This window comes from Phodopus roborovskii, unplaced genomic scaffold, assembly GCF_943737965.1.
Source record: "Phodopus roborovskii unplaced genomic scaffold, PHOROB, whole genome shotgun sequence".
Lineage (NCBI taxonomy): Eukaryota > Metazoa > Chordata > Mammalia > Rodentia > Cricetidae > Phodopus > Phodopus roborovskii.
The window spans coordinates 42308443-42371268 of NW_026126433.1; the positions used below are offsets into that span (position 1 = coordinate 42308443).

At 41.9% G+C, this 62826-nt stretch overlaps 1 protein-coding gene and 2 pseudogenes across 1 annotated transcript; 2 read left to right on the forward strand and 1 right to left on the reverse strand.

Moving 5' to 3' along the window:
• Window positions 1-4395: 4395 nt before the first annotated feature.
• Slamf7 (SLAM family member 7) lies at window positions 4396-17955 on the reverse strand. Its single transcript, XM_051186285.1, has 7 exons — window positions 17872-17955; window positions 10488-10793; window positions 8814-9086; window positions 8492-8611; window positions 6950-7053; window positions 5994-6056; window positions 4396-4771 (listed from the first exon to the last, which is right to left on the reverse strand). The coding sequence occupies exons 1-7, from the start codon at window positions 17924-17926 to the stop codon at window positions 4730-4732; spliced, it is 963 nt and encodes a 320-aa protein (XP_051042242.1). The 5' UTR covers window positions 17927-17955; the 3' UTR covers window positions 4396-4729.
• Window positions 17956-39150: 21195 nt separating this feature from the next.
• LOC127223284 (tubulin alpha-1B chain-like) lies at window positions 39151-40661 on the forward strand (annotated as a pseudogene).
• Window positions 40662-45856: 5195 nt separating this feature from the next.
• LOC127223593 (ras-related protein Rab-2A-like) lies at window positions 45857-46559 on the forward strand (annotated as a pseudogene).
• The last annotated feature ends 16267 nt before the right edge of the window (window positions 46560-62826 follow it).

Below are 62826 nucleotides of genomic sequence, written 5' to 3' on the forward strand. Positions count from 1 at the left end.
TTTTTTTAAACAACATTTCATTTAACTCAGGCTGACATTGAACTAGTTAGCAGAGGATTCTGAATTTCTGATCATCTTGCAACACCTCTGGAGGGCAGCTATTACAATCACAAACCATGACACCTAGCTATGTGGTGCTTGGGCTGTGTACTGGCTGGTTTTGTGTGACCACTTGACACAAGCTAGAGTCATCAGAGGAGGGAGCCTCCATGAGATCCCGCTGTAAGGTATTTTGTCAATTAGGGATCAGTGGGGGAGGACCCAGCCGGTGGTGGGTGGTGCCATCCCTGGACTATTAGTTCTAGTACTGGGTTCTGTAAGAAAGCAGGTTGAGCAAGCTATGTGAAGCAAGCTAGTAAGCAGCTTCCCTCCATGGCCTCTGCATCAGCTTCTGCCTCCAGGTTCCTACCCTGTTTGAGTTTCTGTCCTGACTTCCTTCAGTGATGAACAGCAATGCTGAAATGTAAGCCACATAAACCCTTTCCTCCCCGATTTGCTTTTTGGGCATGGTGTTTTGTCGCAGCAATAGAAGCCCTAACTAAGACAGGCTGGGAGCCAGGCAGGGTTTCACTCAAGGCATTTCTTCCAACAGAGCACTTTCAATTCTACATGTTGCTTTCCCACTTGTGATACTTCTAGCTTCATAAGAACTATGTGGCCTGTCATTTTGTTGTTGTTTTTGAGACAAGGTCTCATTAAATAGCCCAGGAGACCTCAAATGCATAGTCCTTCAGTTTCAGCCTCCTGGATGCTAAGATTATAAGCATGTGACACCATGAACTATAATTGTTTAACAAGAAAAATGTAAATTTATAATAACAATAATAAATAATAATAATGATTATTGTTGACAAAAATCTTCTAATATAACTTTTGCTGGCTTGAAACTTACTATGTAGCCTGGCCTCAAACTTGTGGCTAGCCTCCTGTGTCTCCCCTTCAAATGTGCTGGGATTATAGGTAGGCATATATTCCCCAGACCTGGCTATATAACCTGTATTTTTTTTAAGATTTAACATAATTTTACTATTTTATGTATATAGACATTTACTGGCATGTATGTCTATGTACCCATGCATGCCTGGTACCCATGGAAGTCAGAAGACAGTATTGGTTGCCCTGGAATTGGAGTCTGGTACCCATGGAAGTCAGAAGACAGTATTGGGTGCTCTGGAACTGGAGTTTGTGATGGTTGTGAACCACCTTGTCAGTGTTGGGGATTAAACCCAGGTTCTTTGGAAAATCAGCCAGTGCTTTTTTTTTTTTTTTTTTCTGAGACAGGGTTTCTCTGTATAGTTTTGGAGCCTGTCCTAGGACTCTCTCTCTGCAGACCAGGCTGGCCTTGAACTCACAGAGATCCACCTGCCTCTGTTTTCCGCATTCTGGGATTAAAGGCGAGCCCCACTAGTGCCCTGCCTAGTCAGTGCTTTTAACTGCTGAGTCATCCCTCCAGCTCCCTACCCTATTCTCTCAAAGTTATTGCTCATTTAATTTTATTTATGGGCTCACTCTCAGGGAATTTCCAGAATTTGTCTATTGCAAATTGCAACATAATGCATATTTTTGTATGTGAATTGCACAATGTCTTTAAAAGGATCAAATTACAGAACTGTTATTAACTGGACAACATTGAAGCCCAGGCTTCTTCTGGCTGCACTGTCCTCCAAATGCTATTATGTGCCCTTCCCCTCTCCTGTATGAGAATTTTTTTTTGGGGGGGGGACCCTTCCTTAATATGTACTAATTTTATTTAAATACTACTTTATTTTTTAAATTAGAGTGATAAATACATTGACCCACAACATTTAATAACATTTACATCTGTGCCTTGGGCAGATGCCTACACAGCTCTGGGCAGAGGCTAGCTCAGCTCTTTGTGGTCATGAGAGAGTTGGTAAATATTAGGGGAAAGCATACTATTGTTAGCTTTTGGTTTTTTCTCAATCCTTAACCCACAACTCTTATTTTGGCTTCCTCATTTTTTTCCTTGTAGATTTGTTTCTGTTTTTGCTTCCATCTTATATTTGGGAGTGTTCCCTTCCTCCAAATACTTCTCCTTTTTAGGAGCATGTATTTGCCCACTTCATTTATAGCCTTCAACCCTGGAGTCCTGGTTCCCTTTTAGCATTCTCATTCAAGATATGTAAGTTATGGTTCTGGGAACACATCCAACACACACACACACACACACACACGCACGCACGCACGCACACACACACACCTGTTCTATGTGTTCCCAGGTCTCTTTCACAACACCAAAAAATAAGATGGGCTCTATGGGGCAGGGATTATGTCTATTTTACCTAGAAGACTAACCTATCATTAGTTCTCAATCAATATTTGTTGAAAAACACTAAACATCTATAAAGGTTTTCAAGCCATCAAACCCCAGACTCCATCCCTTGACTCCGGGTCTATGGCTAGATCCAAAATGTATGTGCAGGCTATTTCTCTATTGAGAAAGATGGGCTCCTTTACAGACCCAAGGCTTAGGCTTTTCCCTTGGAGCATGAAGTAGAGGTAAAGGAGTCCTTGCCCTTCACCATTGCACTTTGAGCAATGGACACTTAATGGGAATGGTACCAGCCAAACACAGGTATTTCTTTGTATTTTCTGTCCTTGTGCATTTGACCTGCATACACATATGGGGTCTTCTGTGGCTCCCTGTAAAGTAGTACTTGAAGCATCAAGCAAGAGCAGAGTGTGTTGAAATAGTCCGTGCAAGTTAACACAGTACCTGGCACATAGCTGGTGATTCCATTAATATATTAATACATCATTTTGGACAGTTAAATCTGCTTGTGCTGGACATGTCTGTCTGTCCTGGCAAGCAGTTTCCTGGTATAGTTCTGATCTCAAATTCTGGAAGAGGAGGGTACTTGAGAGATCCTGTCCTGGGGTCTTAATTAAAATATACTTACATGTCAAGGCATTTCTAGGCCTTTTTCTTAAGTCTAACTGACAGATTTACAGTCACATTTGCAGAAAGGAATACAGACTCTGGGCTTGAGGAGAGTTATCAGCAGTGGGAAAATGAACCCCAGAGCCCAAAGCAGCATACAAATAGCTTATTCTGGGAGGAAGTGTTAGTTGCTCTTCATGTTTTGGGCCCAGAATCCTGACAGAAGCAACTCATGAAGACAGGGGATTATTTTCGCTTTGACTTCCTGAGGTTGAAATACATTATCAGAAAGCATGATGGCTGAAGGGGCTTGATCTCTGTTGAAGGGAGTTTGCAATGGCTGCTTCTTTGCATCATGGTGGGCAGGACTCTGCCTGAGGTAGAAGCAGAAAGCTCAGCCCAGAGTCAGAAGTGAGTATCACCTTCAAGGCATGCCTCCTGGAGACCCACCATCTCCAGGCAGGCCTTCTGTGGGTTCACCAAGAGTACAAACATGTGAGCCTGTAGAGCATATCTTAGCCTCAGCCTATAACATTGCCACCTTGGCTCACATAAGCTCATGATCCTCACACAATACAAAGTGCACTTTCTTGAGCTTCAAGAATCCCTGGCCATAACAGTCCAATATCCAATGTCTTTTATGAGATGTAAGACAAATTCTTAACTGTAAGCCCCTATTTAAAAAAAAAAACCCTACATACTTACAGTGTACAATGGCAGAGGAGAAAATTCACATTCCAAAAGGGAGGAATGGGGCACAAAGAAAGTGCAGGCAAAAACCTAGCAGGGAAGCATACGCCCTGAAGTTCCTTCCATATCTGGCACCATGGATACATGGTGACATCACGTATGCTCCAATGGATTTGGGGAGACCTGTTTCCATGGCCTTGCTGCCTAAAGCACACATGGCCTCTTTTCTTGGGTATATATTCCTTGCCTGAAGTGTTCTCAGCAGATGCTTCATGTTCCTGGAGTGTACACTGCAACTTAAGCTCTGCCTTGATGGTTTCGTGCAAGGTTACATAGCAGTTCCACTCAGAAAGACCAACCTTGATATGCATCATCTGGTGCAAGCCTCAGTGGTTCCTCGATTTGACATTCTGTCTGTCTGCCAGTTCTGCTGCTGGTCTAGGATAGAGCCATACCCCCATTGAGTCAGGGCTTCAGCAGGCTCTGAGAACCTGTGCAGGTGAATTTGGAGAAACACTTTTCCAGTCTGACATGAGGTAGGACACTCTGTGTTCAGACATCCTTCCTTCTAATGAAAACTTTCGAATGGGCTTCTCAGTTTATATGTTGGAGCTTTTGATGGATAAGGACTCACTCTCAGGGCTCCTTGTCTATTCTCGTAGAGCAGAGGCAGGGGTCACTCTTTACTGGTGCTCATCTCTTTCACTGTCACAGTTGCTTTGTGAATACCTAATTTCTCCACAACTTTAAATGCATTCATGCTGCTTATTCAAACAGCTTGTTTTCCACGTCTCCCTGTTCCCTTTCTTTGCTCTGATTCCTTATTATAAATATGAATAAAAACAGGGAGTATGGCTGTGTCACAGCCTAGATGTTGTGCTGTCTTGAAAATTTCTCCACTAAATGGAATATGAATGGTCTCTACCACAACCCCCCCAAAGTCATTATTCTCTGAAACTTCTCAAGCCTGGCCTTCACCATCTGTACGCAAATATGTGGATTTAGTGGGGAGGCATTTGCATTTGATCTGTGATAGAAGTTTCCATTTTTTCTGGGAATAGTGAATTCTTTGCATTTCTCTGGAGTGAGAAGAGAGAATACTGCTGTCTAGATAATATTTTCAAAGCTTAATGGCCTTCACATATGTGGCACTGCAGACAAGGAGCTGGGACTCTTTACCTGTGGGCAGACATGGCAAGAATGTTGGATGTGAGCAGAGCTCTGGATCTCTCATAGAAGACTCGTCATCCCAGACACTTTTTCTGAAGGCACCCAACCCATAGTTCCTTCATTTACAGTCTTGTGTACTTTTATCTTAGAGGGATTATTCTTGAAGGAAATATATTTTCTCCATGTTTAACAAACTGAACAGTCTTAAAATAATTTAATAAATGTCTCTGTCACTAAGAAAATCATCTTCAGCATCCACTGTGGAATAACCCTTCTATACACTGTGAATATGTATTACTTTCATTGGTTGATAAAGGACTGACTGGCCTATAGCTGGGCAGGAAGATATTGAGTGGGAGAGCCAGACTAGGAGGATGCTGGGAAGGATGGCAGAGTCTGGAGTCACTAGCAGACACAGAGAGAAGAAAGATGGGCATGCCATACTTTAAAAAAAAAAAAAAAAGCTACATGACAAAGCATAGATAAGAAATATGAGTTAATTTAAAATGTGAGAGTTAACTAGTAACAAACCTGAGCTATTATTGGCCGAGCATTTGTAATTAATATTAAGTCTGTGACGGTTATTTGGGAACTGGCACAAGGGAAAGAAACATCCACCAGCAAGCATCTTTATCTTTTCAATTGTTTTGGAGAAGGGAAAACAGACAAGAAGGTACCTCTGTTTCTGCAAAGCACAAGTGGTGAAGGGACAATCCGTATATCTTAGCACATTTGTGGTTTGGCAGGAAGGAGAGGATGCAAAGCAGATGTAATGTAGCCAGAGCAAAAAGTCTCCCTTCTCCAGTTACCTGCTGCTCAGGAACAGCAGGAGTCTCTACCCACGAGCCCTGTAGGTAGCCCTTCCCTTCATTCATGACCAGACAGAATCCTCCTAATTTTCTTTATCAATCCAATCTAGAATCCCCCTCCCTCTCTGTTTGTCTCTGGCCACCAATTTGAACTTCTACAACATAGTTTTCATATATTTCCTATATTTTTGGGTAACCTCAAACAAAGTCCTGAAAAACCTGTCTAGGTACAGGCTCAAAGCTAAATGGCCTTGACATGTCTGGCAGGGAGTGAGGACTCTCCACCTGAAGGCAGACATGAGGGGCTGGCCGGGGCCTGTTTTATTACCAGGGACTGAAAATCCCAATGAAATGTGAATCTGAACACAAGCCAGGAAAAGGGATCGACAGTTAAGATTAGAGTCAGCCTTGAGGGTTCTTACCGCTTTGGGGATCTGCACAGTGGAATAAAGTGTATTTGCTGCATCATCTTCCAGACTCCTTTCCTATTAATAAACAATCACAAGTGTCACCTAACTTCTGAGTCACATACACAAGATCAGGAAGACATACAATCCAGAGAAAGCAAAGTATATGCAAGAGAACATAGGAAGAAGAAAAAGAAGGTTCTGGAATAGGCATAGAAGTTCTCTTGTTAGTAACTGCTATAGTAATCGGTATTTTTTAAATATATAAAGTAAGCCATTGCCCTTTTATTCATTTTCTTTATTCCATTATTTTCTGTATTATGTTTCAATAAATTACAAAATATGTTGAGATATATCTCATAAATTATGAGTCTCCTAAGGTGGCTAAAGGCTAATATGAAATTATAGCGTCAGTGTTGTAAACTGACTTATCCAGTAGTTCAAGAGCCCTTGGAGAAACAGTGAGGATGCCCAATGAATTGAAATAAAGCAATACCAAGAACAAAGACTTATGATTAGAGAAAAACATCCTGGGTTTAAGTTTATTTTCTGACCATGCAGGGCAGCCTTGCAGTTTCTTTGGGTGTAACCTGAGCAAGAGAAAGAGAGGATGACGAAGTGATAAATTTTTGACTTAGTAAGTTGAGTAGGCTACAAAGCAGGCCAGTTTCCAACCTGCTGGGAGGAAGTGAAGACTGCCATGGTAAACCGTAAAAAGGAAAAGGTGATTCATGTAACTGCTCACATGAGTGTTCCAGGTGAGGGCAGAACCAAGTGGTCTAAAGCTCACGACTTCTGCACAGACAAGAGTAAGGCGTGGGGGAGGCAGATTGACTAAAGTTAAAGGTTATACATCTTAATTCCCTTTCTGTTTTCCTTGCTGCCCAATCTTGTAGGGAGTTGTCTCAAGTGAAGTAAGGAAAGCCTTGAAGAGATGGATTGGGTCACAGAAAAAATGGAAAAGAACTCACGTTAATGTAAGAGATTGTGCCATATTCTGCATTATCTTCCAAGTGGGGACAGAAGTTGGGCTTTTCCTGGTGGTTGTCCACTTTCTCTGTGTCTCCCTTGGAGCCTGAAACCAGGTTGAGAGACTCAAAACCTGCCTCTCTTACCTCTCATCATCTCCCCTGCCCTACAAAACCTGGATGGTCTACTCAGGGGAACCAACCCACCATCCTAGTCACTCTGAAATGGAAACGTTTTCTAGGACAGGGAACTTTCAGTGTTACAATGGAGACAATCCTGGACAAATCAGGATGAATTAGCCACTCTGTCACTCCACTTCCCAATCTCCAAATCAAGGTGGCCAAACTGGGAAGCAGAGGAGGTCAGTAATGTTCCCAGAATGCCTCTGACAAAGAGAAAGATTATCTCAAAGTTTGCATTCATAGCCTACTATTGCTGCAATCCCCCCTCTACCCCCACCATGGAGAGCACTGGTAAGGAGTGGGGAGACAAACGAGGGCTTTGGGACACTGTGTGGGGTACACTTTGGAGAGACAGAGAAAGGCTTATACAAAAGGAATGTGTCTAGCCTGAGGTGAAAAAGAACGAGGAATCTTGATGCTGATTGAGTAGAGAAGATAGGCTGGTTGGGGGTTCTGACAGGGGTGAGGATAAGGAGGGCAGGAAGACCATTGTAGGCTGGACAGGAGCAGAATCAATAATATATGATCTGTGTCATCAGAAGGGTCACACCCTTCTGAAGGAAAGACAGGATTAGACACTAGAGAGGGACCCTGTCCTCCAGAAAGAAGAAAAGTCATGCTCTCTCTAGTTTGGAGCTAAGGCATGCAGCTGCCTGTGCACTTTTTTTTGTGTATGTATACATATGTGTGTGTGTTCATATTCATGTGTGAATAGGTGTATGTGCATGCGAGTGCACGTGTGGGAAGGGTAGAGGTCAACTTTGGGTGTTGTTCCTCAGATGTTGTCTACCTTGTTTCATGAGACAGGATCTCTTGCTTTTTTTGGAACTAACTAGTTAGACTAGGATAGCTGTCGTGGCTAAGCCCCAGGGATCCACCCATTTCCACCTCCCCAGTGCTGGAATTGCAAATCATGATGCCACATCTGGATTCTTTTTTAAAATGTGGGTTCTGGGGTTTGAACTCAGATCCTCACATTTGTATGGCAATCACTTTTCTGAATGAGCTCTCTCTAGCCATTGACTTTTGACTATAAATTTGTTTGTTTGTTTGTTTTTTGTTTTTTGAGGCAGGGTTTCTCTGTATTACTTTGGAGCCTGTCCTGGAACTTGCTCTGTAGTCCAGGCTGGCCTCAAACTCATGAAGATCCACCTGTCTCTGCCTCCCAAGTGCTGGGATTAAAGGCATGTACCACCAATGCCTGGCTGACTATAAACTTCTTAAGGGAAGTGACCATGGCCTCTTATATCTTTAACACTAAATATTTCACATAAATTGATGTATTACGTGAGGAATAAAAAAATATGAAGTAGACACACACACACACACACACACACACACACACACACACACACACTTTACCTTTCCTTCTCTCTGTCCGAATAGCAAAGGGAATAGTCATCACCAGCATGACACTGAACACAATGGCCCCTGGTAGGATGTATAGGATGAAGTTGGATGACCTTAGGTCATTGGCAGAATCTTTAAAGAGAAAACAAGGAGAGGCATGAGGAATGTGGGTGTCTGGTGGAGTCACCTAGGGAAAAGGACCTAATTTCCTCCCAGCCTGCTGCTTTCCCAGAGGCCTCTCTCTAGTTGACACGGAACCTGTTTTCATAAGGAGTGGGAGCTAAAGAAGACATATTTTTCCAACCAGAGGCTCCTGGAAAGAGAAGACCATCACCTTCACAGAGATTCTGGGCAAGGATAGGGGCCGATGAACTGTGACTGATGGGATTCCTGGCCATGCAAATCAAGGTCTTGTCTTTCTCTCCTGATTTCCAAGAGATGGGGAGGATGGCACCATCATGAAACTCATTGACTCCCTGCCCTATGGCTTTCCAGCTGTAAGTCACATTGTCTCCTCCCTCTTCCATGGAGCATGTCAGTTTGGTTGTGCAGGTGCCATTCTTGTTTGCTTGCCCATCCATGGTGACTTTTGGTGTTGACAAATTCTCTGTGAAAGACATAGCACAACAGAAGAGGGAAGTTAAGACCTGAACTCAACTTTCTCTGAGTTATCCTTCTTTACCTTAGACCCGAATCTCCCTAGGACATCCAAGAAAGGTAAGGAAGCAACAGTTCAGGGAAGAATGTCTTATTCTTATCTGAGAAAGAGACTTCTTAAGTCTGCTTGGTCCTGGTTACATAGCAAGAATACTAATAGCTGCAGAAATAATCATGCAACAATAATGTAGAGACATTCACTAAGCCTGGCTGCAGGGTAAGCACTGTGCTTACTTGTATTTTAGATGTTATCTAATCTTTAGACAGAGGCTTCCTATTGCTTGTCCTGGGACTTCCTTGAACACACTTTCCTTTCTCCTTTCCAGGAGAAAATAATACCACAGTAACACTACCTTGTGCCTGCTCCTTTATGTTTAGAAGATCAGCAAATGGTTTTTGGTGAGATGGCGAGAGTCTGGCATTTGTTATCCATCCTAGATCTTGGTCCACTAAATATTTCTGTTCATATATCCTTTCCCTTGTCATCCTTTCCCCAGCTAGACTGTCTGAAGATTATCTGATTGCCTACTTCATGCAAACAATTCTTGTGTTCCATCTCTGGTTTCTCTGATACTATAGTTCAGTGCACCAGACAACTAACTCTTCTGATAGAGAGTTGAGTGGTTGTTTTGCAAGTTTAAATTTTCTAAGTGGTTTCTCTTTCCTCCTTTCCTCTCTACCTTTCTCTTTCTGTTGCCCAGGCTATCCTTTCAAACCTGAGCCCAAGCAATTCTCCTGCCGCAGCCTCTAGAGTAGCTATAACTACATGCCCAAATATATGGGTGTTTGTTCTGATTTTTGTGTCTATTTCTCAGTTGCTTAGAGTTTGTAGGGGGAGGAATGTAATTAATTTGCATCTAATGATCTTCTTAAGGTGGGCATCATTACCTTCCTTACATACATGGGAACTAAAACTTAAAGTAAATTGGCTAAGGCCATGCACATAGCAATGTGCTTCTTTGACTCTGTCTGTGTGATAGCCATTTTTTTTTTTTTGTCATTTTTGTTTTGTCTTTGAGACAGGGCTTTTCTGTGTAGCTCTGGCTGTCCTAGAACTCACTATGTAGATCAGGCTGTTCTGGAACTCAGAGATCTGCCTGCCTCTGCTCCCAAATCCTGGTACTAAAGACATATTCCACCATTGCCCAGCTGATAGCCACTTCTTAGGTTGTCCATCATCTACACTGCACAGCCTCGTATAGATTCTCAAAGTAAGTAGAGACCTTGTGGGTTAGTCTACTCTCTAATCCTTGGCGTGTGGTTACCCTAACTTAACATGAACATTTATTGTATCAGGGTGCTCATTACATCTATATGCCTGCCATCCACCATTAGAACTGAGCCTGCTTACCATAGACATACAGCTTATACTCCTGGGTGAAGGGAGACTGAAATGATGTCCTGTGGATCTCTGCACGGTAGACACCTGAGTCATTCTTCTTCAACTGGCTGAGTTTCAGGGAACTTCCATCTGGGAAGATTATTCTTTCTTTGTTATGATTTTGGAGCACTATGACATTGTCCTTAGCTATGATGGCAATAGAGAATGTATTGAATGTCCATACAACAGTGTGAAACTCTGTGAAATTCAGAGTGAAGGTCACAGATCCGCCAAGGGCACCAACCACCTCCTTCAGAGTTCCAGAAGTTGTTGTCACTGCAGACACAGAAAACCATAATGTATGCTCTTGCCACAGATTATCACATCCTTTAGGTCCTTGGAAGACCCTGAGAAATATCTCCAAGTTCAATACAAGTAGAACTCCACCCACACAAAAGCATTGAGATTAGAACCTTCTGTCTGCAAAGTCACCTGCTGCCACCACACCACATTCTCAGAGACTCCCAGCTGAGTAGACCAAGCTCTATGGCAAAATTGAAAGCCCAGCTCCATCCTCAACAGGTTTCTGCATGGGAACAACTAAGGAAGTTTCTATCTGGGTCTCTTAGGAAAGCCAGATTACTCCAGAGATAATTCAACATGAAGCTGATGAGCTAGGCTACCCAAAGCAGGATCAGTGGTTCACCAGTATAAATCAGGGCATCGGGAAGGAGAGTTGTGTGTTTGTAGTGACAGCAATAGCTGACATGTTTAAGGATGACCTTTCTTCCTAGTTTATGATATATTAGTAAACTCAAAGTCATTCCCACAAAAAGTTTTTATCCACTTGCATAACATGTTTGTGTTGAAAGAAGGCAAAAGGGGTGAGTCTTAGTGTTGGGGAGCACTGCTTGTGATGCTTACTTCATATGCTAGCAAGCACAGTAGGGTTTTCATTCCACAAGAGTTCTGTGCATTTGTTTGACACAGTCCTTGCTCACCCTGTAGAGCATGACTCTGAAGCAGTCATCACTGGTAATATGAGTCCATATGAAAGGACTCTTGGTGGAACTTCCAGAAGTGACCAACTAAGAATTTCCTGTGATAGTGACTGGGTAATTGTCTGTAAAAATCTAAGGGACAAAAGCTGGGGCTAGAAAGGGACACTGAGGCACTTTGAGTTGGAACCAAAAATTAAAGCATGTACTATTAACTTCTTTAGCTGTTAGAAGGGGAACTTTTATACTTTGGTCACACAGAGCAGGATCTATTCCCTCAGGTACAGGTCTGGGGGACCTTCAAAAGCAGTGGCTTCTCTTTCTGGAAAAAAAATTCCCATTTTCAATCAGTGCACATATACTTTGGATCCCTCCAATCCTGTCAAATTACTAGTTAAATAATGTGAGTTTTCAAAAAGCCCCTCCTCCCATAATAAAGGCTACAATGGGTTTAGACTGTTTTCACTTTAATTATCTGAAAAGTTGTAAAAAATAGTGCCAGTAAAGGTTACAGACAAAAATCAGACTTATTCTCATTGTTTTGATCAGTTGATGTGCCCATTCTTTCATTTCAACGACAGAGGCAAAAAGGGTAAATATTTTGAAGTCAGGTAAAGATTGGGCATCACTTTGTCCCCCAAGTGAGTCCAATTCTTGGACCTTCAAGTAATTTCATTTTCATAGTAGCTTTTTTTGGAGATGTATTAGTCCCTTTAATGGTATGTATCAGTCCTTTTCTAAAGTAATAACAAAACACTTGAAGCTGGACACTTTATATAAAGAAAAAAGGTTTATTTAACTTATGGTTCTAGAGGCTGAAAAATCTGACAATGTGAAGCCTTTGATGAAGATTCTCTTGGCTGGGTCACAAGGTGGCCAAGAAACAGAAAGGGGACCACCTTTGAACAGAAGAGGCCAAGGACAGAATGGCCTCACCACAACACATCTGCTCTCAGGACTGTTAACTTACTCCAAGAAAGTGGAAGTAATTCTTTCTCAGCGTGGTACCCTCATCACCTAACACCCTCTGCTAGGCCCCTCAAAGGCTTTATCACCTCTAACTCACCACACTGAGGACCAGGCACTTAGTATGGGTATGACAGACCACGTCTAAACCATAGCAAAGTGCTGGAGGAATCAAAGTGAGAGTATGGCCATAGTATGTCAGCATGTGTGTACCTGTGTAAGCCAGGAGGAAGCCCTCTTTTCACTCCCTCACAGTAGGTTTCTGTTTTCTCAGGGTAAACATCACCAGATTAAGTAATGTGGGGCAAGTGTGAAGAAACATCTGAAATTCACTGTTCCTGTTAGGATGAAAGTCGGGGATGACATGGGGCAAAGTGCTTCATTAACGACTACCAACACTTCTCTTCCTCCCCCTCCTCTTCTTATTTTTCTTTCCCTTTTTCTTTTTCTGAATCTGGCTTCACACTTGCTATGTAACTAAGCAACCAAGAATGGCCATGAACTCTTTTTTTCAATAAAAATATTTTTTATTAGATTTTTTAAATTTGATTTTATGTGAATGAATGTTTTGTCTCTCTGTGTGTATGTATACCATGTGTGGGCCTGCCAAAGTCAGAAGAGGGCATTAGATACTCTGGAACTGGCGTTACAGATGGTTGTGAGCCACCATGTGGGTGCTGGGAATTGAACCCAAGTTTTCTGCAAGAGCAACGAATTGCTTTTAAGTGCCAACCCTATCCAGATTATTGTTCTATTTGAAGAGTATCTTCAAGATGGAAAAGGAAGTTAACTGAAGGCAACAGCTCCCTGCCCCTTCCTAAATAGTAGATTAAGGAACAAAAAGCAGTGTTGGTAAATTCTAGTAGGTTTAGTTTTATTATCCCAGGACTGGAAATGGGATCTAGAAACCAGGGACATTAGCAAATTGTTCAAAGCGAAACTTTTTAGTGTGCTGTCTTTACTGCCTCCTGGAATGACTGCAGTTTGCTCAGATTTAAGCAGATCATGTTTGCTATGCTGGGCCTTTTTTAGGAGCTAAAGACAGAACTGAGGGCTTGGGCAAGATGGTCACAATTCGTGTACTCATAAAGTTTCAAGAAATCAACAACTAAGCAACTATGTGCTATGAGAAGGGAACTAATGAGTGCCGTGAGGATTGCATGGGAGGGCTTAACCTGACCCGTGGAATCAGAAGAATCTAGAGTCTGGACTCTTGGCAAAGCATCCGAAAAATCTGCCCTTGAGAACCACATAGTAGAGTTACTAGAAAGATCACATAACGTTTAAGTCCATTTTCAATTTTCTGCTGGTCCACATTCCTAGTTTTCTTGGGCTAATATGTAGCCCACAGGCTATAAGTTGGATATGTTTGTAATTCAAAGCCTTGTTCAAAGCCATACCTCTGGAATACCTTGACACATGTGTTCCTACATTTTTACTTTTCAAGAAAGAAATATCCCTGTTCTCCTTTTTTTTTTTTCTTTTTTTGTGAATTAGCCAACAACCAGTCTACAAGCATTATGTCCCAGATTACCTTGCCACATAAGGATATGGTGGCCTCTCTTCCTACCAGGATTCTACAGGATGAAAAAGGACTCTGGTCTTCAGTGAGAGTCAGAGGATCCAGGATATACTCTGGCTTCTCCACAGTCATAATTCCAGAGACAAACACTGGGTGTCTGTAAGCCGGGCTGATGGGCTTATCTTTGTTGATCTTCAGAACAAGCCCAGGGGATGAGAGTTAACACATTCCATTTATAAATGGGGCTAACATGGCTCAGTGACTCTTCCAAGACCACAAAAATAGCAGGGGTATACTCAGCAGTAGCTATTTTGATGGGTGCACATGGGCCCAAGTTGAACCCCAGTTTGAGAGAGAGGGAGGGGCAGAATCCTTCATCTTAGAGGCCTGTGTTTTGATTTTTCTTTCTTTTTTTTAAATTTACATTTTGAGTTTCAGTTCTCTAATACCTTACAGGAACAAAAACACCTTTAAATCCTAGGAATTTTGGGAAGTTGAAGAGTGAATGTAGATGTGAGAGAAACTTTTGACAGATTTAGACAGTGTGGCAGCGTGGTAGGTGGAGCCAAGGGCCAGAAGGCCTTTGAGAAAGCTTCCCATTTTTCAAGTTTCACTTCTGAAACATGAGAGAAAATACTTCACAAAATTCAGCAGTAACTTTGGAGTTCAGGCCCTACTGCACATCTCCCAGGAAGCCTGCCTGGAGCGGTGGATGGTGCTGGACCAGGAGACTGTCGGCCTTCTGTCTTTCTGTCTTGGGTGTCAGGATATACTTCAGAGCAGAATGAGACAACATCTCTTCCCTCTTGTCAGTGCCCTTTCTTCTTTTCACTTCTCCCTCTTGTCACATTCCCCAAAAAGGCCAAAATTTGAGTGGAAAGTAGGAATACGAAGCCATAAGATACAGCTACCACCCCAGGAGGGCAAGCCGGGAGGAAAATGCTATGGTGGAAACATCACCGCAGCCCCTGGCATCCATATATCCAAAGAGTCTGGAATGTTATGGTGGAAGTTCCACCCAAACCCCCTCCCCTCTCCCTGCTGCATCTCAGAAAGCCTGACAAATGATGACCCCCTCCCCCAGAGATACTCAAGACCACTCCCACAGGATATTTAAATTGGCCCCCAAAAAATAGACTCATGGTTTTCTGCTCTCTTTCCCTTCTACTCTCTGGAGAACTGGAAGGCCATCCGGGAGTGTTGTAGCCATTAAATATGGGCTTTTTCTAATTCAGTTTGATTTGGTCTGATTTGGATTGCTGCATGGGTGAAGAGGCTTATCTGGGTGTAGAAACTTTTCAGAAAACACAGGGGACCGTCCTGGCAAAGCTCCACAGCCTGTCAGGCCAGCCCTTGAGAATGCCGCAAATGCACCAGCACACTGGACCTTCCTCTTCTTGGGAATCAAGAACAGATCATCTCAGAACTGGGAGGGCTCTTCAGGGGGAAAAATTCGTCTGATTCTATTCTGCTTGCCAGATGGGGAGACTAGTTTCCAGAGACTCTGGGTGATGTGGGAGGCCAGGACCAAGGCACTAAGGGCAAGACTTCTGTACCTCTTGCTACAATTGTAGTCTCAAAAATCTCAGTCTTCCTGGGGAGCTCAGGGGGAGGTGCAAAGTGGGAGGTGCAGAGAACAGAGTGCTAAAGCTTGGAGCTTCCTCACTGCCATTGAGGCCTCAACCGTAGATAGATAGCATCATTTACATATTTGTTTTGTTTGTAAGTGGGAAACACTGCTCCCATAAGGAAAAAACAAACAAACAAACAACCCAAAAAACAAAACAACAACAGCAAAAACCTAACCAACCAACCAACCAACCAACCAGACAAATGAGTGACCCTTTAGTTAGCTTCTTTTCTAATGTCCCTGACAATTACATTGTAAGTCAATACCATGGGGTACACACACAACAGAACTCACACTTTCCCATGGTCACACTTCTTGCCTGATACATCCATCCTCTGAGTTTGCATCAAAGCCTGTTACCACTCTGCCTCTTGTTTGTTTCCCATCCCCTTCTCCATGTTTCTTCTGCTTCTTTGCAGTGGTACCGTATACCCCGCACTCATCTTTGTTTTCCTTAAAACCATTGTATGACTTGGTCATTACAAAATAATCAGAGGAACACACTGCTGCCCCTGTTATCCTGATGAGAACATCAAGGCTTCAAAAGCAAACCTTGTGGCTCCATCAAATTGATCAGAGTGGCATCCCTTTGATATAGCCAAGCCCCCAAAATAGTGCTACCTGCTTGTTGAGGGAGGGTCGTTCCAGTCCCTATCTTGGGCTCCTGTACCTGGAGAAGGAAGAAACCCCATCTGGCTCTTGCTGTGGGAGGCTCAGTTCAAATGCATTTGAACACCTTTGCAGTGTCAGGTGTCATGGTGGTTAGCATCTAGTGTGCTGGAGACAGTGCCAGCTGTGGAAACTCAGTCTCTGCTTTACCCTGTAATTGCTGTGTGATGTTGCCTATGAAACTCGACTTTTCTCAGCTTAAATTTATCTTTAAATCCCTGTCTTACAGATTTGTAAGGAGATGGTACAAAAAGTACAGATATGATAGCTATGAAAGTTTTTCAGAGAGAGAGAGAGAGAGAGACCCATGTGTCAGAGAACACTGAGTATAGTAAAATTAGAAACTTAAATGACAATTATTACTTAATTAATTTGCTTTTGCTATTTCACTTTAAAAAATCACAGTAATTCTGCAAGTTAGTTTATTATGCATAGGAAAGCAAAGCTCAAAGTACCAAGATGCTGGCTCACATCAATCCAGTGCAGAGTTAAACCAGTATCCAGGGTCTGTACTGCTTCCACTACTCTGCCTTTTGGACATTCTAGGACAATCTCCGACTTGTCTCAGCCATGGGAGATGTAACACCAGACTGCCCCCAGCTTGTTGGAGTAGAGTAGCAGGGACCCAGGTTACATGCCCAACATGCTACATACTACACACCCCTCCCAGGTGAGCACCTGGGCTTTTTTGAAACTCTGACATGCCTTCCCCCATCTCCTCTTTAAATTCTAATTCTGATCACCATTTCCGTTCAGGTAGTAATTTTAGAAACAAGAGTGTTTTAGAGCAACCTACTTAGGGCCAGGTGTTTCCTAGCAATTCAAGCTTTGATGAATTCAAGGAGGAGTGACAGTCTGTAGATTTGAGTCACTTAGTATGGTAGTAAGGTTTGGTATGAGGAGGAAAAGACTGAAAATGCTATGTGGTTTGGTTATTTCAGGTATGTTTATTGTGTACAGATATGACAGCTATGAAAGCCCCAGAGAGAGAGAGAGAGAGAGAGAGAGAGCCAGCCCTCATGGTGGTACCCCATGTGTCAGAGAACTCGGAATATAGTAGAATCTTTCATTACCATCATACCAATGGCAGGGTCATAAAGTCCCCCAGTCCTTCACATGAGTGAACACAGAGTACCTGTAGTTAATTAATTTTTTTTAAGCAGAGGCAGGTTGGATTGCTTTGGTTAAGAGAAAATAAATTCAAATAGTTGATTTTGTTGATCTCATTTTTATGCACCATCATTAAATCTATTTAGAAACATACTCATTAAAATGTTTATGAATAAACACATAGCTGTATAACTTTACATCTAAAGTTGTTTTTAAAGGATGGGAGGCTAAAAGAGCGAGACCCTGAAGCCCAGGGTAGCAATGACATTCTCCATTTAAGTCATGACCAATCTGATCAGAACCCAGGTCTGTAAATCCCAGTCCCAGTTTGTTCAATCTCTCCTTCCCAGGTAGAAGGGACTTAGTTCCAAGAGCTGTTTCTTTTCTTCTCCACCACATCAGTGGTTAATTAAAAAGCAATGCTAAATGATTGGAGACCCCAGAGTTAACTGGGGAGTCTGGGATTATGTCTCAGGACGAGGAAGTCAGGAGAATGGGACAAGATAGGGCTAGACTCACCTGAGAGCTGACAGAGGACAGAGGTAAAGATGATGAATGTGGAGAAACCAGCCATATCCTTTTCAAGTTGTCAGTAAGTCAAAGAAAGAAAACTCACTAACACATCTGACTTTTCTAGCCTCAGCTGGTATTTAAACTAGGTAGGAGGAGTCATGTTAGAATGTGTCATCTGTCACAGCAATAATATTTCCAAAGGGAAGGAAACAATGATTGACAAGGTTCTTATTTTCTATTACAGGTAAGGAATCACTCTTTGTGGGAATTTTTAAATAGAAAGGTTTGCCTTTTTTATTTTACCTGGTACTACTTTTTGAGATTTTTTTTTCTTTCCTTTTATCTATTCTTTGTGTCTTTCACATCATACATCTCCATTGCAACCATTTCCCCATCTCTTTATATCCATCCTCTGCTCTTGCACACATCCCCAAAAAAAATAAAATTTAAGAGAAAAAAGAGAGAAAAATGAAAAAGAAAGGGAGGGAAAAAAAATCAGTCTCGTCATGGAAGCTGCAGTGTGACACAGTGAGTCACATAGCAAACCCCTTTTCCATGCATCCTTACTTGCAAGTGTTCGTTGCAAAGAGTCACTGGTCTGGTTCAAGACCTCTGGTTTCTGTTTCCCTAATGCTGGTCCCTCTTCACTGGAACGCCTCTTCGTTATCCTGCTGTTGCCCTGTGTTGTGGAAATCCGGTCCCTTCACGCGCTCCACCAGCTCACATAAGTTACCCGTTTCTTCTAAGAGGTTCAGAAACAGGAAATAGGTTAGATGGGGGCTGGGAGGGCAGCAGAGAAAGAATAGCATTTAATAAGTTTTTCTAAATGCCACTCGCTGTGCTGAGAGTGCGTGTTGCCTTATTTATTCTTCCCATAAACCTATGAATGAAATTCTACTACGCAGCCTGTTTTATAGTCGAGAAATTGTAGCTTATGACTTATGACAACAACATCAAAGACTTCTTTTGGAGCTGGAGAGATGGCTTAGTGGTTAACAGCACATGCTACTGTTCCAGAGGACTGGAGTTCTGATCCCAGCACCCACATAGAGGGATTCAGGGGATCGGGCACTTCCTGTGGCCTCAGAGAGCAGCACTTGCACATATGATATACTCACATACAGAGACATACACATATGCATAAATAACAGTAAAAATAGAGGTGTTTTAACCAAAAGAAAGTACTATGAGAATAAAAGGACACGTTATAAGAGTGGGAGGAGATATTTGCAATGTTCATAATCATGAGGGATAATATATATATATATGTGTATATATATACGCATATATATATATATATATGAATATATATATCATCTATATCAGAGGCAGGGGGATCTCTGTGAGTTTTAGGCCAGCCTGAGCTACACAGTGAGTTCCAGGCCAACCAGGGCTACATAGTTAAGACACTGTCTCAAAAAATGTTTTGAACAGTAACTCAATCAAGAAACTCAAATATGTTATTAAAAGTGTGTCCAAAGGGTTGATGAAGAGAAAATACAAGGGAGATAATGCCAATATAAGTGCTTAAAAGTTCAATAGTGGCATTACTAAGAATAAATTATATAAAAAAACTAACATTATTTTAAATAAAAGGAAAAATGGTTAAAAAGAAAGAACAATCAAGAAATGAGCAGCAGACTAAACCCAACTACATTAATACTTATATTAAGCATAAATAGACAAAAAATTAATGGGGAGAAAACAGGAAGACAGGCAGGATGGAGGAATGGGTGGAGGCTTCATAGTAAATGTCCTTTAAAGATGGGTAGGTAAGAGTGATGCTGCATATAATTCTGAATGCATAGAAAGTCCAGCTCTCCAGATGGCAGCAGAAAATCCAAGAGTAGAACTGTGAAGGGAAGAGCAAGGGGGAAGCCTGAAATGAATGATGTAAGCACAAATCCAGGCATGTCTTACCTGGGATGTGAACTGTGCTCTCAGCTTCTCAGTGACCAGACCATGGCACTGTGACACACACCATTGGGTTTCAGACTCCTACTTTTGTGGACACTCCACCTCTTTCTTATCATTCAGCAACCTTCATAAATCCCTGCCTCCTCTGCCTTCCCCAGAGCACTGAGTTATAGTGTCTTTGTTTTTTCAAATGCTTGCATTCTTGTATTGAGTCTGGATCATCCAAGTTAGGTTACCGGTTAAATTATTTTTTAAAATAGGACTTTTCTTTTAACAGAAATATTCAAAGTGTTCAAGAGTGACTAGTTTGTAATAGGGTTGGGGTGAGATTTTTTTCTTTTCTCCTTGGTTGGTGTTTGGGGCATCAGGCTAGGCCCTAGTACTCCCCTGAAAGTAGACACTTGTAAGGAGTAAGGTTTATTTGTCCGCCGTTGGTCTTTCCCCGCCATTGCTGCGCCAGCCCCAAATAATACATAGAGACTCTGTATTTGATATAATGCTGTTGGCCAGGTACTAGTTTCTTGTCGGCTAGCTCTGTCTTAATTATTAACCAATTTCTATGTATTTCCACTTGGTCTTACCAGGGAGAGGCGGCTGGCAGTTCTGCTTTCTCCAGACTCTCCATCTTGACTCCTTCTTACTCCTTCCTCTTCCCTCCTTGTCTCCTAGTCCCTCTTATCTTGCTTTCCTATTGGCCAACAGTGCTTTATTCATTAACCAGTATGAGAAATATATATACATAATGGCATCTCCCATCAGACACTATCTGAAAAAAAAAATGACTGCTATCAAAGTGAAAACCCACCAAGAGCATATAGTTATAGCCAGGTAACAAATGATCACCCATTAGTATCCACTCATTGTAAGATAGTAAATGAATATTAATAGAACAGAATCATTAAGGTATTAGGTCCTGTGGATATGAGTAGAAGGGAAAAAGAAAAAGTAGAAATGATTTGTATTGGGTTGAGAAAAAAGGAGAGGAGGGAAAAACTAAATAGAATGAGGAAAGCACATGGCTACAGGGGTCATGATGGGAAATGAGGCAGTTTTGGCTAAAGATAGAGTGAAAACAGAAAGGTAAAAAAATGCAATCCAATAACTAAGAAGAGTTTCAGGTCTTAGGAGTCTGGACCTCAGAGACCCTGAAAAGTAGGCCAGCCTGTGCTCTTTGGGAAAGCCCATGAAAATGAAAATTAAAAATTAAAGAACAGAGAAAGGAGAGTGGTGTAAGAGCCAGAGGAGAAGTAACAGTGAGTACAAGAGAAGAGCTCAGAGCAGGGCAGATCTGGCCTCCAGCACAGATGCTAGTGAAAGAGAAATTCATGTGAAGGGAAGCGTGGCTTGGGTATATGTGTTCATGTGAATGGGGTCCTACCCTCCCAGTCTCAACTTTCTTGGTGTTCCTTCCTGGGGTCCCAAACACCTGTTACACCTCTGAATTGGAATCCTTTAAGACCCCCCCCAACACACACACACAATCTATGGTGTTCTACCCACCAGGTTTTTGCATACAGTTAGGGAATGCTTGCTTCTGTTTCCTGAAAATTATAACCAGTCTAGGACTCCCAAGCTGCTGACTTTTGAAAATGGTGTTCCACCATTGCTCTCATGGAGAGCTTTCTCTCCTATGTATGCCACTATACAGCACACCTTTTCTCTCCCTTCTGTGTTTCTTTTTAATATCTCTAGTATATACAAGTGAAATGAAAGTAGATGTTGGGAGGCTGGGGTTGGAATGGTCTAGGTGGGGATGGGTGGGGTGAGTGGAAGGGAATGTCAGATGGGGGAAAACCAAATTAAAGATTGGAAACTTACCATTTCATAAGCTTATTTAAAGTTTAATAATTGGAATTTGAACCCAGGTACCTTGTATGAGTGGACAGTACTCCCATCCGAAGCCATAGGTTATTAAATGGAAATCCCAATGTCAGGTGTAAGACACCTCCTTACAAATGGTTGGTCAGGGAGGTCAGGGAGTCCAGGCTATCACCACTGCTCTTGGTTGCCCACCAGAATTTGATGGTAAGACCCTACTACTAAAGACATCATACACGAACTTTGGATACAGAACAGAGATGCCAAGCTGGGAAGATTCCTTTCTGCTGGCTAGCTTTCACAGTTCTAGAAGGTGCATGCTATTTCAGGCTACTGGTGGAGAAAAGGCTCTAACAGTCTTACTTAACTTTGAAACTTGCAAACTTTAATACTGATCTATCTGACAAGATACCCATTGGTACAACAGTAGCACAACTATGATGTGAATATCCAGGTACATTCTGATTGGATGTGGGGCCTGTTTCATGGGAAGGAGCCCCTGCTTGATACTGTAAATTTAGTCAAGAACCTGTGAACTGGGCCAAGTCATAGGCCTTCAAAGGGGGAACCTATCACCATTATTATGCTAAATGGGCATACTGTTGAACTGCCTTCTGAGCACTCACATTTATACCTTGGTCAGAGATGCTTCTTGTAGCTGTGGGCACTGGTTAGTGCAGAAACTCATAACTGTTAAAAAAAAAAAAAACAGATGATGGTGGAGAGTCTAAACTTTAAACAAGATATCCGTACTACCACTCTGCCCCCCAACCCCACCCAGGGCTCAGGAAGCATCGTGGAAGAAGGGTGGAAAGAATGTAAGAACTGGAAGACAAGGAGGTTCGCTGTGAAATGTTGTCTTCTGATCACCATACTGCCCTCAAGCTCATGCCTGCAGCTGTGGTTACCTGCACAGGCTCTGCCAACCTGGGCCTTCAACACCTCATCTTGAGTAGGGGTGATGCTCATAGAGCCCCACCCTCCCCAAGGGACTATTGTTGGTTAGTGGTTGCTGGGGGAAGGAGTATCATTTTCTTCAGTGGTGTAACCACTGACAAATAGCCGGTGCTCAAACAACTCCACCAGTGCTCATGCGGGTAACCCTGATTAAATTCAGCAAATCACATATGCCAAGAAACATGAAAGTAAGAGCGTGACTTCTCAGGAAGAATAGTTTCAATAAGACGAGGGTGGACAAGAGGGTGACAGGTGTGAAAAATGACTAAAATTCACCATATTTGTGATGAAACTGCCAACGAATAATTTAAAAAGGGGGGGTGTGAAAAACAACAAAAATGCCCATTACTGAGAGTATAGCTCAGGTTTTCTGAGGCTCTCCCTTGGGTGAGGCTTGACTCATTCTCTCTCACTTGAATGCTGGAGCTACACAAATCCACCAATCCATTTGGGATAGATTGAACCTTCCTCTGTTCTACTTTTATCATTTTCTGTTTTACCTTGCTATCAAATTGGAGGTTTTTTGATTCTTCCCTGCCTCTTCTGACAGCTTTAATCAACTTTACTCAGCTTCTTCCCTGGAGAACTTACAGATCATGCCAGCATGCCATCTATCATCTTCCAACTTGGTTCATAGGCTGATACTTACTGTTAACCTTGACAGCTCAGTTAAAAGTCAGAGACGTACTTTTCTAAACCTGTCTTATTAGTAAATATTTCATTATTAGGACAAAAACCCACATGCAGTGACGTTAAGTCCCATCATATTTTATCCTATAATAGATATTAGAGTATTGCTTGCTTTCACAACACACTGTACAGATGTGGACAGTGGAAGAAATAATAGTTGCAATCGTGATTCCCAAAATTCTTGCCAAACAGAATGAAGATGTGAAAGAAATTATTTATACAAATTGACCCAGAAGGGACTTGGGTAATTCAGGTCTTTCCTTGTTACTGTAACTGACCAGGTCAAGATTTTTTTGTGTATGTGCAATATAGAGAGAATTATGAAAGGGAAAGAGGCCCAGATGGAGCCAAATGAGATCACTGAAAAGTCCTGAGGTGCCCCTTCAAGGACTACTTGGAGAGAAATTGAAAAAGAAAGACTAAGCTAAAATAAAAAGTAAACTGCCTTTGAAAGCTAAATTAAAACCAGCAGCACTGGCCAGCACCCCTTCTTGTCCATGAGGTCCCAATCTGTCTTGTTCTCATTGGTTTTTTTTTTTTTTGTGGCAAATCTCTCTTATCAATAGAGTGAAATATTTCTAGGTTAAGTCTTAAGCTTAAGGATTCCTTTATCTCAATGTCTTAGGCCATATTACTTGGTCTTTTGACCTAACAACTTCAATTTTACATCTGAACCTTCCTATGTACCAAATCAACTCTTGTTTTCTCATTTTCCTATTTCACTCAAAGTATCTTCTCCATCTTAGTAAATTGCTGGCAGAGTCACTCAGCTTTTCAGGACACATACTTGTGATTTTCCTTACCTGCACTCTGTCATGTCCCATATTCAACTGTCAGCAAATTCTATGGACTCTATGCTTTGGTTTGAATACAAGTAGTGTTCCCCAAAGGTCTATGTGTTAAAGGTTTTGTCTTCAAGGTGATACTATTGGGCAGTGCTGTGAATGCTTAGGTAAGGTCTTAAGGGAGGTCCTTAAGTTTTGGGGTATCCAAATACTTCAAAGAGGATGGGGGCACATGGCTCAAGACTGTGAGTAGTTCACTTCACCATGCACTCCTACCATTGCCATCTGGTGACCTTCTGAGAGGCCAAAACAATAGAATTACCTAATCTTGGATTTGAGCCTCCAAAACCATGAACTAAATATATCTTTTGTCATATTGTTAATTGCTTCAGTAATTTCATTATAGTAACGCAAAGTTGCCTTACAAATTCTGCCTTAGCAGGAGGAAGAGCCTAGTCCCTGCTCCAAATGACTTGACAGACTTTGATGATCCCTCCTGGGAGGCATCACCCTCCCTGTAGAGTGGGGGAGGATGGGATGGGAGGGTGGTGGTGGGGGGCATGGGAGAGAGAGAGGGAGGGAGAGGGAACTTGGATATATAACATAACAAAAAATTATATATGTGTATGTATTCTGCCTTAGAAAAATACCTAGAATACAAGCACATCTCATCACCATCAATTCATTCAACACTACCTAACTAGTCTCTTTGTTTCTCTCTCTGTCTTGGCCCTCTGAATCCATTAATAGGCTACTAAAGTGGTACATTTAACATCTTAGCCCATGTTATTCCTCTTCTTGTTGCTTGTCTCCATACATTTTGGAATAAAATGGGAAGGTCCTTTCTAGAGTTTCCAAGACCATACATGATGGTTTTGGCTCCCGTTATACTGTCCTCTCCCTGACACTTGTCTCACACTGGTCTTAGTGTTCACGAGTTCTTGAGTACACCTTCACCTCCATCTTTTGCATTACAGGCAAGGCATCCATTCTGCTCCTCAGATACCCATGTGGCTATCTTTTCTTCAAGACCTGCTAAGGCTTCCTTTTACTCCTCTAGACAGCATCATTCCCTAATTTCTAAGAAGTCTTCATCCCCTGTCACTTGCCTGATTATTTTCACCACAGGATCCACCATACTAAAACATAAAAAGCATCAAAGGACAGACATTGTTTGCTTTGCCTGTTTCCATATTCCCACAACTGTTGGTACAGAGTGGACACATGCTGGTTGAATGAGTCCCGAACAATGAAAGCTGTGAGGCATGAACCATCCAGCACTGCCTTCTGCTTGTAGAAGACAGTTGGAAGCATGGAAGAGCAGGCTTTCCAGGACTTCTAGAGTTAGTCCTTTGTGAGACTGGTAAAGGAGAGAATGTGAGGGAAATTCAGAAATTTCAGGATTATGGAAAAATGTTTTGAAGAAAGGATAGAATGCTTGTATATTTGTGGGAGGGACTTACAACACTTCACAACAAAGAACCATGCTGCTTGTGGGAAACCATGGCAGTAGCCGAGTTTGCAAAAGAGCATTTTAGCAGTCACTAGAGAAGGAGAATTTTATAAAGAATAAAGACTTATTTACTACTGTTCTGAAGGCTGGAGAGTCCAAAGTTGAAGTATCCACATCTGGGGGAGGGAATATCTTTATTGCATTGTCCTGTGTTGGCAAATGTAAAGGAGGAAGCAGGGAAGGAGAGAGAGAGAGAATGAATGTTTAATATAATTACAAAGCAAAAAACAAACCCATCCTGTACACAGAAAAATTATAATGTATACAAATGTTATATTGTTATGTAAGTATTATGATGTACATAATGTATATAAGTATATAAGGTTGCCTGCCACATGCTTCTCTGACTTCTTGTTTCTACATCGGCCGAGTTAAACACAACTGCCTCCTCTCGCCTCCATCAAATGTGAAGGATGGGGGTCACAGGGTAACTCCGAAAAACAGTACTGTAGTGACTAGAAAGTACACAAGGGTCCAGGATCCCAATCCAGGAAATGGTCCTGACCCCAAGTAAGATGGGCTTCTTTACGTCAGTTAATGTAATCTAGAAATTTCCTTATAAGTATGCATGTATTCTAAGTGGTCATAGACCCACATCAAGTTGAAATATTAACCTTCACAGTCTCTTTTATATTTGGCATTGGGCAGGTTGACTTTAATATTCCATGCCTCAGTTTCCTCATCCTATTCATTAAAGTTGGAAACAATAAATGAAATTATACATATTAAAAACAGCAAAATGAACTGCCTCCTGGTAAAGCTTCAGTGACATTAACTACTACTTAAATAGTTTTAGATTTATTTTGTTTTATGTGTATGAGTGTTTTGTTTGCATTGATGTATGTGTGCCACATGCATGCAGTACCCACAGTGTTCAAGAAAGCATCAGAACCCCTGAAACTGCAATTGTGGGTGGTTGTGAGCGACCATGTGGATGCTTGGAATCAAACTCAGCTCCTCTTCACACATAGCAGGTTCTCTTAACAGCTGAACTGTTTAGTAACACAATTAGCTATTATTTCATTAATTTTAACAGATTTTGCTAACCTCTGATCAGATCTCAGTTTAGGTGCTGTATATCACATGGATCAAGCAAGACTTAATCATTGCATTCAATAAAGAATGCTTGTGAGCCACATGCCTGAGTCATTTCTCCCCTTGCCCTGTTCTCCTCAATGCTGTTCTAGCTTCTTTCCATAGGGAAAAAAAATCACCTGCCTCTTTAAGGCCAGCTCCAGTAACTTGTTCAGTATCTCTCTCTCTCTCTCTCTCTCTCTCTCTCTCTCTCTCTCTCTCTCTCTCTCTCTCTCTCTCTCTTTCTCTCTCTCTCTCTCCTGTGTGTATCCTATGTACACACCCAGGCCAGATTAGGATGGGGTGGTTCAGGAAGGTCGGTGGCAAACTTGCAGGTATGTGTCTAAACAGATGCAGAGAGCTTTGTTATAGCTACTCCCATTCTCACAAGTTTATCTGAGAGAGGCCAAGGGGCTGAGAGGCTCAGAGAGTGAAGCTTAGCTTAGAATCTCAATGTTTTTAGAGCATTTTGGGCACTGTGCTGTGGAAACTGAGGGTGGTTTTGCTACAAAAGGCCATGTTACCACATTAAGCTGGGGATAACATCAAATTGATGCTGAGAGTGCCAAGCATATTAGAAACTCCTGCCCCACTCCACACATACACAATTCTGATAGGACATGATGCGCTCTGGTCTCACATCAATAGAAAGCCACTTTATGGTGAATGTAGGCAAATATATGCAGACTTGCAGTTAGAGGAAAGTCTCAGGGTGTGGTATCACCAGAGGTTATAGAACACACATACAAATCCTGTCCTACAACACATGCAAATCGAATCAACGGCATCACTTTGCTCTACATAGATTCTTCCACAGATCCGGGGATTGTATGGCCGCTTGAACATTGCCAGGTAGGAAAGGACATACCACATGTACCAGTTAACCTGATTTTAGACAAGTCCACTACTCATGTATTTGGACAATTTTTTTTTCAATCTTTCAGATGCAAATCCCTATTTCCCCTTTCTCCAAGCATGTTCTCTCACCCAACATCTCAGTCTTTCTAACCATCTCTAAAGTGCTGGGTTTGCCCTACAGCCCACATCCCCAAACTTGCCAGTGCAGACTGGAGATGAAGAAGGCCTGGTGCCTCCAACCTGGGCTCTGTGCCTCCCATGCAGGAAATGTTCTCAGTCTGTGTTCTGTGTCCCTAGGGTGCCATATACTCCTTTGAGGTGTGCCATCAAACTCCATACACACATTTTCATTTTGTTTGTGAACTGATATGATAATGTCTATACTATGTCAGCTTGTGTTTAGAAAGTCATATAAAGTAGCTTGAGGTTGCTGCTAAGACATAAGGCATTAGGTTAAGGCTAGCAATATACATATATGTTTACCTCCTAAGAATACAACAGAACACTCTAACTTGTAAACTACTATTCAAAGAATGGGAGCAGTGGAGAATGACCAAGGGAATAGTATAGTAACTGAATGTGTAGCAATAAGCAAGCTGGAATTCCTTTGCTCTTCCTGAATGGTATCATAGATTCACAGGAATAAGATGTGTGAAGACTTGGTCTTCAGCTTTTGCTTCGATGAGTTTGACAGCAGCTGCCTGTTTCTGCCAGTCTCAGCAGAAACAACATCAAGCAGTGCCCTCTAGTGTTCCAATTCAGGACAGCCCTTTGGTATCAAATCTTTGTCTCTTTTTTTATTATTTAATTTTTTTATTTAATTTTTTATTTTACATGTCGATCCCAGTTCCCTCTCCCCCCCTCCATCCCTCCCTCCCTTCATTTTACCCTCTCTGCCCCCTCACATGCACCCTGACCACACTCCCCTCCCATCCTCCCACCCCAATTCCACATGTAGGGCAATGCCATCCAGGTAGATCTGTCAGGTCATGTGAAGTAGGGACTAGGACTTTTCTCCTGTCTCTAGGTTAAGGCAGTATCCCTCCATGGAGGATGTGTTCACAAGGTCCTTTTGTGCACCAGGGATATATCTTGGTTCCACTGTCCGAGGTCTCTTAGACTGCTCAGTCTGAATATGGCTGAGATCCATATTCAGGGGGGCCTGAGTCAGTCCCATGCTATCAGTCTGGGGGCCCGTCAGCTCCTCCTTGTTCAGGTCAGCTGTCTTTATGTGTTTCTGCAACCTGGTCTTGTCCTCTTCGTCTGAATCTGGGTTCTAGTTCGACTCAGTGTTTACATATAGGTGTTTGCTTCTGTTTCCAACAGGTATTAGGTGAGGGCTCCATGGATAAGTTAGTTGTTGATCTCACTATCTGGGAAGGGCATTCATGGTAGCCTTTCCATGGTTGCTCAAATTGTTAGTTGGCGGCAGTCTTGTAGGTCTCTAGACCTTTCTTTGTGTTCAGTTTTCTCTTCAAACCAATAATGGCTCCCTCTTTTATGTTCTCTCTCTCTCTCTCTCTCTCTCTCTCTCTCTCTCTCTCTCTCTCTCTCTCTCTCTCTCTCTCTCTCTCTCTCCTGTCTTCTATTCCTACCCTGACTCAATCTTGACAGTAGCCAGTGTTAGAGTTCTCAATCTGGACAGTTGGCACTGAAGACTGACAGCTCTCTGTGCATCTGATAAGGAAGGTCTGCAGGACCTAACGGCCTTTTATGAGTGTTCAGCCTTCTCCTTTTGTGTCTCTACTTCTTTCTTGTCTCCTACCCTGGTAGCTTTGAAGTGTTCATCTGTTCACCCCTGCATGCATATTAAAAATAAATTCTTTCCAGGTAGCGATGGTGCACATCTTTAACCCCAGCACTCAGGAGGCAGATGCAGGTGGATCTCAGTAAGTTCAAGGCCAGCACAGTCTACAAAATGAGTTCCAGGACAGCCTGTTATGCAGAGGAACCCTGTCTTGAAAAACCAAAAATAAATAAATGAATGAATTCTTTTCTCATATAATATATTCTGATTACACTTTCACCTACCTCTACTCCTGCCAATTCCCCATCTCCTCTCCCATATAGATTCACTCCCCTTCTATCTCTCTTTAGAAAAGAACAAGTTTTTAAGATATGACAAGAAAACATAAAATAAAAGACAAAAAAAACCCACTATATCAAAATTGCATCAGGCAAACCACAAAGGAAAAGAACCACAAAACAAGGCACACAAATCAGAGACCCATTTGTTCATATATTCAGGAGCCCAATAAAAGTCATAAACTTAAAGCTCTAATATACACACAGAGGACCTAGTGCAGACCCGTGTAGGCCTTATGTTTGCTGCTTCAGTCTCTGTGACTTCACATGAGCCTTGCTTAGTTGATTTAGAAAGACTTATTTTCCTGGTGTCTACCAGCCCCTGCCTCCTCTTCTGTGGATCCTTTGAGCTCCGAGGAGAGGAATTTGATGGAGACATCCCAATTAGAGCTGTGTGTCCCAAGGTCTCTCTCTTTGCATAATATCTGACTGAGGGTCTCTATTTGTTCTCATCTGCTGCAGGAGGAAGCCTCCCTGATAATGGCTGGATAAAGCACCAATGTATGAATATAGCAGAATATCATTAGGAGTCATTTTATTGTTGCTTTTTTTTTTTTTTCTTTTTACACCAGTAGGTCTCTGTGCATTCTAGTCTCTGGGTCTTGGTCAGTCACCCAAGCAGTGTCAGGTATGGGTTCCATTTCATACAGTGGCTCTTAAACTGAATTAGACATTGGTTGGCTACCCCTGCAAGCTTTGTGCTACCATTGCCCTAGCATAATTTTGCAGGCAGGACAGGTTGCAGATCAAAGGTTTTGTGGCTGCATTGGTGTATATGTTTCTCTTTTAGTAGCCCGCAGAGTACCTTCCCATATCAAAGACACCAGAACCTGCTGGTGACAGTCCCATGTAGGCACCAGCGTACCCCCTCCATGTTCAGTGGGTGTTGTCTTCAGCAATGGCGCCCTGCTGTCCGTTTACAAAGAGCAGCCTATTATTGTCCCTGTAATAGCCTGTATTGTTTGGGATTTCCATGGGACCCTCTTTGGTTGACAACTCAATCAGATGTAAGCCAGTTCTGGTACTGGAAGCTTCAATTGGTGACAAGAGAAGGCCAGTTGGAACTCTGGCTCCCTCATTAGTGGGAGTCTTCTTTAGGGGTGTCTTCATATGTTTTAGATAGTTTCCACTGTTTCTATACCACCCCTCAATTCTAGCTGTCTTTCCCTGCATTCCCTCCCTCAACCTTGTCTCTCCTCACCTCCTCATCTGATCCTCCCTCCCTTTCTTGTCTCCACTGCCCCTAGTCCACCCATAAAACCCATTCTATTTGCCCCTCCCATGGAGATCCATATGTCCCCCAGTCCCCTTTCCTATTCCTAACCTCTCTGGGTATACATACTGTAGGTTGTTTATCATTTATTTAATGAGTAATATTCACATATAAGCAAATACAAACCATATTTATCTCTCTGGATCTGGTATACCTCACTCAGGATGACTTTTCCCCTATTTACATCCATTTGCCTCCAGATTTCAAGATGGTTTTTTGCCTTAAAAAATAGTTGAGTGTAGGAGGCTTTCTCAAACCACCAGCTTCCAAATCATAGATACTCATTATTGGTTATAAATGCTCAGCTTTAGTTTAGACTGGTTTCTTGCTAGTTCTTATAATTTAACATGTGTCTCTTCATGTACATTTTGCCTCGTGGCTTTTTACCTTTTTTTCATTCTGTATGTCCCATTCCATGTCTAGGTGACTGGTGGCTGCCTGGCTGACTGGACCCAGGCATCTCTCTCGTTTTCTTTCTCTTCTCTCCCCTCTCTTGTGCCTAGATTCCTCCCCCTATTTATTCTCTCTGATTGCCATCCCCACCTATCCCTCTACTGCCTAGCTATTGAACATTCAGTTTTTTACTGGACCAATCAGGTACTTTAAGCAAGTAAATCAACACATCTTTATATCACTAAACAAACACAGCATAAACAAATGTAACACATCTTTGCCTAGTTAGACCAATATCCCACAACATAAACAACTATAACACATCTTTACATAGTTAAAGTAATAACCCCCAACAACTAAGTAATACTCCGTTGTGTAAATTTACCACACTTTCTTTATCCACTCATCTGTTGAGGGAAATCTAGGTTGTTTCTAGTTTCTGGCTCTTATGATTAGAGCAACAACAAACATGACTTAACAATTATTCTTGTGGTAGGATGGAACATCCTTTGGGTATGTGCCCAAGAGAAGAATAGTTGGTTTTGAGGTAGGTTTATTTCCATCTTTCTGAGGGACTGACATATGATTTCCATAGTTATGTACAAATTTGCACTCCTACCAGTAATGAATGAGTGTTCCTCTTATTCCACATCCTCCCCAGCATGAACTGTCATTTATATTATTGATCTTAGCCATTCTGACAAATGTGAGATAGAATCTCAAAGTAGACTACATTTGATTTGCATTTCCATAATGACTAAAGATGTTGAACATTTCTTTAAGTGTTTCTCAGCCAGTTGAGTTTCCTCTAGGAGAATTCTCTATTTGGATCTGCATCTCATTTTTAAATTGGATTATTTGGTTTTTGGTATCTGATATATATCTGATATATATATATATATATATATATATATATATATATATATATAAATCAGATGAGTTGGTAAAAAAAAAAATCTTTCTCCATTATGTACTCTGCTGCTTTGTCCAAATGATGGTATTCTTTGCCTTTAAGAAGATTTTCAGTTTCATGAGATACCATTCATTAATTGTTGATCTTGGTGCCTGCACTACTGGTGTTCTCTCCAAAAAGTCCTCTTCTGTGCTAATGAGTTCAAGTTCAATTTCTTCCTTTCTCTTCTATCAAGTTTAATGTGCCTGGGTCTATGTTGAGGTCTTTGATCTACTTGGACTTGAGTTTTGTGCATGTTGATAAATATGGATCTCCTTGCTTTCTTCTACATGCAGACATCTAGTTTGACCAGCGCCATTTGTTAAAGATGCTGTCTTTTTTTAAAGTGTGTATTTCTGGCTTTTTTTTTTATAAAATGAAAACAAAACAAAATAAAAAAAACACAGATGTTCATAGGCATATGGATTGATGTCTGGGTCTTTAGTTTTATTCCATTGGTCAATGTGTCTGTTTTTACACCAACACTATGCTGCTTTTATTACAGTAGCTTTGTAGTACAACTTGAAGTCAGGAATTGTGAGGTCTCCAGCAGTTCTTTTATTGTTCAGGATTGTTTTAGTTATCTCTCAGACATCAAGAGAGAGTTAAGTAGCTGCTGATTAGACAGTGAAACTGCCCTATCCTGAACATATTTGCAAAGCAGACAATAGAAAGCATGCTTACAATATAAACAAAGAATTTATCATAAAGTGTCAATGATTTTAACAGACTTCAATAATACTTTATTGATGCCTAATACCTGTCAACTGCCCAGGGAAGGATAGATTCCCTGGTCGTCTCAAAAGCAATTTGGTTTACCTCATATATAATAATAAATTACCACTGACACAGAAAACAGAAAGTCACTTGTAGCCTCATCATTATGCATTTCTACCTCTGATGACTGTGTGTGTTCATTTTCATCCTGTAAGATCTGAAAAGGGTTATCACTTTCTCTTCTCTACCATCTTCCAAAATTTTGTGAAAACTAGCCAAATGCAAAATTGTGGGACAGCCCTCCAAATTCTCTAATTTCTTACTTTAACTTAGATGTTCATGGACTTCCCCAGGCCATAGTCAAGTTGGATAATTCAGTAGAAGGACTCACATGAGTTACAGAAAACTGATATTGTGGTTAAAAAGGGTTAATAAGGTTGGTTTATAACCATAGAATGGTTATAAATTAAAGACTAAAGCTACTGAAGGGAAAAAATACTGGAATTGAGTCCAGAATAGTTCCAAAGACATATATTCCAACTTCCCTCTGCCCATGGACTCACCAAGAGATTTGAGTTTTCTTATTGACATGTGGCAGTATGCTTTAAACATTGTGTATTGAGGAACACATCAAGTCTAGAGTTTGTGTTGGGATACTGTCCTATGGGCATGGTTAGATGCTTATGGCTGGTCTCAAATTTCAGCTCTTCAGGAGTTTGAGCTGATAGTGTATATGATCCAAGTCCTTACACCAAATCATTTTGCTTGCTTGCTGGTGCAAATCTTTGCCAAACATACACATCTCAGGCATTATATTTCAAGAACTCTTGTATCATTTCTCATAGTCCACAGACAAATGTTAGTACTCTCTTTGGGTGAAGTTATAGGGTTACTTTCTTTTCTCTCTCCTCCTCTCCTTCTTTTTCTCCTTCTCCTACTTCTCTTCATCTTCCTTGTTCTACTTTCCCCTCCCCTCCCTGACTCTACCATTGGGCTAAATCCCCAGCACCAAGAAATAAGCAATCTTTTAAAAAATAATGTATTTCTTTTTATTTTATGTGTGTTGATGTTTTGCCTGCATGTATTGCTGTGTGACGGTGTCATTTTGAAATGACAGATAGTTGTGAGCTGCCATTTGGGTGCTGGGACTTGAACCTAGGTCCTCTGGAAGAGCATTCATTGCTCTTAACCACTGAGCAATCTCTCTATCCCCTAATAATTTATTTATTTTTATTTTATGTGCATTGGTGTTCTACCTGCATGTGTGTTTGTGTTCAATCTGCCATGTGGGTACTGGGAATTGAACCCAGGTCCTCTGGAAGAGCAGCCAGTGCTCTTAACTACTGAGCCATCTCTCCATTCCTGATAATATTCTTTACAGATCCTTTTAAAAATGTTGTTTAAATATCCTTCCCTTAAAAGTTAAGCATGTTGAGGAAAAGTTCGGAAATAGAGTTATCTTAGTTACCTGGCTTTCTAAAACAAAATGCAGTGAATGGAATAGTTTATATATAATAGGAATTTATTTCTCACAGTTTGGGAGAATGGGAAAGACAAAATCAAGATAATGCTAGATTCAATGTCTGATTAGGCCAAGCTCTGTGTTCATAGATAATGCCTTCTCACTGAGTCTAATATGATGGAAAAGGTCAGAGATCTTCTAGGCCTCTTTCATAAGGACATTAAACTTATTCATGAGGACTTCATGCTTACATGATTTAATTCATTCTTACAGGTTTCACTTCTTGATACCATCAGCTATGGGATTAGAATATCTTCAGAAGAACGGAGGGGGTGCAAACATTCAGAATCAAGTGTATGCTTTAGATTTGCTTTAAAATGCAAGCAGAGGATAGTCTAACACTGGCTGACTGGTATTGTAAATCCTCTTCCTAACACTCCTTACCCTGTTGCCAAGGAAGAGACAAAATAGGAAGGCTAAAACTTTGCTCATGTTCTAGTGACCTTGAAAGAAACAATTATTGGGCCACATTCCTTGTGTTTTAGTTGTTAGGGTTTCTATTGCTATGATGAAAAACCATGACCAAAGCAACCTGGGGAGGAAAGGGGTTATTTGCCTTATATTTCTACATCATTGTCTATCATCGAAAAAAAGTCAGGACAGGATCTCAAACAGGGTAGTAATCTTGAGTCAGGAGCTGATGCAGAGGCTATGGAGGAGTGCTCATACCTTACTCAACTTGCTTTCTTATAGAACCCAGGACCATTAGCCCTGGGATGGTACCACACACAATGGACTGGCCCCTTTCCCATCAATCATGAATTTAGGAAATGCCCTACAGCCAGATCTTATGGAGACATTTTCTCAATTGAGCTTCCCTCCTTTCAGATGACTCTACCCTTTGTCAAGTTGATGTAAATCTAGCCAGCACAGCTTGTTAGACACACAACAGTATAGATGAGGTGAAGTGAAGGAGGTGTAAAGATAGCCTCCAGACTCACCCAGAGAACCAGGGGAATACCACCAGTAAGGGATCACCTTGGACTTTTATTTGCTTCCTTCCAAATGTCAGAACAGGGGTAAGGAGATGACTCAGCAGGTAGAATGCCAGCCTTGAATGTAAGAAGACTGAGTTTAGGAATGTGCTCTACTAACTATCCCTATTCTTCTCCTTATTTCAGTGCTATGCTCTGCTGTGACCAGCAGATTTCACCAGTATTTAAAAAGATATCCAATTTTATTAAGTATACATTGTTTAAACAATCATGGTGTCTTAGGCAAGAAGGAGCAGATCATTAATAGTGAGACTGAATGACAGAAGAACATTTTTCTTTATGGGACAGCAAAAAAAAAAAAAATAGTTCTTTTAAAAAAGGCCCACAAAAACAAAAACAAAAAAAAAAAAAACCCAAAACCCCCAATGACTAAAAAAACATGTGTTTCAAGGCCAGACTGGATTTGAACCTTTTATCTTCAGTATCACCATTTCCAGCACTAAGGTTACAGATGTCAGCCATCACATCTGAAATCCCAGCAACGTCTTTGTTCAAACATGGAAGTTTATGCCATGGTCCTCTACTGAGAGTGATTTTGCCTCACAAGAGAGATTTGATGATTTCTGGAGACAGTTTGGGTTATTACAACTGGAGCCCAGGGTGTATCAGTGGTAAGAGGTAGTAGAAGCAAGGGATGAATAACATGTTGGTGAAAAGTCAAAATTTTATCTAGTACAATTACAGAAGTAGGCAGGAACCCAAAGTGCACACATGTCATGTGACTCTCTAGCTCCTTCAGTCTTCCATTCTTAGTCACTCTGTTTAGCTTCTCTTTTAAAATATTTTTTCCTCATCATTTTCCCCTTTCTTCTCTTTTTCTGGGGAAATATTTCCTCTCTTTTCTTCATAGATGCTCTTGAGGCTTGGTTTCTGGCAGAGTAGGAGGGAAGCTTTAGCAAATAAACTATGATATATCTTGGTTTTACACCCTTGGATTGCCCATGAAACTTAGTCCTTGCATGGAGGCAAGGCATGGTGAGGTAGAAATGCAGGATGAAGGAATAAGTCCAGAAGTTGTTCTTTTTTCTTCTTAATACCATGGACTATCAAAGCAAACAAACAAGCAAGAAAACAAACAAACAAAAAAAGACACAAATTCAGATTTATACTCTATTTATTCCTTAACTCAGTGCATAATAATGTTTTCTCTCATGATTTATTTGAAAATTGATGATTTATCAAATCCAATGGACACTTAACTCTTTTTGAATGTGTAGTTACAGATGAAATTAAGAGCATATACTTAGGTGCTGGAGAGATTGCTCAGTAGTTAAGGCATTTGCTGTTCTTGCAGAGGGCTAAGGTTCAATTCACAGCATCCATATGATAGCACAGGATCATTCTGTAGTGTGCCCTCTTCTGATTTACATTGACCCCAGACATGCACATTGTAGGAATACATACATACATGTATACATTTGTACATACATGGAAAATACCCATGTACATAAAACAAATACTTTGTTTTAAAAAATAAAACATGCTTATTGTGAAAAAATCAAGTAACAATAAAGGCCAAAGCTTTATTCAGGCTTTATAGCACAATACTGAGCTAAAAACTAGTGCCCAGTTTTATGCAAACCCATTAATGCTGTTTCAATGCATATATAACCATATTAAGCAAAACCTTCCCTACACACATGGATTTTTAACAAAAATAAGAGTAACATGGATTTGTCTATAAACTTCCCCCCAATAGGCTATTATTGATATTCCCCTGGAAGGACTCTAAAATTCCTTGTTTAAACAAGAATTTGTTTATCCAACCTCTTTTTGATTGGATAAATAGGTCATTTTCAACTTCATTATAAGCTACACCAAATGAGGCATGTGAATCTCTGTGAGTTCAAGGCTAGCCTAGTCTACATAATGAGTTCCTGGACAGTCAGAGCTATATAGACATACCATGTCTCAACACACACACACACACACGTTGTATGTGAGATATTACTTGTGCAATTGTGCATATTTTTATGTGTGTATATCTATGTTTGTTGTATGTACAATATATGTGTTGTATGTATGTGTATTTGCATATGGAGGCTAGATATTGATGTTGGGTGTCTTCTTTTATCACTCTCCTTTTAGTTCTTGAGATTGGGGCCTTCCACTGAGCCTGTAGCTTAGCAATTCAGCCAGGTTAGTTGGCTAGTTGGCTAACTCATCCCAATGAGCTTCCGGGTCCCACCTGTCTTGGCTACTCTCACAAAAGCTGGAGTTTTATATCTACATTGCCACTGCAGCATTTATGTGGGCTCTGAGGGTCCAAACTTCGTGCTTGCATGGCAGGCACATTACCATCTGAACTATATCTCCAGGTATATTTTTTACTGTGGCATATTACAAGTAGAATGCATTATTAAAGGCAATGTATAATTGAAAATTTAGATAACATGAAATTTCCCTCCAAAATGACAGCATCAACTTGTAATTCTACCAGGGGTGTGTGTGTGTGTGTGTGTGTGTGTGTGTGTGTGTGTGTGTGTGTCTGTGTGTGTGTCCTACTACTTTTACCATCATTGAAATCTATTAATTCAATTATTTTTTCCAATTTGAAGTGAACAATATTTTTATTTAATTTGCCTCTCAAATTTCCAGTATGGTGCTTTTCCTATGTTTCCTGGTTAATTTCTTATTCTGACTTGTGGGAATTTCCCTGGGGCATGTGAAATTCACATCTGTTTCTAAAGGGACAGCACCAGTAGCTCAAAGAATGACTCATACAAGTTATCAACCAGTAGAAGGTGTTATCAGGGGTCAGTTAGAGGCCAGCAGACAACTGGACAGCTGCATTTTCCTGAAATTACCAATCCCTCTATCTCATTTTATGTGATACAAAGTTGAGGAAGAACGGATACAAACCTCTGCTTACAGTGCTACCCAGTTTTAAAGCAGCATAGGTGACTCCAAACTCAGATAACATATTGTACAGATAAAACCAGGCTTTGGGAAAGCTGTACACATGAGTGTTCTCCATCCTTCCCATGCCAGGGATCTTGCTGGTTTCATGAAACATTATCCAACTCTGAAAGGATGGCTTATTGGCTGAAGTCTGGCCCATAGAGAATCTAAACGGTGGCTTGCTGCAAAGTGGAGTTACTCTGGCTTGGATGCAGGGCACTAGAGTCATTATGCTATTCTATAAGTCAACCATTTAAATATGTTTAATGCACACGGCTCCCTAATCTCATCCATCTGTATTGAATTTGGCAACATCACCATCTCAGCTCTCCATGTACTATTGGTCTCATCTATCTATCTATCTATCTATCTATCTATCTATCTATCTATCTATCTATCATTTATCATCTATCTATCTATTATCTATCACCTATCTATCTATCTATCTGTGTATCATCTGTTCATTTATCTATTCATCTACTTGTAGACAGGATGGAACTTTTTGTGTAGACCAGGCTGGCCTCCAAATGGTAGGGTCAAAGACATGTACTACCATGCTCACTCACCTGCTCTCTCTCTTTTCTCACCAGAGTTTGGGCTGCAGATCCTATCAAGTCTTGGTTTCCTCAATTCAGCACAACTAACACTTGGTGTCATTGGATCAGAGTCCCAATCACAACCAGTTTCCCAGGTCCATATTGATCACTCAGGTAGTCACTCACTCAGTCAAATCAGAAGGGGAAGTCTTGGTATTCAGAGATTTAAAATGCATGTCCTTCTCTTTTCCCTGGACAAAGGTTCAACTATAAAACCTTTCCCTTGAGAATGTCCCTCCATGGTGCCGGTTAGCAAGTTAGAAAGTGGAAGGGGATTGCGCTACTTACCTCGACTCTTAGCTGTTGGGAACGGTAACCATGACCCGGTGTCTGCTTTTGTCACCCTCGATTCCTAACCCATATCTACTAAGCGTGAGTCTATCTCCATCCACGTTGGCCAGGCTGGTGTCCAGATCGGCAATGCCTGCTGGGAGCTGTACTACCTGGAACATGGCATCCAGCCTGATGGCCAGGTGCCAAGTAACAAGACCATTGTGGGAGGAGATGACTCCTTCAACATATTCTTCAGAGAGACAGGCACTGCTAAGCAGATGACCCATACAGTGTTCATAGACCTGGAACCCACAGTTATCAATGAAGTCTGCACTGGTACCTACCGCCAGGTCTTCCACCCTGAACAGCTCATCACAGGCAAGGAAGATGCTACCAATAACTGTGCCACTATACCATTGGCAAGGAGATCATTGAACTTGTCTTGGACAGAATTCTCAAACTGGCTGACCAGTGCACAGGTCTTCAGGGCTTCTTGGTTTTCCACAGTTTGGTGGGGGAACTGGCTCTGGGTTCACCTCCCTGCTGATGGAGCAGCTCTCTGTTGATTACGGAAAGAAGTCCAAGCTGGAGTTCTCCATCTACCCAGCCCACCCAGGTTTCCACTGCTGTGGTTGAGCCATACAATTCCATGGTCACCACACACACCACCCTGGAGCACTCTGATTGTGCATTCATGGTAGACAACGAGGCCATCTATTACATCTGCAGTAGGAACCTTGACATTGAGTGCTGCACCTACACTAACCTTAAACACCTTATTAGCCAGATTGTGTCTTCCATCACTGCTTCCCTCAGATTTGATGGGGTCCTGAATGTTGACCTGACAGAATTCCAGATCAACCTGGTACCCTATCGTCGCATCCATTTCTCTCTGGCCACATATGCCCCTGTCATCTCTGCTGAGAAAGCTTACCATGAGCAGCTTTCTGTAGCAGAGATCACCAATGCCTGCTTTGAGCCAGCCAACCAGTTGGTGAACTGTGAACCTCGCCATGGTAAATACATGGCTTTCTGCCTGCTGTACTGTGGGGATGTGGTTCCCCAAGATGTCAATGCTGGCATTGCCACCATCAAGACCAAGCGCAGCATCCAGTTTGTAGACTGGTGTCCCACTGGCTTCAAGGTTGGCATTAATTACCGGCCTCCCACTGTGGTACCTGGTGGAGATCTGGCCAAGATCCAGAGAGCTGTGTGCATGCTGAGCAACACCACAGTCATCGCTGAGGCCTGGGCTCACCTAGATCACAAGTTTGATCTGATGTATGCCAAGCATGCCTTTGTGCACTGGTATGTGGGTGAGGGTATGGAGGAGGGTGAGTTCTCTGAGACCCGTGATGACATGGCTGCCCTAGAGAAGGATTATGAGGAGGTTGGTGTGGATTCTGTTGAAGGAGAGGGTGAGGAGGAAGGAGAGGAATTCTAGTCCATTCTTGCAGCCCCTGTATCATGTCAGACTCCTAGAACTTCAGCTTCAACACTAGCTGACAGGGATTGATTCCTCTAATTGTGTGATCATATCTTGTCTGTGTCCCTGTATGGTATTTTCATTATGTCTCAAGGTAAAAGCTTTAAGAAAAAGAAAGAAAGAAAGTGGAAGGGTGGTTTCTTTAGTGTCTGTTTTCTGTGTGGGTCACAGGTCTTCCACCTTAAGCTTTATTTTTGCACAGTGACACATTGTATGTCCATGGTGGCACCTGAAGGCACTGCTTGTAGTCCCTTTTCAAAGGATTCTCTCCCTCCCCCACTGTTTTGTCTGGTGCTCTATGTTAGGTCCTGCTGTTCCTTTCATAACTGAAGTTTACTATGTTTGAATTTCTCTTGGTCTTTGTCTACATTTTACTGTTGTCCTCCCTTCCACCTGCGGGAAGAACATCTCAAGTCTTCAAATCCTCTGATTGTCTACCAATTTCCTTTTAAATGTTCTAGCTTTCTTCCTACTTTGTAAATCACTCTCTATCAACTTCATTTAAAATTTCTTCTTTGCCATCCTTGAATTCTGGGGGATTTCTTCCTTAACCACTCTTGATTCATATATCCTTTCCAAGTGAAATCTTTAAAATAATACATGTGACATGGCTTCACTATAATTTGTTCACATACCTGATATGTAATTCAGATCTCTCTGTCTCTTGAGCTCCATATATAGATATCTGTTAGACTCCTTAATATTAACATATTCAAGAACCATATTTATCATTTTTCAGGTCCCAATTTATCCCTTATGCTGCCTACAGATTTGATCATTCAAGCCTGAAACTGAACTTCTTTTTTATTTTTTTTCTTTTTTTACATTTTTAAAAATTAATTTATTTTTTACATTCTAATCCCTCCTCTCCCCCCCCCTCCCCCTAATTCCCCCTCTTCCCATCTGCACCTTGGAGAGGTTAAGGCCTCCCATAGGAAGTCTACTAAGTCTGTCCCATCATCTCGTGAGACAGAACCAAGGCACCTCTCTGCCCCCATACCCTTGTGTCTAGGCTGAGCAAGGTGTCTCTCCATCTAAAATGGGCTCCACTAAGTCAGTTTGTGCATTAGTGTTAGGTCTTAGGCCTACTCCCAGTGGCCTCATATATTGTCCCAGTTACACCATTGTCATCCATGTTAAGGGAGTCTAGTTCAGTTTTTATGCAGGTTCCCCATTTATCAGACCTGACTCAGTGATCTCTCACTAGCTCAGGGCAACTGACTCTGTGGGTTTTCCCATCATGATCTTGACTCATTTGTTCATATTTTTGTTCCTCCCTCACTTTGATTTCACTCTAGGAGCTTGGCCCATTGGTTGGTTGTGGATTTCCGCATCTGCTTCCATCTGTTTCTTGAAGAAGGTTCAAGCTTCTCTGGGGTTGGGGATTGTAGGCTGAGTATCCACTTATGAGTGAATACATACTATACTTGTCTTTTAGTTTTTTAGTTACCTCACTCAAGATGGATTTTTCTGGTTCTGTCCATTTGTCTATGAATTTTAGGATGTCATTGTTTCTTATCCCTGAGAAGAACTCTGTTGTGTAAATATACCACATTTTCTTTATCCATTCATCAGTTGAGGGGCATCTAGGTTGTTTTCAAGATCTGGCTTTTACAAATAATGTTGCTATGAACATAGTTGAGCAAATTTCCTTGTGGTGGAAATGTGCTTCCTTTGGGTATATGCCCAACAGTGGTATTGCAAGGTCTTAGTAGATCCATATTTTTTTGTGGCATTTTCATCTTCATTTCTTTCTTTTTATTATTTATTATTTTACATATTGATCCCAGTTCCCTCTCGCTTCCTCCCTCCCTTCCTCCCTCCCTACCTCTTACACTCTCTGCCCCCTCAAATGTACCCTGACCACCCTCACCTCCCATCCCCCCATCCCCCCACCCCAATTCCACATGTAGGACAATGCTGTCCAGGTGGGGTCATGTAGATCTGACAGGTCATTTGAAGTAGGGACTAGGACTTCTCACCTGTCTCTAGGTTAAGGAAGTATCCCTCCATGGGGGATGTGTTCGCAAGGTCCATTTGTGCACCAGGAATACATCCTAGTTCCACTGTCTGAGGTCCCTTAGATTACTCAGTCCTTCTAGCTGAGACCCATATACAGGGGGGCCTGAGTCAGTCCCATGCTGGATTCCCAGATATCAGTCTGGGGGCCAGTTAGCTCTTCCTTGTTCAAGTCATCTGTCTCTATGTGTTTCTGCAACCTGGTCTTGTCCTCTCCATCTGCATCTGGGTTCTAGTTCAACTCAGTGTTTACGTATGGGTGTTTGCTTCTGTTTCCAACAGGTATTAGGTGAGAGCTTCATGGATAATTTAGTTGTTGATATCATTTATGGTAGGCTTTCCACAGATGCTCAAATTGTTAGTTGGAGTCAGTCTTGTAGGTCTCTAGACCTTTCTTTGGGTTCAGTTTTCTCTTCAAACTCTTTTATGTTCTCTCTCTCTCCTGTCTTCTATTCCTACCCTGACTCAATCTTCCTAGTCGCACATGTTTTCCTCTCCTCCCCCTCTCTTTCTCCTACTTCTCTCTCCATTCACTGCCCCCCCACATCCCCTGTGCTCTGGGGGGGACTTGTCCTTACCCACTTCTGTGAGGGACTTTATATGAATCTCTTAGAATACACCTTGTATCCTAGTTTCTCTGGTGGTGTGAATTATAGGCTGATGATGTTTTGCTCTAGGTCTAAAATCCATATATGAGTGAGTACATACCATGTTCCTCTTTTTGTGACTGGGTTACCTCATTCAGGATGGTTTCTTCAAGTGCCATCCACTTACCTTCGAATTTCAAGATTCCATTATTTTTTTCTGCAGAATAGTATTCCATTGTGTAGATGTGACACATCTTCTTTATCCATTCTTCAGTTGAGGGGCATCTAGGTTGCTTCCAGGTTCTTGCTATTACAAATAATGCTGCTATGAACATAGTTGAGCACATGTCTTTGTTGCATGGATATGGATCATTTGGGTATATGCCTAAGAGGGGAATTGCCCGATCCTGTGGTAAACTGATTCCCATTTTCCTGAGGAACCGCCATACTGACCTCCAAAATGGCTGTATGAGTTTGCACTCCCACCAGCAGTGGAGGAGTGTTCCACTTTCTCCACATCCTATCCAACATAAGTCATCACTGGTGTTTCTAATTTTAGCCATTCTGGCAGGAATAAGATGGTATCTCAAAGTTATTTTGATTTGTATTTCCCTGATAGCTAAGGATGTTGAGCACTTTCTTAAGTGTCTTTCAGCCTTTTTGATTTCCTCTATTGAGAATTCTTTCTTCAGTTCTGTACCCCATTTTTTAATAGGGTTGTTTGGTGTTTTGTTGACTAGTTTCTTGAGTTCTCTGTATATTTTGGAGATCAGCCCTTTGCCAGATATAGGATTGGTGAAAATCTTTTCCCAGTCTGTGGGCTGTCATTTGGTCTTGTCCACCGTGTCCTTTGCCTTACAGAAGCTTCTAAGTTTGAGGAGGCCCCATTTATTAATTGTTGATCTCAGTATCTGTGCCCCTGGAGTTATGTTCAGGAAGAGGTCTCCTATACCAATTTGTTCAAGGGTACCTCCTACTTTCTCTTCTAAGAGGTTAAGTGTGGCTGGATTGATGTTGAGGTCTTTGATCCATTTGGACTTGAGTTTTGTGCATGGCGACAGACATGGGTCTATCTGCAGTCTTCTACACACCATCATCCAATTGTGCCAGCACCATTTGTTGAAGATGCTGTCCTCACCCCATTGTATTCTTTTAGCTGTTTTGTCGAAAATCAGGTGTTCATAGGTGTGTGGGTTAATATCAGGGTTTTTGATTCGTCTACATGTCTATTTTTGTGCCAATACCAGGCTGTTTTCAGAACTAGAGCTCTGTAGTAGAGCTTAAAGTCAGGGATGGTGATGCCTCCTGCAGTTCTTTTATTGTATAGGGTTGTTTTGGCTATCCTGGGTCTTTTGTTTTTCCATATAAAGTTGATTATTATCCTTTCAAGGTCAGTGAAGAATTGTGGTGGGATTTTAATGGGGATTGCATTGAGTCTGTAAATTGCTTTTGGCAAGATTGCCATTTTTATTATGTTTATCCTACCTATCCAAGAGCATGGAAGATCTTTCCATTTTCTGGTATCTTCTTTAATTTCTTTCTTTAAAGCCACAAAGTTCTTATTATATAGGTCTTTTACTTGTTTGATAAGCGTTGCCCCAAGATACTTTATGCCCAGGACCAGATGGCTTCAGTGCAGAATTCTACCAGACTTTCAAGGAAGAACTAATACTAATACTCCTCAAATTGTTCAACAAAATAGAAACAGAAGGTTCATTGCCAAACTCTTTCTATGAGGCCACAATAACCTTGGTACCCAAGCCTTGCAAAGACACAAGTAAGAAAGAAAACTACAGACCAATATCCCTGATGAATCGATGCAAAAATACTCAATAAAATACTGGCAAACCGAATCCAAGAATACATCAGAGAAATCATCCACCATGACCAAGTAGGCTTCATCCCTGGATTGCAGGGATGGTTTAACATACGAAAATCTATCAACGTGATCCACCATATAAACAAACAGAAAAATAAAACCATATGATCATCTCCCTAGATGCGGAAAAAGCCTTCAACAAAATTCAACACCCTTTCATGATAAAGGTCTTGGAGAGATCAGGGATAACAGGAACATGCCTAAACATAATAAGAGCAATATACAGCAAACCAACTGCCAACATCAAACTGAATGGAGAGAAACTTAAGGCGATTCCTCTAAAACCAGGAACAAGACAAGGCTGCCCTCTCTCTCCATATCTCTTCAATATTGTACTTGAAGTTCTAACTAAAGCTATAAGACAACAAAAGGAGATCAAGGGGATCCAAATTGGAAATGAAGAAGTCAAACTGTCTCTATTTGCAGATGATATGATTGTTTACATAAGTGACCCAATAAACTCTACCAGGGAACTCCTACAGCTGATAAACACCTTCAGGAAACTAGCAGAATACAAGATAAACTCAAAAAAATCAGTAGCCTTACTTTTTTCAGACGACAAAAAGGCAGAGAAAGAAATCAGAGAAAAGATCAGTTCCTGCAGCTGCTGCCCCTTAGCCCTTTCTTCTGGCTCTGAGGGCGGATGATGGCGGGTGGGGCCCGGGTTCGAGGCCGGTCAAACGCACAGCGAGAGAAGGAGCCGTGAGCCAGGCACGGAGTGTCCGTGGCCATGGCGTACGCCTATCTCTTCAAGTACATCATCATGGGCGACACAGGTGTTGGTAAATTATGCTTATTGCTACAGTTTACAGACGAGAGGTTTCAGCCGGTGCATGACCTCACAATTGGTATAGAGTTTGGTGCTCGAATGATAACGATTGATGGAAACAGATAAAACTCCAGATCTGGGATACAGCAGAGCAGGAGTCCTTTCGTTCTATCACAAGGTCATATTACAGAGGTGTAGCAGGGGCTTTACTAGTGTATGATATTACAAGGAGAGACACGTTCAACCATTTGACAACCTGGTTAGAAGATGCCCGTTAGCATTCCAATTCCAATATGGTCATCATGCTTATTGAAAATAAAAGTGACTTAGAATCTAGGAGAGAGGTGAAAAAGGAAGAAGGTGAAGCTTTTGCACGAGAGCATGGACTTATCTTCATGGAAACTTCTGCCAAGACTGCGTCCAATGTGGAGGAGGCATTTATTAACACAGAAAAAGAAATTTATGAAAAAATCCAAGAAGGGGTCTTTGACATTACTAATGAGGCAAATGGCATTAAAATTGGCCCTTAGCATGCTGCTACCAATGCAACGCACGCAGGCAACCAAGGCGGACAGCAGGCAGGGGGAGGCTGCTGTTGAGTCCCTTGTTAGCGGCTAGCTGCCGTTGAGTCCCTTGTTAGCGGCTAGCTGCCCAGTGGAGCATGCACTCTGTCCCCCTCCTTCCTCGTGCTCAGCTGAGACATGAAACTATCTGAAGTGGCTTTATGTCACAGGAGACTTTAATCCTTCAGAGTCTTGTATACCTTTGAATAAATGGTTAATGTTCACTTAAAAAGACAGATTTTGGAAATTGTATTCATATCTATTTGCATTTGATTTCTAGGTCAATTGATGTGATTATTTTTGTTAAATGTTGTCTTGTGCCCTTAACTACGAGCTGAATTATATTAAACACTAAAAAGTCATGGTGAGTATTTTAAATCAGTTTGTGTAGTTAAGGTTTCCCAACACCTGTGGTTCCTAATGTTTAATATTATAGGACTGTCCTCAAACAGTTTGTCAATTTTCAAGGATATAAAGAAAGACAGAAGGACTCTTTGAATCCTGTATTTATCATTTGCTTTCTGTATATATAGTTTATTAACCTGCTTGGGTGTGATTTGCCAAGCTTGAAGTCTAATGCATTTGCATAAATTCTACACTGTCCGGAGCTTGAAGCTACAGAAGCATTGTTAGGAATTGCTTGGACACTGACTTCTAAACTTTTTGACATCATTAATGAGATGTTCATCTTTTCTTGTCACTAGTCCAAGAAAAATAAGCTTGTGTGTTACTAAAGGCTGTGTATGTGTTAACCTGTTTTAATGTCAAAAGTTTGCTATTTGTCCACAATTTCTTGAGACTGCTTCACAGAAGGATTTGTTTGCCTTAATGAGTGCTGTTGGTTGGGAAGGGCTGAAGCAGAAATCCCAACACTAAGCAACTCCAAGAGTGAGTACCACATGGAGAGGGCGTGCCATGCCACTTTAATCTTCCCTTAAACACAATAATGTTCCCTTCTATTCACACGATTTCTAAGTATATTTTTCATGTAGGACAGTTTGTCAGCCTTGATATACAGTGACTGTGTAAAATTTTTCTTTCAGTGCAACCTATCTATAATCTTTCAAATATGGTAAGCTTACTGTCTGTTCTGAGAGGATATGATGAAAATAAATCTACCAGATGGAAAATCCTGTTAAAGTAGAAAAGCTTTAGTTGTTTACTCACTGTGGTGGTTTTATCCTTTCTTTTTCTCCCTTGGTCTAGAATGAAATTGTTACAGCAGTGCAAAATAAAATCATATATATAAAAACAAAAAACAAAACAAAACAAAAAAAAAGAAAGAAATCAGAGAAACATCACCCTTTACAATAGCCACAAGCAACATAAAGTATCTTAGGCTAATGCTTACCACAATTTTTTTGAGAAATTGCCATACTGATTTACACAGTGGGTATACAAGTTTGCACTTCCACCAGCAATGGAGGAGTGTTTCCCTTTCTCCACATTCTCTCCAGCATAAGCTATCATTGGTGTTTTTGATTTTAGCCATTCTAATCTTGTTAGATGAAATCTCAGAGTGATTTTGATTTGCATTTCTCTGATGACTAAGGATGTTGAGCATTTCCTAAGTGTCTTTCTACCAATTGAGATTATTCTGTTGAGAATTCTCTGTTTAGATCTGTACCCCATTTTTAATTGGATTATTTGGTAGTTCCAAGCTGGCCTAGAACTCTCTATGTAGGTGAGGATGACCTTGAACTTCTGTTGTTACCTCGTTAGTGTTGAGATCTCTGGGGTTTTTGTTGTTGTTGTTTGTTTGTTTGTGTTTGTTTGGTTTTTTGTTTTTCTTTTTTTTTTTTTTTTTTTTTTTTTTTGAGATGTGGAATTTCTCTAGCATTCTTTATGTCTATCTGATTCTCATTTTCCTATTCTGATACGTAGATCAGCTTATCCCTGTTTCTGGCCCCTGCATTTTTTTCTTTTCTTTTCCTCTCAGTGGGAATGCCCTATATGCATGTGCCTCAGAAAATGTTGTGTTATACTGCCCTCTACTGAAGTAGTGAGAGGCCAGCAGGTTTCCTGTAATACTTCAACCAGACATTGTGCAGCAATCCTTTTGAAAAGTTCAGAAAGCAATATTGCTTTTTCCTTTTGGCTATCTTCAACTCCTGCTTTATTACTCTTATTCCTTGGGGTCTGAATCTTAGAGGGGACAGGAGCTTCTTCTGCAGCCTTACTAACTTGTTTTCCTTATCTATTGGGAGATAGACTTTACTCCTCCATTTGCTTTCATCATTTGGGGGAAATTTTATTGGAGTGAGTCTGCTTTCTCTCACCCATGTTGTATCAATCATGGGCTTCATAGCTCTTCTCCAACTATTATGGCACCTGTCTTCTTATGTCTTTAAATCAATACCAAACACTTATTTAGTGGTGTAAATGTCTCTTTGCTGAACCTTAGAGGTTTTCTACATTTAATTAATTAATTAGTGTGTGTGTGTGTGTGTGTGTGTGTGTGTGTGTGTGCAGGTCAGAGGAGGGTGTCAGATGTCCTTCTATATTAGACTCTGCCTTACTTTATTGAGGCCAGGTCTCTCCCTGAACCTGGAGTTTGTGGGTTTTTTGTTTTGTTGTTGTTATTTTTGTTTGGTTTTTCTTTTTTAAACTAGGCTGGAAACCAAGCTACAAAGATCCTCCTCCTGTCTTTGCCTTCCTCAGTGTTGGGTTAAAGACATATGCATGGAACATACTTAGCTTATTATATCGGTTCTCAGACCTGAACCATAGGAGTGAAACCATGTATGGTATTGGAACCCGAGCTTCCCAGTGCTAATAAGGTCATAAACCTTAGGAGAGAATCTACTACCAACACTTTGCTAGATCAGCATAATTCCTAATTCCATTCTAAATACTTTCCTTACACCTACAGGTAAGTGTAGCTGACATACCTCATCAAAGGAGCTTCCCTTTACAGCAAATAGAGACCACCACAGAAAAACACCAGTAGACACCTAGTAGATGTATCCACACCACAGCTCTTGCATTTACAGCTTAGGGAACAACCCAGAACAAAGGGCTGGAAATGTTGTAAGACCCAGAGACAACAGCCTTTCCTAGAAATGGCTACACAAACAAGATTTTTTTATTTTTATTTTTACTTTACATATCCATCCCAGTTCCCTCTCCCTCCCTCTTTCCCTCTCTCCCACTCTCCCACGCCCCCCCACCCTCCTCTTCAATCCTCCCCCCACTCCACATGTTAGGAGATGCCTTCCAGGAGGGGTCATCTAAATCTGTCAAGTCATTGGGAGTAGGGACTCAGCCTTCTCTCCTGCCTCTAGGTTAAGGGAGTATCCCTCCATGGGGAATGTGCTCCCAAAGTCCTTTTGTGCACCAGGGATACATCCTGGTTCCACTGTCTGAGGTCCCTTAGACTGCCCAGGCCTTCTAACTGAGACCCATGTTCAGGGGGTCTGAGTCAGTCCCATGCTGGATTCCCAGCTATCAGTCTGGGGGCCCATTAGCTCCTCCTTGTTCAGGTCAGCTGTCTCTGTGGGTTTCTGTAGCCTGATCTTGTCTTCCCTCTCTGCATCTGGATTCTAGCGGCTCAGTGTTTAGTTGTGGATGTCTGCTTCTGTTTCTATCAGCTACTAGCTAAGGGCTCTATGATGGTGGATAAGTTAGTTGTCAATCTCATTATCAGGGAAGGACATTTATGGTAGCCTCTCCACTGTTGCTCAAATTGTTAGTTGGGGTCAGTCGTGTATGTCTCTGAACATTTCCCTAGATTCAGTTTTCTCTTCAAACCTATAATGGCTCCCTCTTTTGTGGTTTCTCTCTCTCTCTTCTCTCATCTATTCCTCCCCTGACTCAATCTTCCTAGTCCCATGTGCTTTCCTCTCCTTCCCTTCTCTTTCTCCTAGTTCCATCTCCACTCACTGCCCCCCACACTCCCAATATGCTCAGGATATCTTATCCCTTTCTCCTCCTGTGAGGGACCTTGTATGAATCTCTTAAAATCCTTCTTGTATCCTAGTTTCTCTGGCGGTGTGAATTATAGGATGGTGATCCTTTGCTCTATGTCTAAAATCCATATATGAGTGAGTACGTAGCATGCTCCTCTTTTTGTGACTGGCTTACCTCATTCAGGACTGTTTCTTCAAGTTCCATCCACTTGCCTGTGAATTTCAACATTGTTTTTTCCCCACACAGTAGTATTCCATTGTGTAAACATACCACATCTTCTTTATCTATTTTTCAGTTGAGGGTCATCTAGGTTGCTCCATGGTTCTTGCTATTACAAATAATACTGCTATGATCATAGTTGAATACATGTCTTTGTTGCATGGATGTGGGCCATTTGGGTACATGGCTAAGAGTAGGATTTCTGGGTCTTGAGAGGTTTATGTTGAGGCAGAATGCTGTAGTTATACATAGCTAAGCAGTTCCAGTCAAATGGTTGACTGTGGTCCCATTATTATCTGGTCTTCAATCTCTCGGGCAAGGTGTCAAGCCCTCAGCTTTCTGGGAGACAAGATTCCCCCTCTGGCTGGCACCAGACTTCTTTCTACCAGGGTGTGACTCCAGGGATGAAAATCCAATTCATTGGTTTACCTTGTGTCACTAGTATGATCACCAAAGTGAGGGACACAGTGCCTTGTTAGAATATTTTCATTCCTCCAGTTTCCTGCTTTTACACATGACTTGGTATTTGTTTCTTGTGGCTTTCAAAGGATATGTTCTAGTCCTGTATATTTAGTGTTTTAACTGCAATATGATGTGGGGAATTTATTTTCTGATCTTACCTATTTGGTCTTCTGTTTATTTTATGTAGACAGGCATCTTCCCCCTAGATCTGGGACATTTTCTGCTATGATTGTATTGATGATCTTTTATATGCCTTTGGCATGAAATTCTTCTTTCTTCTAGGTTCAGATCTTGTCTTTTCATAGTGCCCCATGGGTATCACATGACCCATTTGTACACTTTCATTTGTTAATCTTTGCCGGGAGCTAAATGTCCACATTTATCCACTTGGATTCAAGTCATGACGTTGTATCCTTCTTGTTATTAATTCTACTAGAAAGGCTTTCCCTAGCATCTTTTATTTGACTTATTGAAATTTTTACTTCCAGCGTTTTAATATATGCTACTAAGAGGACTAGTCTTCAGCAGCTCAGGAATTAAAGGGAGACACAGATTTGACAGACTAATCACTCAATTTGACTTTTCTATCTGAGGGAGTAAAGCTTAATTCTCTATGGCCAGTGAGTGGGACAAAACTTAACTCTGTGGCCAGCGAAAAAGGGAAGCACACACACACACACACACACACACACACACACACACACACACACACACACACCTTTACGGTCTTTCTTTTCTTATCCATTTTTTTCTTACCCATATCCAAATGTATCTCTGTGCACTCTTAATTTTTCCCTTACTAATTATATACCCTAGCAAAATCTTTCAAGCAATTTAAAAGTTGCAATATGGTTATATTTTATTTTTCAAATGAATGATTGTAATGAACACAGGTTAAAAAACAACATGGTTCTCATTTCCCTTACATGATTAAATATTTTACATATTAAATGTGAAAAACAAATTATTTTCAAGAACCCACATATATTCATATATAAGCAACTTATTATAGATTAACAGAATGTAAGCAAGTAAGGTTATTTTTCTCAGCCAATTCTTTTACTGGGAGCCTGTATTTTGCAGTTACAAAGAAAGGATCAATCACTTTATTATTTCTCTCAAAATCTTAAAGAATCACAAATCTAAACTCTTATATATGAAAAACAATCAGTCAGTTCTACTTTAAATCCTCAGAGTGCATTCCCATTCATCAACAGTTTTTTATACCAGGAAGAGGGCAGAAATGGGTACAAAGAATTAATTATTGCCTTTGATCACCAATCCATCCTAGCAAGAAAGGTACACCAGCCAGCAATAGCCAGGCTGCTACTGTTCTTGCTCCCTGACCTCAATGAGTCCCTTGTTCAACTACTACAAGTATGTCTTTCTAAACTTTAAATTGTTTCCCAAGATTTTTATACCTCAAAGCCATTAACAAAAACCCTTAACCTAACCTTACTAACAATTCTACATATCTAAATTCTTTCTATGGGTGGTGGCTGAATTATTAATCTGCTCCAGCAGCAATGCTTGGAAAAAGTCAATCACTATTATTGTAAGTACAGTAACACTGCCCATTGAGGGGCTAGAAACTCCTAAGAGTTTTCATACAACCAATAGATGTAGTGAGTTCTAGTGGGATGTAATGGCCACCAGGGCAACCATCAGAGCTATGCTCAATAACAGCATGAGGTCCTCGAGACACATAATCCTTGGGGTTTTGCCCTTCCAAAGCTCATTCAGAGGTGGCTTTGCCGACTGCCCAACCGCGTTCTATGAGTTCCAATGCTGCCTGTTGGTCTCCTCAAATGGTCCCCAACAAATATAGTTTTTCTTTAGTCTTTCCTTTCACTGAATTTCATCTTTATATCATATATTGATTCCCCTTTTTCATCTAGCTGTTTGTTATATTTTCTTGACATTTATTCAGGAGTTTGTGTCTTTTTGTTTTGGGGATTTTGTTTTATTTTGTTTTGTTTTTTGGCTTTGTTTGGCTTTTTTTTTTCCAGACAGGGTTTCTCTGTATTACTCTGGAGCCTGTCCTGGAACTCACTCTGTAGATCAGGCTGGCTTCTAACTCACAGAGATTCACCTGCCTCTGCCTGCGTATGCCACCAACACCTGGCCCCTTTTGATTTTTTAAAATCTATTTATGATCATTATTTTTAATGTTTCATCTGGAATTTCATCTGACTCATTTTCATTGCAGGTGTTACTGTGAGGCTGGTAAAGAAAACTTGCTATTTTGCTTTTTTATGTTTATTGTATTTTTGCACTGAGACTTGTATATCTAGGGCTAGTTATTGATTGGATTTTCTAAACACCTTTTTTATTAATTTATTTTTTAGATTCAAATCCCAGATCTCCCTCCCTCACTCCTCCCACTGCCCTACTTCCTCCCCACCCCCATCTGTTCCACAGAGAGTCATCTTTCTTATTGCAGTAGATTTGTTTATAATGTTATGGAGATCCTGGGTTATAACAGGGCTGATGTGTTGTTTTCCTCTGCTAGACCAGTGTTCATGACATCAGGCTCAATCCCATTGCTCTCCTGATGATAGATTACTATCTACAACAACAATCACTATCATTGGGTAGGTCCAATATGAAAATGAAGTAATAGTAAAGAAACAATATATCACTTCTTAAACGTCACTAATTTTAAGGAATAAAGGCAGGTATCTGACAGTACTGTGTGCACTGATACATTTATTAGTCATTGTGGGTGTGGATGAAAGGGAAAAATAAAGAGTAAGACATTGAGTGGATAGAAAAATACAGAGAAGAAAGCAAATAGAATGTAAACTGTATGCACAATGCACTGTGACAAGATGAGTCTGATTGGCCAAAGGAACACTGAAAAGGAACACAAGCAGATAATATAGAATAGTTCTAATTCCCAAAAGATGGGTCACATAAAATCCAAAAACCAGACATAGTCCATGAACTCAGTGAAGAAGATGAGACCAAAAACATATCCAAAAGGCCACAGAGTGCCCATGCAGATCAGAGAAACACCCTATCTTCAGGGGAGGACAGGGCCTTTCATAAGGACCCTGGAGCGTGACCCAAGGAGAGGTGCCCTCCTGAAAGCCGCCTATACCCCTCCTTGTCAGATATAGAAAATGACATTCAGATCCCAACTCAGAGTCACGGCTCTTAAAAAGGAATTGAGAAAGGCCAGAATCAGAGATTGGACAGAAAGGGCAAAGAGTCCCCCTCCATACTCAGAAAAGGGAAGTTCCTCTTATGTGACCCCAGCCCTCTCAGGTCCCAAAGAAGGACCAAAAGGAGGGATCCGATGCTTCCCGATAGTGGCTCCAGTTATGAAAATCCCAGGCTCAAATAACCCTGGGCCATCACGATCCTCTTAGTTTCAAAGACATGAAACAACTTAAGGAGGCCACCCTGAATTAAGGGTCACAAGCTCCTTTCACTGTGTCTTTGGTGGAGTCCTTTGTGATTCTCAATCTGACTCCCAACGATTGGCAACAGCTTTACCTTGCGGCTCTTTCTGGGGGGGATTACTTGATTTGGCAAGGAGAATTTCAAAAGAGATGTTCCCAAATAGCCCAGAGAAATGCACACATGCTCACAAGGAGCAGCCACTATGCCACCATCCAACAGCAGATGCAATATGATATTGCTGTTTATGCCCAGGTAGCCACTGTGGCACCTGGCGCCTGAAGGCACTGCCCTCTAAAGGAGGGGGGACCAATTGTCAAAAATTATTTAAGGAGTTTCTGAGCCCTTCCATGAGTTTGTAGATCATTTTACCCAGGTGGCAGAGAGGATTTTTGGAGGATTCCATCCTGCAATGCCTGTGATCAAACAGATGTCCTTTGAAAATGCTAACAAATATTGTAAGGAGGCCCTTTGCTCTCACCGTAATAAAAGTCTAAATGATTACATTCGCATTTGAAGGGACATTGATGGCAACTTCATCCAGGGGTAAATACTGGCCGCTGCTATTAGACCTCCAGAGGGAAAGGGAAAACCCAGTCAGGGGGCTGGAACAAGGACCTGTTTTGGCTATGGGAAGGAGGGACATTTCTGTAGGGAATGCCCTCAAAATAATATCACCGGTCCGTCCTAAGAGACACGTACTATGTCTCTGCTGTCAGCAGGGGCACCGTTGGGCCAATGACTGTTGTTCCAAAACTGATTCGGAGAGCAATCCTCTCCCCCACCCCAATGTCAACCAGGGAAACTGGAGAAGGGCCCCGCCTCAGGGCCCCAGAGCCAATGTGTATGGGGCGATGACCCCTGCCCCGGGCAGTGGCAGGATTCGCTTTCTTCCTCAACGCGGTCCCTTCACCTCTCAGACCTCCTCAGAGCCACTCCAGGGAGTGCAGGATTGGACCTCAGTCCCTCCACCTGAGTGATTCTAACACCCGGGATGGGGGTTCAGGCCCTCCCTACAGGGATATATAGGCCTTTGCCTCAAGGCGCGGTTGGATTAATCTTGGGGTGCTCTAGTGCCATCCTCCGAGGTAGCCAGATGCATCCTGGAGTTGTAGATCAGGATAGTAAGGGGGAGGTTAAGATAATGACATCAGTGGCCCACGGAGTTGTTGCCATACCAGCCAGGGGATGAATTGCTCAACTGTTCCTTCTCCCTATGGCTCCACATGAGGCTCAAAACATTAGAGAAAAAAGGGAGAACCAGGATTTTGGAAGCTCTGGTCAGGCTGTCTTTTGGGTTGCTTCTATGATGGACCACACCCAATTTACACTAAGAATAGAGGACAAACCTTTAAAGGTTTATTGTACGCCAGGGCCGATGTTTCTGTCCTCTCGGAGAACTTCTGGCCCTTGACCTGGCCTAAGCAGAGTGGAACTTCAGGGTGTTGGACAAGCAATCCCTCAAAAGAGTCTTAAAAATTTTAAAATGGAGAGACACTGAGGGCCATTCAGGTTACTTCCAGCCCTATATCCTGGACGGCCTCCCCACTAACTTATGGGGGCAGGATCTCATACAAGAGATGGGAGTTGTCCTTAATACCCAAACCCTTGCCCAAGGTACTCAGCCAAAAGAACAAAGCTTTCCAGATGATGTATAAAATGGGTTGGGACAAGGGACAAGGACTAGGTAAGCTGGAACAAGGAAAAGTTCGCCCTGTGGCCACTCTACCATTAGATACCCGGGCTCCAGGCAATAGAAAAGGATTTGGACATTTTTAATGAGGGTTGCTGTTGCGTTGCCAGCCCCCATACCCATTACATGGCTTTCTGACAATCCAGTGTGGGTGGAACAGTGGTCCTTACCAGCAGAGAAGCTTCAGGTGGCTCACCAACTAGTACAAGAGCAATTGGAGGCAGGACATGTGATCCCCTTCAACCCCCCCCCCCAGAACACCCCTATATTTGTGATTAAAAAGGCTTCAGGGAAATGAAGATTACTCCAGGATTTGAGGCCCATTAATGCAACAATGCAGCCTATGGGAGCCCTTCAGTCCAGCTTGCCTTCAGCCTATCCCTAAAGACTGGCATCTAGTTGTTATTGATTTGAAGGATTGCTTCTTTTCCATTTCATTGCATTCCCTAGATAGCCCCAGGTTTGCATTTAGCCTTCCTTCTATTAATTTTCGGGAACCCGCTCTTTGCTTTCAATGGGTGGTGCTCCCTCAGGGAATGGCTAATAGTCCTACAAATTGCCAGGCTTATGTGGTTGCCTGCCTGGATCCTATCAGGTGCAAGTTTTCTGATCTCTACATTATCCATTATATGGATGATATTCTACTGGAAGTGCCCGCTGAGGAGAGATTTCTTGAAGCATTTGCTAAATTACAGGAGCTTCTGGAGGCTCATGGATTTATTTTGGCCCCAGAGAAGGTTCAAAAGAAACCTCCTTACACATATCTGGGCCATCAGCTCCAACAGACCAGCCTCTGGTCTCAAAGGCTCCAAATTGATTGTTAAATTTAAAAACTCTTCATGATTGGCAAAAGTTTTGTGGAGATGTTCAATGGATCTGCCCCTCTCTTTCCAGTAAAACAGGAGAGCTTAGACCCCTTTATGATATTCTTCTGGGGGTATCCAGCTCCAACCTCTCACAGACAGACTACTCCGGAGGCCAGGGAGGCCATCCAATTGTTATTGAGGAGCATTGTAAAAGCCCATCTTTGCTGCCTAGATTATGGACAACCCTTATTGTGGTTGTACTTTCTTCCAGTTTTTCATCCACCACTGTTTTTTTTGGGCAACAAGGCCCTATATATTGGATTCATTCGTCAGCCTCCCCTAAGAAGGTGGTGTCCCCTTATTATGATTTGATATTACAGTTATTATGGAAAGCACATACATTTAGCATCCAAACCTTTGGAAAGCCCCCTGATAAGATCATTCTCCCCTATGATAAGGAAGAGGTTGAGCATTTACAGACCTCTCATGATGGATGGAAGCTCTTTATCACATCTACGGGAGCCAAATTTGATAACCACTACCCAAATAGCCCCTTGCTGTCCTTTTTTAAGCAGCACCCTGTAATTTTTCCCAAGATTTTAAAGGAAGGCCCCTTCAAGGGGCATGCTCAGTGTTTACAGATGGGTCCTCTAAAGATTTTGTGGTGGTGGTTTCCTCCCAAATACAAAGAAAATTATCTACGGGACAAGTGTCTGCACAAGCTGCCAAATTAATGGCTTGGACTAGGACTTGAAAAAAACAAAACAAACAAACAAAAACAAAAAACAAGAGTTCAGGAAAGCCAAAGGAAGGAAGATAACAGGGGAGGTTTTCTGAATGTATAGAAGGGACAAAACCCAAGGATATCTGTTTAGTTGGAGACTCTGGCTTGCCTCTGCATAGTCTAGAAAGTCCAATTTCTCTCTCTCTCTCTCTCTCTCTCTCTCTCTCTCTCTCTCTCTCCAAACCCCACCTGCTCAGAGAGTCTCTGAACAAAGGGAAGGTGCCAGAAAATCCCAGTTCTGCATTTTTGGAGGCACTACAGCTTCCTCCCCTGAAGTTGACAGCCACTCAAGTCCTAGTCCAAGCTTTTGACCATATCTGGGCACAAACCCAGCATGTGGCAGATACCTTCACCTATAACGTATAGAATCTCCCTGATTTAGTTTGTGGGTGTGGCTTCTGTGGCCTTAATCTCTGGGACCAGAGTACCTGCCCAGGAGTTGCTCTCAATAAACCTATTGTCATACTTTTTCAGTTTTGCTTGATTGGGCCTAATGCATTGGCAGAGAAACTTATTGGGTACTGGGAACGATTAGCAAGGAGGCAAGAGAGACTGGAGCCTAGGCAGAACCCAGTTAGAGCTTGGTCTAGATTACTAATCTTGGTTTCCTCATGGACAGTACAATACGTGCTCATGATGGGTCAGGTATGTGTTGATGGGATGAATGGGCCAAATGACAACCCAATAAGCTCATTAGCATCCCACTTGTTGTCTGCCTTCACTGGGATTTCTTGCAAACCACAGCTATTTTAGGAAGAAGGAGATAATTTCAATTCTTCATTTGCTATATCTTTCCATTTTAGCTTAGATTCTTAGACTAGTCAAATCCCAGAGGAGCTTCTCAGGGAAGTTGAGAATCAGCTCTAGGACATGGGACATGAAGAAGTGGGTGGTTCTAGGCACAAGAAAGCTTGGGGTGAGTGGGCAGGAGAGAAGGAAAGGGTAGGTGGAGGAATGTCTTAAACACAGAGATACTACACACTCCGGCATGCTCTCCTTCCAAGTGAGGCTTCTCTTCAGGTGGTTACTTGACTATGTAAACTGAAATTCCCAGGAGAATAGCCATCCTATGGTAATCACTTTCAAGGTTGGCAGACTGGATCAAACTTTGTGATTGTGTAGTATTGGAATATTGCAATTCCAAAGCCAAATTACGTTGGCCTAATTTTAGTCTGCTTAATACCCATCTATTATTTTTGTGGACAAATATCCTTGTGACTACCATGTGAAATCCTCTAGGATGGATTATACTCAGATCAAGAGCCTTCACGAACCCAAAAGTTAAGAGTGCCACTAGAGAGTATTGAGGGGATTACTCTATTCCCATCAATATATTCCAAGAGTGCCTTGATTCATGGATTTCTTTTATATGTAACTAAAACTTCCATAAACATTTCTCTACATTGCACATGCTATTGAGGGTTATATAAGTCTGTGTTCCTAATCTATGGTCTCTCATGTTTGACTCAAGAATAAACTATTTCATATTCCCTTTGAGATGAGAAATGCATTTTTTTTAATTTAGGTTTATTTGTTCTTCTGTGTATGAATGTTTTGTCTGCATGTATGCATATGCACCATGTGTATTTGTATGCCTGGTTCCATGCAGATAATAAAAGGATCATCTGGAACTGGAGTTCCAAGTGGTTCTGAGCCACCGTGTGGGTGCTGGGACTCAAACCTGCGTGATCCGCAAGAACAACAAGGGTTCTTAACCACTGAGTCACCTCTGCAGTCTGAGAACAGTGTTTTGTACTGCCTGCTGCTCTGACAGTTCTGCATACTATTTTTGCAGCCCTGCCCTCCTTCTTCCTTCTTTCTGGGAAGACTCTTCTGAGATTGGCAGGGAGATGGTTTCAACAAACGCCAGGGCTGGACCAAGCACACCCAACTTATTTCCTGTACCCTGTTCGCCCTCTCATTTTACACCCCACCACCACCTTCTTCAGTTCCCTTTTAAGGTTTGTTCTAAAGCCTTCCTTGCCTGAATCCACTTTAAAACCTTGCTCATTTGTTCCTGCCATAGTTTCTTTTCTAGTTCAAAGTTTTGTTGTCTCCCATGCTGGAGGATGGGCTGAGAAAACAGTAGGCACAATGCAAAGAGACATAAGAAAAAAGGCCAGAACTGATTTTTGGAGGACATAGGCCAGACTAATAATCTTGACATTGTAAGACCCTCAGAATGAGGAGTCTTCCAGGTTCGGTCGATACCCCCAAGAACTCAATGTCTAGTCCAGTTGCTGCAAAACGCAAGAGGCTTTAATGAACAGGAAACGTTTGCGCAAACGGGCTCCTCCAGTGCGCAGGCTAGGGAGAAGCCCCCTCCCCTGGGCCCAGGTGTTTTTAAAGGCAACCCCACAAGCTTAGGGAGGGGGTGGGACCATCTGTCCATAGAGTACTACGTGACCCTTGGAGGCCGGATGGTCTGCTATTAGGGTCAGCAGACCTTAGGGCCTCAGGTGTGTTAATTAATCTTGTCTGGGCAAACCAGAGTTACAGCTATCTCTTGACCCTATTTACCACCTGTTGACTCACAGGAAAGGAGGGGCAGTGTGAATTCCTCTTATCTCAGGGCCTTGTGAGAGGAAGCTAGCAAATTCCAAGGAACAGATATTGGTTTCCAGGTTAGTCCATCATTAACATTACTTTTTAGGTCTTTCAACACCTTTCTGCATGTGGAGAATACAAGGGGAATTCACTGTAGCTGAAACATGACTTAGGCAAAATCTGACCCTGAGTTTCAATAAGATACAAGTATTGATGCCTGCCGTGGCTGCCTCACAGTTCTCTGGTGTGATCAGGATCTTGGGACATCATGCCCAATGACAGGAATTGAGTTGGCCTGGTATCTTCACCTGCTGACCCCTTGCTGGCCACAAGAGTTTATAATGAAAGACCCCCACTATGCTTATTGCCTGTTTAAATTGCTCTTGCTAATTTGCCAAGGTCAAGTTATGAGAAAAGTACAGGAGGGAACCAGGTGCTGCTCTCATCCAACACAAACCAGATATCTGTGGTCTGCAGCTTGGACCAAAGCAAGGTCAGCAGGACAGTGTCCAGTATGCTGAGATAGTCATAACTGAATTCTCTGTATTCTTTGTGCCCAACCCGAATAACCAACTGTCCTTGGTTAACTACAACTGCTACATTTAGATGAAACAATGAAATCCCTGTAACCATGCTTCTGCTTCTGTAAGCCTGCTTCTTGCCACCCCAACCCTATATAAACTGCCTGAGTTTTAACCTCAGCATGCTCAGTCCCCCAAAAGACTGAAGCATCCACAGGTACCTGTGTAAACAATAAACAACCTCTTGCACTTGCATCCAGTGGTCTAGTCTTGTCTCTTGGGGGCAAGGGCCTTCTCCCTGACAGGCTCCAAACTCTTGGGGTCTCTGGGGGGTCTTTCATTGGAGGTCCCACCGAGATTGGAGACCCTTCTCCCTAGAGACTGACACTGACACCCACCGGGAGGTAAACTGGCCAGTGCTTAATTTCTGTTCTTTGTGGTCTTTTACTTGTTGCTTGTTGCGCAGCGATCGGTAATCGGCTAGGGTAGTCGAGTCTGCAGGCGGCTTGAGAAGGAGCTGACGAGCTCGGACTTCTACCCGCCACCCTGGGAGATGTCTCAGGGATCTGGGGCGCCCGATTTTTCGGGGCCCACAACGAGTCCCAGGGATTCATGGTTTTGGGGGGGCCAGGGGGCTTAAGACCCTCTGTGCCTCCAACTCAGAATCTGGTTTCGGTTTTACGGCCGAAAACGCGCAGCGTGTCTTTGTGCCGGCTGTCTATGTGTTTTGTCTGTTCTGTTTATCTGTCTGATTCTTTATTTCGAAGAAAATATGAAACAATCTTTAACCACCCCCTTAAGTTTATTTTAGATCATTGATGAGGTACAGAGCCGAGCTCACAATCAGTTGGTTAAAGGAAAAAAAAAAAAAAAAAAAAAAAACTGTGTAGGACTCCCCGGTAGCCAGCTGACTCTGAGATCAAATGGAGCCAGCCATGGAAGGAACCTGCTGAGCCTTTCCCCTGCGCCAGGCTGCTGGATTAGGAGGCCAATTTCAATTTCAATACTGGCCTTTCTCGGCGTCCAACCTTTATAATTGAAAAATCTAACAACCCCTCCTTCTCCAAAGACCCTGTAGCTCTCTAACCTACTTAAATATGGCTTTTGCAGGTCCTCCTTACCTCGGGGGGGGGGGGGGGACAATGCATCTTCCTGGGAGAAACGTCTTAGAGGATGATAAAAAAGCCCACTCAGTTGCCAAATAAAATTGAGGAAATTTTTCCCCTAAATCGTCCCTGCTGGGACTTTAACACCTACGTCTTTATCGCCAGTTACTCACAGCGGGTCTCCTCGGGCCTGGGATGCTGTCCCAGGAATTTGGCTCAGGTAAGACAGATAACCCAGGGACCGGAGGAAACTCCGACTACATTTTTGGAGAGGCTAAAGGAAGCCTACCGTATGTATACACCCTTTGATCCTGATAGTAACGAGCAAAGGGGCAATGTTTCTATGGCTTTCATTTGGCAGTCGGCTCCAGATATTAGGACTAAGTTGCAGAGACTAGATAATTTATAAGATTATAGCCTGCAGGATCTCGTAAAGGAAGCAGAAAAGATCTTTAAAAAGAGAGAAACACCCGAGATAAAAGAAAAAAGACTTAGAAAGTTGCAGGAGAAAAGAGAGGACAAGTTAAAGAAGGAGCTAAAGGAGAGAGAGAGAGAGAGAGAGAGAGAGAGAGATCATAGGAACCGGAAAGAATTAAGCAAAATCCTGGCCACTGTAGCTCAGAATAATCATAGTGCAGGAAGTCAGAAAAAGAAGAAGAAAAAAAAAAAAAAAAAAAAAAGGAGGCCCAGGGTAGATCGAGACCAGTGTGCCTACTGCAAAGAAAAAGGCCATTGGGTCAAAGATTGCCCTAAGAGACCTAAAAATCAGAGGTATGGGGACGGACCCCAAAGACCAACTCAGCTTCTAGCCCTAGATGAAGACTAGGGTGGTCTGGGCCAGGAGCCCCCTCCCCCAGCCCAGGCTAACCTTAAAAGTCAGGGGGAGG

What these genes read in the sequence shown, in the direction of transcription:
- Slamf7 (XM_051186285.1), bottom strand. Translation starts at nt 17,926, where the DNA reads ATGGCTGGTTTCTCCACATTCATCATCTTTACCTCTGTCCTCTGTCAG. An exon ending in GTATAAGCTGTATGTCTATG is followed by an intron (nt 9,087 to 10,487) that starts GTAAGCAGGCTC and finishes TGTCTTTCACAG; the next exon opens with AGAATTTGTCAACACCAAAA. An exon ending in TGCCCAGAATCTCTGTGAAG is followed by an intron (nt 8,612 to 8,813) that starts GTGATGGTCTTC and finishes TTCTCTTTAAAG; the next exon opens with ATTCTGCCAATGACCTAAGG.